The following is a 55,880-nucleotide window of genomic DNA, read 5'->3' as shown; positions in this document are numbered from 1 at the left end:
ATACATTTCACAAGTTACAAAATTCATCAAATAGTTTTTTTCAGAAAAATTGAATTTTTAGTCTTGGACACATGACGGTAAACATATACAAAAATATTTTGGGAAAATACCCAATACCTGTCGACTGTATCGTATAATACAAACAAACAAGGATTTACCAAGTTTATAAATTTTACAATAAAAAAACTGTGGGCGGAAAGAATCGATTTTATCGCATCAGAACGATAAATGTTTATAATTGTTCAAATATGGCAAACTATAGTGAAAATTAGTAGTAATTTCGAATCAATCTTATCGTCGAAATACAAAAGAAAATTCAGGTAGTTTACGCCAATCTTCTCCTGTTGCAATTCGCAATTTCGAGACATAATAATGATTACACAGAGAATTTGATTCTTTGTTTTCCACTTTATTTTATTGCTGCAATATTGCGTAACTCGGTTGCATTTAGTAGGCGTAATACTTGTTTTTTGGACCATATTCATCAATTTATTTATATTCCCACGTACTTGAGTGCGAATTAAAGTTCGTAACCTCTGATCAAGTTGTTTTATCTGATTAGATATTTGAGTAGGCGTTTTTATTTTGCTCAGCTTTGCGGTAAAAACTTCGTCATTTATAGTAAAATATTTTTCTAATATTGCGACCGATTTATCACAAGCATAATGAAACAATTCGATTGCAAATTATGTTCTATTTTAATATTCCTATGTGAGCCATTCAGAAAGTCGTCGGCTATTATATGTAGCTGACAATATTGCAGGTAAGGTAATTCGTTCAGCAATTAAATTTTCACACAATGTCAACATATATTTATTAACTGACATGGGTAAACTATGGCCCGCGGGCCAAACCGGGTAATTCAATCCGACCCGGCTAATGCAGCCAAACCAAAACCAATTTTTTTGTTTTAGCTAATAAAAAAATGCTCAATGAATTCGTGAAGATTGCGGTTAAATTTGGTTTTGACACAAGGCTCATTGTTTACCACTTTTGCTTTCATAACACTTTAAATAAAATTCGGTTTATAAACTTTTAACCTCACGCTTGAATGGCCCGCCAGTAAGGTGGGCAAAATTTATGCCCACCCGGTTCAAAAACCGTGCACACCCTGTATGGATACATCTATTTTAATTTGTGGAAGAATTGTCCTCATTATTTGGTAAATGGTGGCTATTCTATTTTGTCGCATTACTATGGTTTAGTACTTTAGTTTGTTCACAATTACTATTTATAATCGATCATAACGAAACTGGCAACGTTACAACAACTTGTTAATTCATTGCATAAGGCCATTACCGATAATGTTTCCTAAATTAAAAAATACAGTTTTACTAAGCGGACCTTACAGTTTTTGATTGACAATAAGCTAGATCTAGTTTTCCCAAATCGCGTTCCCTTTTGCAAGGATGAAACAATGGATATATACAATATGAGTATATCGTTTTAATATTAGAAATCAACTGAATTTTACGTAAAGTTATTTCCCTACGAAATCAATCGTTTCAATAGCCCCAATGACGTGATCTTTTATCGCCATTCGGAAGTTATTTTGGGTCAATAATAGTTCACAGTCTTGTTGGACACGAAATGAACCTATTGATCGTGTTTTGTTATTGTGCTATTATTGTAAAAAAATCGTCTTTTTTCGTATATTGGGCCAATTGTTTTATGTTGTTGTCTCCAGAATGATTTTAATTTTATTTCAAAATATCCGTGGGCTCTATGAATTCGTTTTCGCATCAAAGTTTGGATACTACTTCGTCTTGATCTTCGTGTCAATATATTTACGCATTGCTTTTATGCTATTAGACACGATACACGATGTACATATGGTTCGTTTTGTTAATATGTTTTTGTTAGTCATTCTCTTCGTAATGATGTTATGAAAAAAATCACCTTTCTCTTCAATTACTAGACCAATTGCCTTGCATTTTCAATTGTTATGGATTGTATTTGTCGCTAAAAGGCAATTAATTTATTTATTTCGAAAATTTCCGCGGACACATATATGACATCCGTGTTCGCTACGATCTGGGGATCAGGCGAAGTCGTTAAGAACAACAACGATAACATGCAATTGGACAATTTGTGCAGTATGACAGTTCATTCTCTACTGAAATTTGTATCATAAAGCACGGAGTTCCTCAACGATTTATATTTGGCACATTATTCTTTCTAGCCCACATAAACGATAAAAGTTGGAACAAAGAACTTGTTGCTCAAAACCGTACTGATCAATGGCAAATAAATTGAAAAGGTGAGTGAAATAAAATTCTTTGGAGTTATCCTTCATGAAAATCTATCTTGGAAACCACAAATTACACATCGTCACGATAATAACCGAATTGCGTAAGTCATTTTTGGCGGTTTTGAGTTTTTCATAAAATAGGTATTTATATAATGCTGCGCACCTGTCTGTTAACTCAGATTTTATTTTAAGAATTCCGAAACCCATAAAAATAGAGATTTTGTATGATATGCAAATTTGTTCAATTGTTTCGTCACAATAAATTATCATTGTTAACGCAGGACTATTGTGACGTCACAAAGGCAAAATGACCTCTGCGAAGGATTTTCAAGTTTTTGCATCTCAGATTCTAGCTCAGCGCTTATAAATTTCAATTTAAACTACAGTATAGGAAGGCGAGCACTTGTGATATTCACTGTCTGAATTCAATTTACCTTGGTTGGCTTTTGTATAAGGGTACATTGCTGTTTTATTCTTTATATTTAACTTTAGTCTTATTTCGGTGGATGTGCAGAGCGTGTTATTTTGGTGAAATATATATTTTTAAACATAAAAAATAATGTAATTGAAACAGATTAGCTATTTTGGGGATTAGACATCGTATATACTGAAAATTACATTCGTTTTTGGATTGTTTAGTTTTCAGGACTGGTACATATAGACAAGTTGCAAAATTGCGTATGTCCCCTAGTCATAGAAACATTTCTGCCTAAGTCACAGTGCGCCATTATGACGTCACATGACTGCATCATACAAATTAACTTAAATCCGGCTACGATCAAAAAATTGAACTATGGCAAATTATTGACTCTCAATGGCATAGCAATATCATTAGGAAATTTTTTACGTTTTTCTCAAAACTGCTAAAAATGACTTACGCAATTCGGTTACTAGCGTGACGACATGCTATTGGTGAAGCAAAAATAAGCTTGGCAGCTGCTACCAAGGTTTCTTAGTGTGTCAATCAATCGGCTAGAAATGTCTCAATCATTATTATTCAACTACATCGATACTGTTGCTCAATCTGGCTCCATGGGAACAGAATAATGTAATAATTTTTAAAGTATTGTTGGACCTCCTGAAGTATCCGCACCAAGATGGCGCACAACCTGAACTCAGGTTGTGTACCAGATTAGGGTTCAGGTTGTGCAACATCTTGGTGCGCATACTCCCGGAGTACCGCATTGTTTTCAAGAAACGCAGATGTGAAAGTGTAGAGTAGACCAATACTTCAAATCGCTAAATATATTTGAGATTGAAGATATGCTAAAATTTGAAGCATTATCATTAGGTGACTTTTATAATAATGCGCTATACCAAACTGCTTTGACAACACACGTGTCAAAAATACCTGCAACCGAAAAACTAATTCCAATTTGTTCCAACCCTTTATGAGGAATAAATCTGTGAGCCACCATTTCATGTATTTAACTGGACCCAAATTTTGGAATTCTCTTTCCATGAATTTGAAGAGGCTGAGGCCCAAAAAAATATCAAAACTCAAAGACAAATGAATTTCTTTATGATTCATGACAAAAAGTTGGGGCACTCACTTGCACACTTGTCATTTTCACGGGAATATTGAACAGCTATAACAATATTGTTATTGTTCCTGCAACTTCTGATTTCTGTGGTTAGACGTGCTGTTAATTAGTTTTGTTTTAATTCTAGTGTGGTACAAAACATTTGTATTTGGATATGAATATATATATATATGTTTTATCACATGATGGCTGACATACTCGGATGATATTTTCTTTAAATAGCCTTTCACATTCTGACAATTGCTTTCGCATGCTTTTCACTTTTTACTAATGTGTAGGGTTACCATATTTTTGTGACCTCAAAGCGGGACGCCTCCGACGACCATAGCTGTAATTTTTTTCAACTCTAAATTTACCGATTTTACATTAGGAGCTTTCATTCAAAACCATCCCGGCTGTCTTCATTGGCCATATTTTCACCGAGAATTCATGCGCTGTCTGTCTAAATATCGGTTTTAGTACGAAAAATAGAAAGAAGTTCACGTTAAGCACCTTTTTGGCGCACAAGGCTTACACGTAACAGATTGTAGCAATTACCTGCATACAATGTTAGCGAAAACAAAGAAACAAACAAAACCACGAGTCCACTATTTCAGTAAGTAATCTAGCGGTTATATGCTACACTGAAACAGTATCGAGAACATGTTAATTGGTAATGTTTGTGTATTATGCTGGCTGGCTGAACGCCAAATCGGGACTTTTGACTGACCGGTCGGGACGCCGGGACAGGACGTTGAAAAGCGGGACTGTCCCGCCTAAAACGGGACGTATGGTGAGCCTACTAACGTGGGACCACAATCTTGACTTTTGTTTTCTGTTTGAGTAGTGGTATTTCCGGATGGGGGTTATAAATAATATAATATATTGTATTCCTGCGAGCTATATCGGATTCTTCCCTTCAAATTTAATTTGCTGTTGGTTATTTCAGTTTGATGTGGCTTTCTATCCTTTATGTAGGCATTCATTTTGTGTTTGGGTAAGGTGGAGTTGACTTGATGGCCAAGATGTAGACGGTGTGATATGATCAAATATGAGTGTTTTAGTACCTTAGGTGGGGGTCCAGAGGATGCGGGTATGCAAGATCGGGTCAAATGCCAAATCATTTTGTAGTCACAATCTGTTCGGCTATAGCAGTGGTCAGCAAACTTTATGTACTTGCGGATCAAATATACGCATTTCCGGTAGCGTGCGGGCCGCGTTATTTCCGCCTATGAATAATTGCTATATTAAACTTCATATTATGACTCTCTTGCTCTTTCGATTGCTGTGTTGAAAGCCTGACACAATGAGACGTGTATTGGCTTTTTTTAATATATCATCGAACAATTCCCTTTTTTATTTACTTATCTGTCAATGTGAAGGATGATGTTTGTTTCTGTGTCATGCCCAGAGCGTTAAAATCAAATGGAAAATTCGTTGCCTCGTGGTCCGTCGTCCAAATGATGATCTGACAAGTGAGTACGAAAATTTTTCCTGGTGTCATGCATTTTAGATAAAGCTGCTTGAGCGTTGCTCAAATTGGCGTATATAGGCGTTATATCGAGTTGTTGTTGCTATCAAATGTCGAGTAAGTTTACAACGCCTGCCCTACTTGAAATTGGCACGTCATCATGTTGTCGACAGCTGCGAGTTATTTTCACCTGCTTCGCAAGTTTTATTGATCTGAATTGACGGATGTAAAACCAAATTGAGTATGTAGGTCCAAATGTCCTGGGCGCAAATGTACGTGGATACAAAGATAATGGAACTAGGCAGAAAGATTATGTTCTCGCGTATCTAACGATTTTGCAGAAATCATTGTACAAGGTCAAACAGCGCACGGGACGATGACTATTTGGGCGCCAATCTGCGGTCTTCAAACTAACGTGGCGTGTTGATGCTTAGTTTTCATCTGAATCAAGAGTTTAGGACCTAAAGGCCCTCATTTTGAATTGATATCACCGCGTCCATGTAAAATTATATCCCCAATAGTACAACGCATGGTTGATATTAGAAGGCATGCTTTTTATTTATTTTATTGGTTCAATCAATGCAATGGTTCAAAATGCATGTATTCTCGACAACATATGAGATTATAGAATATTACATAGATTGCGACTATTTTTGAAACTTGAATTTTGTCATACGACAGGGAAAATTATATCCATCCAGCTGAATCTCTTTTTATGTTCCGAACAATTGTATCCAATCTTAACTGTTGCAGAAGTCGTCGGAGCAGCATGAGACATCACATGAAGTAATAGTAACGTTAGGCATTGATGATGGGAGAGAATCACAGTTCATGTAGTCACATGCGATACTTGGAATGCAGGATCCGTAGGTAGTTGTTACTAAAACCATATAACTGATGTCAACCAAGTAGTTAATTTAATTTGAGGATGGACATTATAATAATATAGAAGATGATATATCAGACCTATTATATTTTATCATATATACATTTTTAGGAGACCGGACAGATTAATGTACTTTTGAGGTTTTAAAATAATGCAATGCTCACTGAAATTATCTACCCACCCTAGTATTTGCATAAGACTGAACATATGGAAACTTTGCGATAGCTGCTAGAAAGGGAGAGTAGGCAACTGGAAAGAAAACTTTTATTACTAGCTTTTTTTTTCAGAATATTTGACCGACTTATATCCAAAACTCGTCTCATCTTTCCAATCGCAAAAACTGTTCATTTTGAATAAATATTGCTAATAAATGTATCGAGGGCTATCTGATATTCAATACTTCTGTAGATACTTTCCAAAACGTCAATTTTTATAATTAGATCTAATTTTCTATTTAATCGGATTTAGTTACCTTGCATAGATGGCACAAGATCGTGAGTAGCAACTGCGACAATTTTTAAACATTGCGAACCAGAATCACAAGTAGTTTTTGTTTTCTTTCCTCCTGGAAGTTCAATGCCTGGTGCCTCCACCTGGAGAAGGTCGAAACATTTTGTTCCTGTATAGAGAATAAGTTCTTGAGGTAAACGTACTGAATGAAAAATAAAAAATACGATGTAATAGAAGTTTACAAACCTGTTTCGGTTTCGTCATTATCGCCTCCAGCATTGAGAGTTGTTTCGGAATCTAAAACGAGACCAAGAATTACAAAGAAAGTTTCGAATCACTGAATCTGCGAATCACTACTGAATCAACTCGAATTTACCATTCACAATATCATACATATATATTTGACATTCATTATAAATTAGTGAATTAAACTAGGTTGTAACGAACCTCGACCTGTGTAACAATCGAGGCATTTGAGTTTTAGATTTTTAATGGATATCAATTGAAAACTTTCATTTTATTATTCAAATGTTTTGACAATTCGCACCTTAATTTCTATTGACACTTATATAGTATAGAGACTTGCCTGGTGATTCCGATTCTCCGTTGCAAAGATTTGAGCCACAACACGAAGTTTTGCAAGATTCCAATGTCATACCCGCCATCGCACTACCCAAAGCAGAGCAGTCCATAGATTCACATGCAATTGTTGGTACACATGTCCCGTAGACCACATCGGCTAGACAAAAATTGAAAATGATTTTGAGAAATATATTTCAGCAGAGACAAGACTGGGGGAACGGATAAATACGGGAACGGGTCACCTTGTCCAGGTTGAAGGTTAAACTGCATCATTCTAATAATCAACAACCAGCGCTTGAAATATACATACCTTTCATTCCTCCGGGACTCGCTGTAACAGCTTCTATACGAAGACAACTGGAATTAGGAACAGCACATTTAGAGGCTTTTTTGTTGTTGAGAACTTGTATGCTACCAGCTTTCGAAGATAGAATTTCATAGCATTCCGTGACACCATCTTAATACAACGTAGAAACAGCACATTAAAAAATATAACGTAAAGTAAACAAAAAAACATGGGATTTCAATCCAAAGATAAAAATGGAAATATACGAGAACATTACCGATACTACCACTAGACGGTGGTATGGTGGGAGGAGTCAGTGGTGGAGAAGGAGGTTTGTTGCATCGGTCAGTTTCACAACACGAAACATCACATGAAGTAAATGTCATCTGCGTAGCTTCATATAATTGGTCGCATGATTCACGATGACATGCAGATTTGGGAGCGCACTTCGCAGAATATCCGCTTGCTGTAGAAATTAATGAAATACTCATGGCAAAACAAAATTGCGAATGTTTTGGTAGATATATACCCACATTGAAATACTATACTAGAGCAAAATTTTACTCACTCAGCCACCTGGCTATGTCATGAATAGTAAGTTCGAAAGTTGAAACTATTCTATTATACCGGCCTAATTTGAGAGTATCTTAATCATTAATTCGATCGAAAGATTGCTGATATCAGTCTTTTCCATAAAATAAAATCTTACCCGGAATTATAGACCCATCCAACTGAGTTGCTGTTCCCGAGAAAGTATATAGGGCACAGACAGTATTACCAGGACATGAGTAACCACCCGATCTTCCCGACACGCTCCTATCTCCCGCATATACATCAGAACTCTGTTCACATTGCAGACCTGTGAACAATTTAAAAAAAGGTAATTTCAGTATACTGATATGAAATAAGTATTTTAAGAATAGGCTTCATTTCGTGCTTTATACAGGACGTTTAGCAGTATCTTAGCAGTATTCAAAATGTCAAATAATCTATAGATTAACGTTCAAGGACATAACATTAATATATAATATGAGGCCAGTGCGTAAATGATATTTGAATATAATTGATGTAGAATATGTTCACTTCAATATTCAAGTTCCACTCTTTGTAAAGATTTTATTAGATCAGATCTCTGTAAAGAAAATTTAAATTTATTCTACACACGTCCTGCATCGACCGCCCGAATATGAAATTGTATTTATTACTGGCACAAAATTTTAAATATATACATATATGTGTTTCAAAATACGCAACGTAAAAAAAGAACATGGAATTTCAACTGTTTGTATATATCTCTCTTTGTCACAATAAATATTTACCTGCGGGTATAGGACTGGGTCTTCCGTCTGGATGCAGGGGCGGTACTGCAATATAATAACGAATTCATTAAATATAACTAAAATGAGGGCATAGTTTAGGTATTTTCGGTTAGAGACGAATATTGGTTTATTCTCCTAACAAAGCAATGATAATAACTATTGTAAAAACAGGGCTAGCCGTGCATTTTTTCCATATAGCTGGTATTATTTTATAGCTTTCCCAAAAGTATGGAAAAGGATAGTTTGCGTACCAATTCCTGAACAGTTATGGAGGTTCAACGTATCCACGCAAGCGGTGGTGTAAAAAAAAATAGACATTTCCATGCTCGGTGGTTTGAGCCAATTCTCGAGTCCGGAGTTTTATCCCAACAAATATATACTGAGAGTACTATCAGAAGCAGTGAAACAGACATTTATTTCTTGCTGTCTTGATTTCACAATTTGATTCTGGATGAGACAAGAACTAATGTCTAAACAAAGCTATAGTTATAGTACAAATTCAGTCTGTATTCTGACAAAAGTCAGGTAAAACGCTTCTTAGGTACAGAAAAACATACCCGGTGAACTTCCACTGTTGCAATAATCGGTATCACAGCATGAAACTGCGCATGATGTTATATCGATAAAGCCTGCTTCTTGAATATGATTACATGCCTCACGGTTGCATTCTGAGCGAAGAGCGCAAGTTGCTGCATAGCCGGTCACTGTCGAAAATATATAAGATGATTATTTTTTTCTCTAGAAAATGGAACATCGTGTATTTCGTATAAATCGCTTCGTACTGCTGTACGTTCTAAAAGTATTGTATTCTGAATAAATTTAGTCTCAAGTGTTTCGGTAAGCATTAAAACATAAAGATGGTTTTTATATTGTTATGTGAATGAGATAGAAATTGCAAGTACCTGGTTTTCCCTTGGAAGGTCCGTCTTTGTGACTTCCTTCGAATTTATACAGAGCACATATAGAGTCGGCAGTACAAGGCTTATCCGACGAAGACGCTCCTTTTGATCCATCTTCATACGTCATTTCTGATGTCACGTCGCATTTGATGACTAATATAAAATGTTATCAAGTCGAGTAGTTTTTCAATTAATTTGGTTCGAAGAAATAACGTATTTGTTTTGCATCAAATTCAACCGGGCTATCACAGTAAAGACTATATATTGATGAATATTGCATCGTTTTGTTTGAACTATTTTAAACGAATAGGGAAGTTTTTCGGTTAATATGAAACTTAGTGATTGCAGCGCAAATAGAATCCAAACCATTAGAAGCAAATAAGGTCTAGCCAAAAATATTTAGATAAAAAAAATATATAGGTATATTCACAGTCGGATGTATCGATGGGTGATACTGGAGAAACACCTGAAAAAGAAAACAATCTTACATTTACACTATTTTAACGATAATTTATTTTATAATTTGCTCAAATTTATTCAATTGCTTGCTTTGTTGGTCGACTTATGTACAAATTATGCATGATAAATGCGTATTTGCTGGACTGAGTGTTTTGGCACTTCAAGAATGGAATCTAAGTTCTGATATTACTAAGTTCGAATATTGCTTGGGTGCGATGTGCGTGGACATTGCAATGATCTTTTTACGTACATATGTGTATTTATCCTTCAATTATTGCTAAATCTGATTATAGTACGATATGAAGCTTCGAACTTTATCAGTTTCCTTTCGTTATATGACTGCTAAAACGTTCCATTTTCCGCTTTTCAGTCTAAACTGTTTCTTTTAATGAAGTCAAATATTGCAACGCTTTTTGCAAATATGTTGTTTTTCAATTCGAATCTCAAAATTGTCATGATTTTTGTTGAAAATTTGGATGTCAACTTGAAAAAACACGAGTGGGTAAAAATATAAGCAGGGTATGAACTGTACCTTCTCCTGGGGGAACGGCTGGTCCATCCGGAGACACGTTGCACATGTTAGTAGAACAACAAGACAGTTTACATGATGTCACAGTTACTTCTGGTGGTGTTGGTTGTAAACTGCAATTACTGTCACTGCACAAGTTGGCAGGAATACAATTTGCGTTTTCATTCCAAACTGAAAATCACAAACTAGAGTCAGAACTCATTGTTACTTTGTGAAAAGAATTCGAAAACTGAACTGTGTTTTCGGTTTAGGAGTCAGAGTTTGACATGCTATCGCTGGAGTCGTAACCCCAATCGAAATTTTCGACCAAGTCGGTAGTCAAAATATCAATGATGATAACCGAAGTCGAAATTTAGTAAACATATTCAGAAGCATTAAGTTACTGAGCGTTCTTCATCCAGTAAAAGGGGCAAAAGTTTTTCTCAGTTCGGAACTGAAGACAGAGTCGAAATATTTTACAATCTGGAGTCACAGTCAAAATTTTTCAATCCCAGATTGGGGGATTATGATTTTTCCCGACTTCACAGCTCTGATTGGAAATTTTGGCCGGAGTATTGATTATCGATATCTGAATTATTAATTTTGACACTAGTGCGAGGAAAATTTAAAAAACACTTTTTTCAAACCATGAAATAGATTCATACTTTTCATTCCATAGGTTTCGCCTTCCATTTCCATTCGTCCACAGACTTGTCCAACAGAACATGTACTGGAGGTGTGACGGTCTGTCATGGCTCTTCCCATATTCTTCATTCGCTCTCTTCGGTGACATTTCAGATCCCCTGTTTGACAATATGTATTCAAGTGTTTATCTCTAATATAAAATGCCGTGCACATATAATATAGCCTTGTAATTTTTATTTTAAATGTCTCATGTCTGTTGAGATGCAAGTAATCAACAAAATAATCCACTGAACTTATTTACTTCAAACAAACCATGGCATCAACATGTTCGAAATATATTGATTATATTCAAAAATATTCATATTTGTCTTATTACATATGCAGCACGAAGATATCCACTGGTTCTATCAGATCAGAACTAGCTTAAAAAAACTGTGCGAAATCAGAGTTATATAAAACAATTGCTCATACATTTTATGATTTAGAATTCGTTTTTCCAAAAGGGCTCTCTTCAAGAAATTATAGATATTTACGGTGATACAATATATTGAAGAAATGTAACATTTTTATTTCGAAATAGTTAGGATGTGAACGTTTCCCTCAAAAATAAAGACGGGCAAAATCGAATTTTTTCAAACTGTTCACTAATCACATATTCACACAGTGCTCAGTTCGCGGTAATCAGTAATTGTTTTAACTATTTTTACTTCATTCAATACATAGATAATTGTGGTCAACATAGGACACCGGAGATTCATAGTGGCCAGTCGATATAAAAGTAGATAGCGAAGCTTATTCAATGAATGGGACAAAAATTTCCATTTTATTGCAGAAAAGAAGACTGGGGGTCAAATATTTTTGATCAATGTCTGCATCAATGAGAAATTTGCTGCTGCATCTTTTCTTCAAGTTCTATATAATTATTGGTTGGTATTGTGTAGTTTTGAGCTTTATACATGCAGCACTTCTATCAGGACTGAAGCGATTTCTGGTGATCGGTTTTATGAAATTCACGCGCGAAAATTCTCTCGCATGTATATGAATTATCGAAAAGCGTTTAAAGTGATGCGACAAATTTGCTTGTCCAATCTGAGAGAATTGTACTTTCCGATCGGCTTTCAATCGCATTGAAGTCACTGCCATTCGGCTACAATTTTATTTCAGATTTCTGGGTGGTTAATCGAAGTCTACAAAATGTTGTTTTCCAAACGGTAGTTTTCGTCGTTTTCTCCGTCAAACAATTTGCGTCGTCTTTGCTTCAAACCAAACACCCCTTAAAGAAAGATGTTGCGAAAAATGGATAGATCAATTGTTTTCTTATGTCCTAAAAAACCAAAGCTTCTCAACCGGTGTTCCGCGGCCCACTAGTCGACCGCCAAGCATCTCATGGTGGGCCGCGAACTCGCTGCTAAATTATTTGTATTGTTCTATAGTTTGTGTTGAAATTGGAATTATCCCGAAATTTTAATAGGATACCAATGCGTTTCTAATGAGGATCCCTTTGATTCCCTTAATTTAGGCGCACGAGCGTGGTTATGGGATGCGTCTGCTCTCGTGTGCAGTCATCCATGTCATTTATACGATGGTGGTATTTCAGAGTAATGATACTTTTCCGTAAAAGTACGAAAATACAAATCAAAAATTAATTGAAATTGGGCAGTTTACCACACATATTATGTCCGCAGATCACAGCTGTATTTCAGAATAGTAATGCTTTTATTTTCTCGTAAGTACGAAAATACAAATCAAAAATTACCTATAATCGGACAGCTTACTACACATTTTATGTTCGCAAATTGCCATGGTATTTTGGAGTGATAATGCTTTTATTGTTTCGTAAGTTGGCGCAACCATGAGTTACGTTGAACAAAATTAGATTAATATAAAGTAAGACATTTTAAATGCTGGTATCGGTCATGAATTTGAATATTTTACGCAACAGAAAAAAGTATAAATTATTTTTGGGTACTGTAACAATAACGGCTTTACATAATTTTCTTTTTTCGACGTAATGGATATGAGATATGATTGCGTAAATGGGAAACCTTGCAAAGGAATAGCGGCAATTCCCATCCCGCAACCGTGCAAAATTGTCGCAGTCATATGCGGCGCACGCTCGCACAGAAGATAACAAACAATCATAGTGCCGATTCAATTTCATCGTCATTACAATACGTGAAAAAGCGCAGAAAACCGTTTCAAAATTTCTCTCGAAAACCAAACACCTAACTGACGGCGAAAAGTGGCTATTATCCAAAAACATATTTGAATACGAACTTACTTCAATATTCGAATATATTTGGACAACCCTGCCTCGACTTATTTCAGACTCTGAAAAAAAGAACGGTAATAAATGTGGGCCGCGACGTAAAATTCGCCGTGAAAGTGGACCGTGATATAAAAAAAGGTTGAGAAGGACTGTCTTAACAATGTATCAGTATAGTTGCCAAAAGCTGCAATACGATACAGAGGCCATTCAAAATGGGGTGGCGCCGTTTTTGACAGAAAAGCCCATACTCAACTCAACATACCGTAAAATCGTACGTGATAAATATTTCACCCGTTTTCTATTCATCTGAGCAAACTTATTTCTAAAACACGCCTGTTGTTGACGATATTCAATTAATTGATTTTATTTCACCCTTTGGATTTTTTCTTATAATTCAAGACTTTCGGAGTTGTTGTTGAGCTGATAGGATCGTGTAAAATGAGCGCAGAATAAGTATCTATCTAATGAGATAATTGTCATGATTGCTTTCATCCTTCACCCCATCTGTATTTAGTATATGTTTGGTGAATGGTTAGTCGGTTTTAATTAATTAATATTTTATTTATAAAACAATCCTTCCTACCTTCCCCTACTGGAGAAGTTGACGAACTGTCGTCCACGAGTGTCTCGTTTACTGTAATAAAACAAACATATATATTTATGTAAAACAAAGTCACGAAAATAATCAAGTAATTTTAATGAAAAATTGGAGTAATGTGACATAAATATAAATGGAATTGTATAAATATATATATCCGTTTAACTAAAAATATTAAATATAACTAAAAAGTACGAATAGTATCAAAATATAGAAATAACATCCAAAAGTAAATTAATATTTTATAATACTTTAATAACAAATATTTATTCTACAATTTTCAGCAATAAATCTCAAATACAATCTCAATCACATTATAAAATTACTAGCTTTTCGCTTACACTGTAGCGAATCCATACATAACTTTCTGTTTTATAACTTTTGTTTTATGCTTTTATTTGAAAAGTTCAAGTTGGTTCCATAAATCATTTGTACCCTGAATCTCTTTATATGCCGCCTTGAACCCATTAGAATACGATGTTGACGTGAAGAAGCGAATATTCATTTGTCCGCTATATGCTGTATATTCAATCGGGTTCGACTTATCCAGCCGACCATCATGCTTTCCTAGCATTTCATCACCGTCCCTAATCTGAAATATGGGAAATTACAAATTGTAGAATATTTATTATTCTGTGGTTTATAAGAAACCTTGAAGGATTAAATAGGGCTCTCTATCGTTTGATGCTAGTTCACGATCTATTTTTCTTTGTCACGATTTACCAACTAAACGAAGTATTTTTTGATCAAAAACTATAACAAGTATAATAATGATAGGTATGACTCTCAACTAATATAATATTTTTAATGCTTAACCGATGTTAAAACTGTTCAAAAAACTCAAAAATCCATTTTGCGAATTGGCATTATCAATTGCTTCAGGTTTTCACTAACTTTAAACTGGTTTTGGTTGAACTTTTATAGACTAAAATGAACGTAGAAAAATAAAAAATAATTTTGAATTTTTATACCTCTACGTAGTCGAGAACTCTTTGTATTCCAAATCCAGTAAATGTTAGAACTATAGCTCTGCCAGGCTTTGACTTAATTTTCCAATTGCAATCCAATCCACTCATTGAAACACGTCTAGGAAATCCTGGTGACCGAATGACTTTTGATTTAACATCAGCGTTTGTTGTGAATCCACAGTCTCCATCTAATACCAATACAATCAATATACAATAAAATATTTCATATAAGGTTTTGATACTAGTTATAAACTGGTAATTCCGTGCCAGATCACTTTGTGATTTCTGTAACAAGGATACGCCTATCAATTAATTGAAATATTTTTCATCCAACGTATGCAAAAAATTATATTGTAGTAAGGATATTTTAGATATTGTTTTGTTTTATATTGTATACTGAAATTTAAAATATAAAAATACAGGCAGCAGCAATCGCTATTAGCACAATTTTCAAAAGGACATTTTTTGTTTTCAACATCTTTATTCTCGATTAAGACTACTTTTTCGCCACTGATTACTTTTTGATTTTTATAATTTGTAATCAGTTCTTATTTGCAAATCAACTCGAGTCTTTGGCAATGTGAGAAACGAAACTCACCACTTGGTACAACTGCTTCGTAGGCGAATGTAATCTCTGTGTCCCCAGGAACTGTGATGTCGTGCTTTATTCCCAACACATCAGTTTTGTACACGACTTCAACAGGCGACTCCATTGAGCGAGAGTTAGTAATTGGTAACGCTAGAACCTGTGATGGTTTCCATCTGAATGGCCTCAGTGTGGCATCATAAATCTGAAATAAATATCATATTTTTATAATATGATAAATTCAAATATTGAACTAGTTAATGATTTTTTATATTGAATAATCAGTAACCGTTTTGTTTTCATTATTCGCTAAATAAATCAAATGGTTTGTCAAAATAAACGAATTTATAACGTAACTTGCGACTGACTGAGTTGGTTACAGAGCAGCAATTTTTCTCAAACATCCACGGCCCATTTCCTCACACAAAACCTTCTAATAACTCGAGTCACCACGTCCAGGGAAATGGCTAGTTGTGCTTGAATTTTACTAAGCGTTAGGTATAAGTGTATAAATTATACTTTATGTGTGAGAACCGCTGGTGCGATTAAATAAAGAAATGTTATTGGGTTCCTACGCTCATCTAAACTTACCTTGAAATCTGAACAGCAAGGGTCTGAATCGTATTCGCTGAATGTGAGTTTAACATGTAATCCTTTCGGAACTTTGATGCGGTATTTGCAAGACGATGGAGTATCAAGCTTCAGTGAGTTGAAGGTTCTTTCAAGCCCGTAGTTAGTCCTCAACGACTGCTTCCCACATTGAGCTGTTTGGGGAATAGAGAACGAAATAAAATACAGATGAAACCGATAAACTGGTTGATATTTCACATAAAAGGTGCGTATAATCTAAAGTAATTGCGCAATGATGGATTTAATACACCAAAAACTTTCTTGCTGCAACAAAGGCTGAAAAATACTAGCTTTTTCTTAATGCGATTATCAAGTCCTGTTCTATGTTCTACGTGCATACCTGAGAAAACTTTGTACTTACATGAGCATTCTGTATCTTGACAAAAAATCAAGACAAATACGAAAAGTATCAATTTTATCATCGTCATTTACTGCTTCCTTCCACACGACTGTTGAAGTATGGATTCCGACTGCAATGTTTCGCTTTTGTGATGCTCGCCTGTTTTATAGCCGTCACGAAACGAGACCATATTTTCTCTCCTATGATGCCATTTTGACATCATGTTGAAATTCGCGCCTTGTTGCGAATGCCGCAAGTACGACCATAAATGTCCTGGGGCTCGTTTTGTTTTTATCTCTTTGGTGTATAGTTTGCATTGAATACTATGTCGCAACTTCGAATTTAAAACATATTTATCGTTGATCTCAGTATTACATTGTTGGCTAAAAGTACGGATCGTATTTATGGGCTCCTGACCTCATGTAAAACTTGTTAAAACATGTGGGATATGCCGAACTATGAAGATAACAACCATTGCAGTCAAAGATTTTACCTGACCAAGTAATGGTTTCAATATCTCAGGGACAATGTTCGTTGTAGTTAACACTTCGAGTGAAATGTATTTCAAATATATTCTACAGCAAAACAACCCGGCGTTGATCATGGGATACTCCACTCACTTGAAAATCACCAGTCACCAGTCAATTTAGTTACATGTCATAAGTTCTCAGGCTACGAAATTCATCAAACTTTGAACCTTAGTGCATGGGTCAGCAAACTTTATGTATTTGCGGGTCGAATATACACATTTCCGGTAGCGTGTGCGTCGCATTATTTTCGCCTACGAACAATCGCCACAATAAACTTCAAATTCAAATTATCGCCCACTTGCACCTCCTATTGCTGTGTTAAAAGCCTGCCACAATGAGACGTGTATGTGACCTTTTTGTAATATGCGCAGCACCGGGTCGATTTTCGTATTTGCAATGACACGTTCCGTAATGACGTTTAACATTAAATCCCTTAATAGTTGCGATGCTGACTTGGCATATCAAATAACTGGTTTTGGAATGCACAAGAAAGAATTTTTTTTTCTCCAAGCACTTTGGAATCATCGACCTTCGTCGCAATCTTCCATCCGTTTCCCAGACATTTTTAAATTCTAAAAATCAAAATTAACTTACGGTAACTTTAAATTACAACCAACGATGGGACATTCATCAAGTAAATAACATAGAACTGACGCTACTTATTACAAAACAATCGCCGTACAGCAGCACTTGTTACCACATAAATCGGCGTGGAGGCAATAATAAATTCAGGGTCAATTTTTGGCTCATGCATTTTTGTTTTATTGTCCCTACCTTAGTGTAATCAAATCGTTTTCATCTGCAAAATTGGATTTTTAGATTATGAACACATAGGTAAATGGTAAACATGTAGCCCACGAAAATATTTTGGAAAAACACCCAATTCATTTGTCGATTGTATCGAATAACACAAAGAAACAGGCATTTCCCATTTTTCAATTTTGCAGAAAAAAAAGGGTGGGCGGAAATATTTGATTTTATCACGTCAGAACACTTTATTTTAAAAAAATGTTCAAAATTACAAAATTTAGTAAAAATTAGTTGCAATTTCGAATCAATCTCTCCGTCAAAATATACAAGAAGATTGAGATATTGTACATCATTCTTATCCTCGTGCCGAAAAAATATATACAATGATCTTTCAGACAGATTTATTTTATGATGAACTCAGTATTCAGTGTGTTTAATTGCTGCAAGGTTGCGTAATTTGGTTGCGTTCATTCGTGCAATATTTAGTTTATCTGTCACACTACGTTCAACTTAATATACTCCCACGTTATTCGCGAAAATTAAGGTTCGTAACCTCCGAACAAGGTGTTTTTATCTGATTAGATATTTAAGTAGGCGTTTTTATTTTGCTAATCTTCACGATGAAATTCCCCATTCTTAATAATATATTGTTCTTTGTTCAAAACACGCCAATAATGTGCCCGATTGGTCACAGACTTCCGTCAACAGTTCACATGACCAAGTAAAATGGACTACTTTGATTGCAAATATATATTTTAATAATCTCATACGGAACATTGTAAAGCCATAGGTTATAATGAGTGGCTGACAATATTACAGGTTTATAATTGGTTCAGTAATTAAAAATATAAAAAGCCGATCTTTATTAAGATAAATGCATCATTTTTAGTTTGTAGACAAATTGTCTTTAGCATTTCTACATCTATTTTGCTGCATTACTGTAATTTAAACTGTCCACAAATACTATTAATTATAATCAATCATAAGGAAACTAAACAAGGTGTATGCTATTTGTTTGAATACAGTATCGTAAACAATGCAATATAAGTGAAACGGTAACGCCCAGCACCCTTTTATTTGATAAAGTCAAAAGTTCATATCTTGAATAATTGCACAAAAGCTGTGAAAACACGTTTTAAATATTTGAAATTGCCCTTCAATCATGCTTGTTGTTTATTATACCACGTTGTGGGTTGATTCAATGTGAGTATGTGAACAAACGAGTACGAGTTTTCAATTATTGGTTGTATTTGTTGATCATTTACATTACATTTAATTTTGCTATTTTTTTTTCTGCTTATGTTAACAGATTAGCAGATCGCATTTCTTCAGAGTATACGTACAGTAAAAGCTGCATGTATGTTGCAAATAAGAATTGCCGATAAAGTTACATGAACTAAGGAATACACTTTGACCTAGCGGAGTTTCCATCTTATATTTGGGGACAGGCTACATCGAGTTCAGTCACATTGCGTTCCAATTTGCAAGGTTTAAATGATGTCAAACGTAAATTTTTATGTAAAAAATTACCTCGATTTCATAGAAAAAGTATTTCACTACGAAATCAATCGTCCCAATAGCTGACGTATGCTTTTATAAGTATTCGGAAGTTATTTCGGGTCGATAATAGTTCACAAGCTTGTTCTTCTATTTTCGACCAATTTCTGTCTTGAGTTTATATTACTCTTTAATTGGGCGAACGCGAATGTTTATAGCCTAGTTTATTTTAGGTTCGGAAAAGGTCAATTAATTGTTTTGTATTACTAACAAGTGACCAACCCGACAAAAAATACGCCGTCCGAAGCCTTAGGAAATTACCATCATCCAACTATAAAAAATTTTGAACGCATGCTTTGAAAAATGAATACTGATAAATAGTAAGGATTCAATTCGCAAAATAAATCACATGCTTATTGTTCAATATAAATGATTTTGTTTGATTGGAAAAATCATAAATATTATCGGTTGTGGTTCAATTCAAATATGCTGTAAAATGTTTATTCTTTGTTTATCTCACATACAAAACTTGACAAAATACTTCACGAAATTCGATATGATGATAACTTACATTTGAGCTCCTGAGTGTTCCTATAGACGTGGCCCACGACATTGCAAAAACACATGCCTTTGGCTATTTTATTTGACAGATGAAAAATATTATTTTTTTATTGATATATAATGTAACGTTGGCCCAGACAACATTTATTGAGCATCGTGAATAAAAGGCAAAAAATATTCAATCATATTTCAGTTATGTTTAACAATGCTGTTAATTCTCGCGGCGCGCTGCCTCAACCCATTGTTTCTCGTCCTCAAATTTGAAACAGAATCTGGAATGATTGTATTTCAGATTGCATACACGTCTATTACACACAAGTCCATAAATGTACACAAAATATATTGCTTACTATAAATTCCACGCATTTTTATTTCCATTTGGTAAACTATTTTAAACGAAACGAGGTTATTCGGAGGTATAATAAAAAATAGTAGTTCGTAGTGAATTAGTAATACATCAATTTCTAATCCCAAATGTTTATTAAAAATTTAAAAAAATAACCATCATGGAAAAAATCCTGCAAAAGTTTTCCTCATGTTTGCTTATCACCAACCATTATGTCTATGGATATGAGGTTGTCGTTGACGACGTTGGCGACGGTTTTGAATTCGATTGATCTGATGTTCCCTCGATGGAAAAGATAATTTCATTTCTGTAAAATCGATATTGGAAGCAACTATAATCGCTTTGTGAAAAAAATATGAAAGTTCTAGACTCAAACTTATTATTATAGATCTAATAAAGATTAGAATCAATCGATCCAGGCGACTAACTGATGAAACAATACCTGGGGCATTAAGATGAATTAAGTGATTTTTATTTAACAAAAGATATAACATGAAACATATTACCATTCTATAAACTAACATAATTACAAACCTTCTGGTTCAACTTTGTAAAATATTGTGAAATGTCTCAATCCATCACCCCCTTCACTTGTAAAATGCAAAGTCAAACTATCTGATTTTGTAAAGTATTTTGTGTGCGAAAATGTATCCTTCGTTATTTCATCAATTAATACATTTCCTTCTTTCACCTTCATTGTAAGATAGAATTTAAATGATATATGAATATCCAATCCATATATATATATAAATATCCAACACTAAGTGTTGTGTGAAACATTGTGGATTGAAGGCATGAAGTTGGACGAAATCTGCAATAGCCCAATTCAAAATAGGTTGATGATCTATATCAATTGCTAATTAAATCAACTAAGCTAACAAAGGTTAAATTGAGTTATACTAATGATGTATTAGTATCATGTAGAATAAATACACACTTGAAAATGTGCAAATAATGTGAATTTGAAGTTTTTTGTTCGCAGTTCATACCACAGCATAACAAAGAAACTAGTTCCCGCAAATAACAGTTTTATCAAGGTTTTTATCTTGCTGATGGTTTCAAAATATCATTCTTTATTAGATGTGATGTGAGACAATTTGCATAAAATTGATACAGGTAAGTATGTTGAAAAATGTACGTAATATGATACATATTTATTCCATTGCGACATTTATGCCGCCTTCTAATTGTGGCTGGAAATACAATATCACAGATTATGTTCATAGGATGAAGGTTGTTCAGAAGTTCACGCCTTGCGTACTTGACTATATTATTTGGCCTTTTCTGAATACACAATTTGTCACACATTGTTTAATATACGTTATTGATTTTCACATGTTGATTATGAGTAGATCCAGTTTAACCCGGTTGTCGTCAGAAATTGAATTCCGAAAACTCAACGTATATTATCTATATAAATATCTTTAATAGTGAAGTAATTCGCCAACGAAACGAAATAGCAGTTACACAAGACAGTAGGAAAAACATAGTTTACTGTGACGAATATAGTCTGACCTGACGCAGCCAATTTTAATTTCGTAATAGGTTTTGCAATATATATATATATATACTGGAGCCTCATTACCTTCATTGTATCACAGCATTGGACGTCATTACAATATTCTAACTGAACTTGGAGACGACGACCGACTGGCGCCACTATTTTCCACTCACAATCATACGATTGTCCAGCCATAAAATGAGGAGACTTCATTTGTCTAACGTAGTTGGTTGCAACCAAAACATTTCCGCATTCGGGTGCTAAAAATAATCAGGAAATTTGTACTAATATTAAATTAATCTGTTCATGTTGAGAACATGTAAAAAAACTTACATTTTATTCTCCTCTGGTGGATAGATGGCCGTGTTGTTACTACAGGAATATTTCGCTCTGAAATATATCAAAATTACTGATGACGTCAAGGGTATATCACGAGCACATCAAAACTTATAGGTTTATCTAGAACTATTTATGCGAAACAATTATTACTACTTTTTTATTAATGACGATTTTTTATCAAGTTCTGAAGAAAGCCATATAGCAACTTAGAATTTGAATTACTGCTGTATTTTCAATAAGGGACGGTTCATCGAATATAATACGCTTCAATAAATTTTAGTTTTTGCCTGACAGATAGTGACGTACAGTACTTTTCACGGAATTTTTATAGACTTTCGTCAATGTAATAGAACTCCTACCTTCATTCAGCTTAAACACAGCTCTAAATCTCCTGGCACCATTTCCTCCTTGACTTACGTATCTTAGTTTCAGAATATTTGTAGCTGTTACATATTCGTTTTCTCGGTATATTTTACCACTGATTTTTGCAAGCATCCTTCTATTATCAAGTACCTGTAGGTATATTTAAATTTTTATAAATGCATTAGATTAGTGAAAAGTTCACACAGGTTAGTTTAGGATAAGATTTCTTAAAAATACAAACTTGTAGAGAGTCTCCATTATCAACGGTGTTATAAAAATAAATCATGGTTTTTATGGTGCTTCCTTGTGGTGCACGAATTTTCCATTCACAATCGTAGGCTTTCCCTTCTTGAAAATGTGGTCCAACTATCATTTTCACTTCTTTCTTTGCGCGGTATAAACCACCACATTCAATAGAACCTTAAATAATAGCAATAGTTAGCCGAGGTATAATTTTTTTTTTGACTAATCTTATGTAAAACTATTGCATTTGATTATTTTATTTCATTTCTGATCAAATTTTCTTATATTATCGAGACCGTTATTTGTATAAAGTCGTATAAACTACCTCCATTGTTTTTATTACCTGCTTTCTCTGGCCTTGATGTCGGTGAAGTATGTTTGCTTGCTTGTTCTGTATGATCTGAAGTTTGGCGTCCCTGATTTTCCCCAGAAGATGAACTCATCACGTTTCCTGGGGTATATAACAGACTTACGTTGGAAATTAAATATTGAATATTAATAGCACCGAGTTCTCTATTTGTATGTGATATATATATATATACATTGGGTGAACATATCTTATCTGAATTCATTTAACATGGATTTGCTGTTGAATACATGTTTTTATTACCTGCAAACGTACGATAGAAGACCCTCACTCTAGATTTCCCTTCGTTGGGAGCATGTTTGTAGATAATGCTTAAAGTGCCGGTACTTGACTCAAAATCTTCCCCACGATTGTACATGTTACCACTGTATCGTTTCAACAACTTTTCTCCGTCGTAAACCTTTTTCAGAATTTAAATATAATTAAGCATAGTGATAATGATAGCAATATAATGAGAAAAACTTATGCTTATTAAAAAAAAAATTACCAAGTTCTTTCTATGATTTTATACAATTTATCGATCATGGTGTTTGAAGGATACTGCAATTTATCAAATAGTACTTAGAACGGCCAGTCATGAAGCTATCGGCAAACTCCTTATGGCATTTTTTGACTTGAATTACGGTATTTATTTAATTAAAGCACGAAAATCTACTCGAACAAAATGTGGTCGGTTTAGTTAAAATATGCTGAGTCCAGGGTAGTGAGGACAGCTCAAGTACAGAAATAATTTTTACCTCCATAAATGAGCAGCAAGGTGATGTACTATAATAGATAATTCGAGTTTTCACTCTCCCGCCATTCCCCGATTTTATTTTCCATACGCATTCTTGATCGTTGTACCTGTCCAGGTCATTGCTATCGATAGTTTTGATTTCCTCTCCACCAAAGACGGTTGAATGACATAAGTTAGCTGAAATAACATTTTTTTTTTTTGAATAAATACCTGCGTTGATTTCATTTCAGTAACTTGTATACCCTTGTTGCACTTTCTTTAATGAAATAATCGTGTTCAATCGAATTTATGTTATGATACAGTGTATACACTTACCTGTTACTGCCCTAGTAGTAATTTCTGACGTCGTTGTAGAAAGTTGTGTTGTCGTAGGCCGTGGTGTTGGGTTAGGACTATCGGAAACTAAAGTAAACATACTGGATATAAAAAGTCGTTTTTCATCATTTTTAATGCAAAACATTTTAATTTAGCATGATTTGATCAAGCGATTAATTAAGCTTGTGGTTGTGGAGTGGTGTAAAAAGTAGGGTTCGCATGCATGTGTGTGTTTTTTTCATTTCAACAAAATAGCATTTTTTACAAACCTGGGTATTGAACGTAGAAAACTCTAAAGTTACGGAATCCAGTCGCCCCCGGTGTTTTAAAGGTCAGTCGTAATCGACCAGATTTCGTTCGATATCTATTGTTGAACGAACTCTTTCCCGTTACCATTTTCAAATTTTTTGCTCCGTCGTATACCTGCGAATGTATACAAATATTAATTACAAAACAATGTAACCTGTTTAAAATAAATCTCTATATTTTATAAACCATCCAATAATTTATTTGCATACCCGGCATAATATTACTTCTTACCTTAAATTCATCGCAGCAATTTTCAATGTTTGAATAACGTATTTCAGCCATCACTTGTTTACCCCGAGGAGCCTTGAATATCCATTCACAATTAAATTTGTTTTTTCTTCGAAGATTTTGTGGAACAAACTGCATTGCTCTCTTTCCAGCTTGTATAACTTCTCTGCACCCTGTATTAAATATAACTAAATTAGAATACAGACTAAATAAAATAACTCCCGATTATCATGGCTTTCACAAATCTGAATCTAATCTGTTGTAGTTATCAGTGTACATTAAAACCGATTAAATTTTTCACAATAAATTGAAACTTTTTACTGACATACCAGTCGTAACTTTTGGCCTGCGTGTCGTCACCATTGATTTAGTGGTTTCAGTTGTCTGTGCTGGTTCACTAATTGGTATTGTTCTTGCGGTAGTCAATTTCGTTGTTAATCGCAGTGTTGTAGTGCTTGTAGGAGGTCTTGTTAAAATTGGTATTTCACGTCCTCCTACTTCTCCTTCCACAATGTCAAGTAGTTGAATTTGTTCTGTATGAGGTATCAATATAGTTTGAAACATTATCAAAACACCATATTCTTTCGTGGTCTGTTATAGGTACAGAACGTGTAGTAATTAATAAAAGCAGTTGCGTATGACTAAATACTGCTAGTAATCGATGACAATATTATTTAACATATACCCTACACCTACAAACGATAATCCTCAGCTAAAAGAATCAAAAAATAACCTAAAATGTAACAAGTCCAACATAAAACATAATTTAAAAACATAAGTTTACAAAATTTAATACTAAATGTATTTTTTGTACGGTTTCAATGTTTATTATGATTTTCATTCATTGTAAATCAAACTTTAATCACAGACTGGGCTTTTTAGTCTCGGTATGGACTTCAGACTGTAGCAAATAATTTCCACAAAGTTCTCTATTTTAATCAACAATAGCTTACACATACCCGGTGCGCCGATTTCTTTGACTGAGTCAGTGTTGTTATTGGAGGTTGGAGGCATAGTGGTGAATATAAGAAATTTTGGACCAACTTAAAAGTAATAGAAAATATTTTTAAAAATTAATATTGATGACACACGGTAAAAAGTTTTTCAATACATAATGGTGCTTACTATGAGTTTCGCATAGCTCTTCGTTGCATGGTTTACTTTCTGACTTTTCACAATCTTCATCTCCCGATAAATCGCTACATTCTCGAGTTCTGAAACTCAAACCTCCTCCGCAAGTAACCGTGCATTCTGACCACTCGGAATAGTCAACGTATTTCTTTTCGTTTTCTGAGTTGACGCAAATTTTTTGCTTTTAAAACAATTTCTTATAACTTATAATATAAATGCTTTTTGAAAATGCAAGCAGCTTATATATTTTGACCGTAAATACGGTGATTCATATGAATAGTGGAGTAAATTTAAACTAATCAACGATATAACTGAGGTAGGCTAACTGCGGTAGTGTTTGAAGTAGTTGAGATATACCTTTGTTGAATACTACCAATATTGCTTCTAAAATTTGACCCACCTTCCGTAGGAATAGTTAATTCTTTTGAGATTACTTCTTCAGGAACTTGCAATGTATCAATACTTAAACTTCGTGCATGGCCTGTTAAAGTTCATTTTAAAAATATTGTTGTTATAGATATTCCAACGTTTTCTGTTTTTTTTTTCTTCACATAAACTAGAAGTTTTTAAATGATAAAAAAATATACAAAATGAGTACCTGACGACTTCTTTCCAGGTTTGGTATTTTCTTTTGCAATTGTGTTGATCACGTCTTCATTTTCTGATTAAGTAAAAAGAATTGGTAGTGGCGTTATATTGGAATCGGGTTGTGCTTATTTAAATATCCCAGACAATATATTTAACTGTCGTATTATTTTACCAAAAATCGTGTACTTCAAAGTTTGAGCATTAAATATTCATTTATTACTATATTACAGGGATGACCATAACCGAACACTGGACTATTCAGAATATTTTCTAAAAAAAAAATTCGAATATGGAATTCCGAATACATTCTAAAATCCCCCATATCAATATTTCTCACTTTTCTAATATCCGATGACATAGGAATATAAATTACATGTGTGATATGATTGAAATTAGTGGTTTTCTTGTTTCTAGGAAAAGATAAACGTGATAAACATAACAGTACTTATACTCATGAATTGTGGTGTATCTTGGCAAGCATAGTAAAAAAGGCATCTAAGCGTCCAGTGAAATGTTTTAAAACATACAGTCTTGCAGTACAAATTGGTAAATTTACCAAGAAAGTGATATCAGGTAAACGTGAATTCCTATTTATGGTTTAGTCTTTAGTGTCTTGAACCAGCATTCAAATTTTTAGTCATTTCAAATTATTACGCAACAATACAGTGTTGCATGCTAAACATTACTAATCTGTCTGGTGATATCATCCTGAACTCGTGTATGTCAATTCTATCAATTTAATTTGTATGTTTTCCAGCTTACACTGCTATTAATAGCACTGCTATTAACAGTTGTCACCGACCGGAACACCACAAACTGATCATTTGTTAAATGCTGCTGGAGTGTGACTAAAAAGAAGATGAGATTCCTAGTTCAATCATGTGTAATTTTTAGGATAAGAGAAACGTTTGGGTCGATCCAGAAATAAATCTGGCTCATGCAAACCAGTGGGTGCTCATACAGGGACTTGTTTGGGGTAAAATACTTAATATGACTAAGCCACCCACCAGAAAATGATAAAAAAAATAAATCTTGATTTGGTAAACTGCGTCAGGTATTGTTGTTAGTACTACAACTACTAGTCATTGAAATACCACAGCACATACATATATATATATATATATAATATGCTAATTTTAATAGTCGATAGACTATATATATACCGACAATATAACAAAATAAATGTTTACAGAATCAGAGAAAAAAAAATAAAGAATAAAATCTAGATGATTTAAGACAATAAAAATAGTCTAATATGCAGTATTTCACTGGGAAATATGTTACTGCAATAGGCCAGGCACAAAGATCGAGTATATTTTAACCGCGATGTTTTGTTCTATTTTTCACGAAATTATAACGTTTATGAAAAAAATTGCATATTATGTTAATACGCATTACCGTCATAAGCAAATGGTGAATCCGCTCCCCAAATTCCCATCTGCCAATGAAGGAGTGTATATATGAACCGAAAATCGTGTATTATTCTTCAAGTCGGCGCTGATTTAAATCTTCTTCGTCGGCTGTTATGTTTTTATATTTGCTTATAAATTAATACCTTTAAACTAAACTATATAATCTAATCATCAACGAAACCGGATAACGATAAAATCTGCGATAGAAACTGAACATTTTATCCGCTGTAAATTGCAAGAAATGCAAAAATTTCCCGTTATGCTCGGTCACGATCGAAACTTAGAATGAAAAACGATTAAGGCGCTTTCAGGATTATTGCCGTGGCCCCACAGACTATCTTGACTGATGAAATATGTGAAATATTTTCAATCGAAAGGTCCCTGACGTGTCATAAGTATTTCATGTCGGCGCTGATTTATATCCTTTCATGTCGGCTGTAATTTATTGTCGTGCAGCACACGATTATCTTCAATTACGATAAAACAAAAAAATATTTGTAAAATGTTTTCAATCAAAACTTGATCTGCGACGCGAGGATGTTTGCGCGATATTCGATATTCTTAGAAACACTAAGACCGATATTAGGAGGTCGCAATATATTTTTTCTGATGGGATATCATCAAATAGTATCGACTCGCAGACAAGTTAACATTTGCTTGCTGTAATTCACTATATCCCTCGAAGTTAGATTGAAATCCAAAAACAACAAAAATAGTAAGAGCTCTCGATTACCAAACAAATATTGGGTATATTATATATTATACCACTTGCCATTAAATCATCGTCTTACCGACATTCGTTTCTTCGGGGCAAAGTTGTTCATTACAAGGTTTTCTTTCTGACTTTTCGCAATCAACGTCACCAGTCAACCCTATACATTCAAGAACTCTGAAACTGAACCCTCCTCCGCAGGTAACAGTACATTCTGACCATTCTGAATAATTCACGTATTCTTTCATTTTGCCTAAAAGTATGATATCATTAGTTAAGTCAACACATGAAATATTCACCTAATTCTATTCTCATTCATGATTAGAATGAGCGGTAAAAGTACAAATTTAGGATATGTAAATAATCTTAAGCATGATATCAATACTCCTTATATTATATTTAGAAATATTGTTAGCTTAAAAATAGTAAATCGTGTTCATAGATACAGCTTGATATCTTCAAGTGGTCTGTCTGTTAAGGAGACTGCGACAACACGACAGCAGCCAAGGAGGCAGTATTTAGCATCAATATGGCGAGCGCGCTAAAATAAATCATAAAAGTGAATAGACAGATAATAGCAAGACTAATTGCGACACCAAAATAAATATAACGACACCACCAGAAAAGTTTTTATTATTGTTCATTGCTAAGGTTTTACATGTATATACCTGCTTACAGGTAAAAGAAAACAGTCGATTCCGAATCTTCAAATTTGTAATGATAAAGTTCGGAACGCATAATGTTGTTTTGTACATAACAAAATGCCACATTATGTGTTCGTTTTCATTAAAAATTCGATTGAATTTAGATTGTAGAGTGGGTATGATAAAAAGGTCAAAAATTATCAATGCTCTATGTTCACCTGCTTGGTTAATTTTTTTGACATCTTTCAATGACTCTTTGCGATCTTCCATTTTACCTCCTAAGTTTAGTTCTTCAGCTTCGAATAGAATATATATTATAATTACTTGTAGCAATAGGTAGTTGATTTACATAGTTCCTGTTTCAATTTTTAGTTTGCAATTGGTAAATTAATTCCCATCATTTCGTAAGTTTCAATATATTGAACAAGAAGTCATGAACCTGAGATTGTTTCTGTATGTCTCTCAACATATAACCTGAGAATCATTTCAAACAAGATTTTATGTCTAGTTAAATTTTCCACATATCATGCTGCACGATGTGTCTTGACGAACAGCCTGAACATTATATTAAAATGAAATAAGCTGAATTAAACTCGTTTACGTTGATGATAAAACAACGAACCTACAACTCCATCACATGGAATTTCATTACAAGGTTTTCTCTCTGACTTTTCACAGCCTGGATCCCCATTCAGCTCTGTGCATTCACGAACTCGAAAACTGAATCCTCCACCACATGTGACTGTACATTCTGACCATTCCGAATAGTCGACATATTCTTTCATTTTCTCTGCAAATGAACACAAAAATAAAAGTAAATGGGATTATGCAGGAACAATAAAGCAAATTGCATTGTTATGATAAGTTGGCTTCACCTTCTTTTCAAATAAATGTCTTGGCATGGATTTCAAAGTTTTAACCATCTCCATGCACATACAACTCCGGATTCAATTAATCAGAACAAAAAAAGATAACAAGTTTTTTACGTATATATGGGTAATTACTAAATATCTATAATATCAGACAGAAACTGTTGACCAACCTAACAGTAGCAAAAACGCCGGAAAACAACCCCAAATGTGAAGACGCAGTTGGTATGCATCCCAAACATCTGATGTCTTATCGATGTCTAACACAATACATTTTTTATCTTGTTTCTAATCGCTTAGTGTTGCCGACATTATTCCAAGTCAAGGTCTACTTATTGTTTGAGTACCATACTTCAATGTTTTGGTACAGGTCAAGCATGCTTCAACGAAAACATCGTAATTCTAAAAGTACTAAATACTTCTTAAATAATTTACAAGTAAATAAATAAAAATTCGAGTTCCTGCTACCATACATGAATTTCGGTCGGACATTTAAAAGTTAGATGAAAATAACGATAAATCAACAATAATTTTTCGATTCAAATTTCAAGCCGTATTTAGTGGTGATATAAATTTTGGAACAACTAATATTCTTTCTTCATATTGTTGTCTGAACACGCTAATGCTTATATAACATTGTACACTTTAATGCCGGGCGATGTGTACTTAAACGCATGAGTAGGTTTTTATATTTCGGACAATTGATAGAATTAATAAAAAGCTTTGGCGACGGATCGGAACCTGGGAAGTATATGATTACTCGCGAACCGGCAAAAAAAACTTCGCGGACCGGTACCGATCGTGAAACACGGCTCTAGATAATCCCAAAGTTATTTATGCTGGTGTAGCTTGTTATTTACACCCAATGGTACAATATAAGGGCTGATCATCGCCAGACTAAAATGCCACAACATATATTTTCTTATATTTTTACTCTACGGGTCTAGTCTCAGTGTTTTTCAATGCATGGGCCGATCCATCCATGTTTTTTTTTTAACAAAAACCTAAAAGTTCCTAATTTCATTTTATAATAAATGTTATTGTCTGTTTATAGTATTAAAGTGTTGCTCAATAGTAACTGAATATGTGGGAAGAGTTAATCCGTAAAGACTTGGCAGTATTCATTTTGCTAAGAAAAGTCACACCACCATTTCAAAAACTTGCCTGTATATGGCAAACAAGCATTGTCTTCTCACTTTGGAATAATTTCTGGTGAAATAAATGTTGTGTAAAAAATGATTGTTTTATATGAGTTATTGAGTTTGCGGCCATAAAAGTACTATGTGCCGTTCAGTTTTTGAGCATGTCCTTGGGTCGCGGGATTTTACAAAATATAATTTAAAAAAAATTGGGTTGCTCGGGTTAGGAACCACTGGTCTAGATATAAATATTCGTAAGGTGATGAAATTGCAAAAATATAGTCCATGACAATGCTCTCTTTCTGTCTCACATTCGATAAGATGTTTAATCAGACTAATATAATATCTCACTTTTGGTCAACTCCGGACATTTTTCCTCGTTGCAAGACACGCTCTCACTTTCCTCGCATGTCGATTTTTTTGTTTGTTGCCTACAATTTCTTGTTCTGAATTTGATGCCTCCGCCACACGAAGCAGTACATTCCGACCATTCTGAGTACGTTCCTGCTGAAATTCAAAAGATTGCAAAACATTTTGAAAAATCACCGAAACGCTCGGTTTACACATATTGCATACGGTGAAACTGCTTACACCAGTGTACTACGTCGTCTTTCATCTTCAAATAAAGAATATTGAATTTAAAAGCCCACATTTCATTTTGCAATTCTAGTATGGGATTCACCATTTTTGCGCTCCTAGTCGAGGTTATTGGCGAGCATGGCACTAAATTGAATATTTATATATTCCAAATTAAGTAAAGTAAACTATAGTTAGTTATATATTTATCATTTTAAAGTAATAAACCAAAGATTTTAACTAAACAGACTGCTGTAGTTCTTACATCCCTAGCTAAGCAACATAGCATTAACCAGGGTAACAAAGAACCAGCAAGGTTAGAGTAGAGCTGAACAATATAGGAAGGTTTATTTTGTTTTGGCCCGAGTTTTTGAATCATCCATTTAAGCCATGACTGTGTTAATTATACTTTCTCCAGTAATTACCACCATCCGATTTCCGAGTTTAAATGATGATAAATAAAGGGGCTTGCAAGATGGCAATAGATGATTAATAATGACAACACGACATTCTGACGTGGCGCTGACTAAAAGCGTTACCGGCCCTGTTGTGTTATCCCAAGTTGTATGAAAGCAAAAGATATTTGCGATGGAAAATTTGAAATTGCAAGATGGGTAACTAAACGTACAGCAGATAGTCGGAGACCTGATTAGACAGAAACGGCGCTGAACACTAAACAATCTAATCGATGGGATAATGACAGTACTAGGCTAGGTTGCACGATTAGTAGTCGTCACCAGGTTCATAAAGCGAGCGTTGGAGATGGAACGGCACCGTAGGTTCTTGTATTTAGGTAATATTTCGATTGTATTGAGTGGAAGTATTTACAAAGCTACGTTTCATCTTTCAAGCCCCAGCCGAACTACTTACCGGTATTGTCATCGTCGCAGGAATGCGTATTGCATGCTTTGCTTTCGGATTTCTCACAATCCTTCTCCCCAGTCAACCCAACGCATTCTTTTACTCTGAAACTGATTCCACCCCCACACGATGCTGTACATTCAGACCAATCCTCGTAAGCAGTGTACTTCTCATCTGCGAAATGAGAAAGTTATGGTTTTGATCAAGACTGGATTTTGAGCTTCAGACCTTGGTGGCAATTTGGTATTGGTCTCTCAACAAAATGTATCTACATGCGAGAAATACGTGAACGCACGCAAAAGTAAACTTTCGTAAGTATTTTCATTGTCAATTGTTACATTAAACAGATTAGGCTTTTGAGACATAGAAGATTGGAAGCGATGCTCCATGATCACTAGTCCTTCAAATTTCAAAACTTCTTCTTGACTTTCTCAATGTTGCAGATGTACACACAAGCGTACAAGTAAGTCGAATGTTACTGTTTACAATTCCTTGTTGTCCTTTTTATAATGTGAGTTTTATGGCCTATAGTCAAAAGAACCCTAATAATCGTGCAGTCCTGCCGCGCCTCTTTCAACATCTTGTTAATTTATTTACACATGCGTGAGCGTTTTCGAAAAACACGTACAGCTGTGAAGCAAACCATGGTTACGAACCAGCGTTAATTCGAGTTGAAATAATTTTAGAGTAAGAGAGTGTTTTGAGATTGCTCCGGTGTCGATATGAGTGAGAAGAAGAAGCTATGAAAGAGGTCGTGATCGGTGTACAAAATTTAAAAAATTTCCAACGACGTAAATCCAGATACGCGATCTATCTATGAGGGTCCAGTATAATCTGGTTTTGTTAATCGAGAAAAGAGAAAAATGTTTCAACCGCCTTCACGTCCTAATTTTGCTTCGCGCGGGCGCCAACAGTCTCGTGGTTTTAGGTGCATGTCATTTATTTTAACTGTCGGGCAGAGGAAATAAAGACGGATACGCTTTTAATTGGCTCGAAATGTGTGTTCTTTTAAAGTACATATCAGGCAAGTCAATTATTCCAATTTTAGTTTCCAGTATTCCAGTGTAAAAATGAGAAATAAAGTTATTTATTATCTTGTCAAAATGCCCACATTCCAATCTAATATTTTGCATCTAATATTTTAGTTATTTAATTAAATGATGTTTATTTATTTAATTCGGGAAATTTGAAAACGTATGACATCATATTTGTCATTATGACTTGCATAAATTAGCAGACTGTGATGCTCTGCTCAAAGCAAGAAAGTCATATTTCACGAGGCAATAAAACATATTTATAATTGAAGAACAAATAACATAAACAGGCAATGCACTGTGATTGTATTTCTGATGTCAGTTGTACAAATAGGCAGATTATGCTCGGCAGCAAGGTTTTCATTTACCGGTATTCCGAAATATCCATGACTTTTCCTATCTTATATAAATTCGAGCTTCATTTCGAAAATTGTAATTAACATCGGAAGTAATTTGGCAATAATACAAATCCGGCATTGGATATCGATGGTGAATATTAACGCGTCATACGTTGCAATACATAAAAACAGGTCAAAATGTATTTATTTGATTTTCCAACGATTTTGATAACATGTGTCGTTGCTACGATGGGCATACTCAATCTAACATGTATTCTGAATCAAATTTCCATTTTACAAATCGAGTTGAACTCTGATGTCATTTGATCAGAATTAGCAAAGTGTGAGACTATCTGATATTTATAAATATTAGACAATTGATCGTCTAGACCAGGGTGGTCCAAGGTTGTCGCCTTCGCGGGCCACAAAATTATTTTTGCATTGTTCGCGGGCCACAATAGTGTCAGAAATAGATAAAAAGGGCAACAAACACTTTATTGTGCAAACAATTGATCATTATTTGTCATTTATCAAGCTAAAACATGCAAAATATCTATGTTTAATATAAGATTTCGAACTATTCACAACGGAGAATGTGCTCCCGCAAATATAAGTACGTTTGAACATCGGTGGGGTTCTCAAAGCAAAATGCCTCAAAATTTGAAAATGCTCATTGCGCACATGATAGCAAAATGCCGTTTTAGTTTTTATTTGCCATAACTGCAGATTAATTGATTATCACATTTTACCAAATGTAAGGTACAGGTGAGAAATTACTAATTTTTCTGACATATAAGAAGCATTTTTGAAATACTTTGGGCTGGTTGCAATTAATCACCGGAATGAATTATATTCTCAGGCCATAACATTGATATTTATTTAATATATATCTGTTAAATATATTCCCAATCAAAAAGATATAAAGCCAGTGAACAATTTGAAATACCCAAGCACAATATTCAACTTCGCTAGTTGCTTCAGCTAGCCGTGAAGTCACTAGTCAGTTTAGTGACATTAGTGATGTAACAAGATGTCGAAAAGATTTTCTGATTATTTTTATGACGAAACAACACCAAATGCGATTTTTGATTGCCTTTCAGCAAAGGCGACGCGGGCCATAGATAATTACGCTGCGGGCCACATGTGGCCCGCGGGCCTGGGTTTGGACCACTCTGGTCTAGACTCTAGTTCAACGTAAAGGCGACTGAGTTGAATTATCGTTCGTGTTCCCTGGACAATTGATTTGGAAATTGCGAATAAAAGGATTTGTATCACGATTTACTTCCAAATTGCGAAATAGTTTGACCAGCTCGACATAGAGTTTTCTTTTTAGTTTTTCCAATTCTTACTTTTTTTAAGGTTATAAGCAAGATATGTTACAATATGATTACTCATTAGTCTACCAAAAACTAAATGTTTCAAATTAAAGAAATTATATTTTAACTGACCTTTCATGTCATCTTCTATGTCCTTCCTTTGAGATGCTGCATTCTTCAGCAGTGTGATGCATAATATCACTAGTACAATCTTCATTTTAAATCAGATATGTAGTGACTAAGTAATGGCAAACCTAACACTAACACAAATATATTTCTGTAACGTTTCGTCTGACCAAGGTCAGATTTCTTCAGACATACATAGTTCAACCATAACACGAAAAGCAGTTACATGCATATTTGAACAATCAGTGTAAAATTATGGGAGTCACGCTCCCATCTCTTATCTCTACTCTTGCTACAGCATCCTTGCAATACATGCATACGGATCCACCGGCACAAAAGCATAGAAGAAGGTTAAGTAGTTAGTCTCACAGAAACCAAATAATCAGCGTATTTCATTATTGATTTCATATCGATATCTTTCAGTAACATATTTCGATTTTGATCAAAATTTCACAAAATCTTATGAAATAGTGTTAAGAATAACTTCGAAAATTATTCACTGACATATATCTTAAATAAACATATATATATATTTAGTTGTCGTAAATTTGTTTTCGTTTATTCCAATGGTAATACTTTATGGCTACACTAAATAACATTCGTCGTATGGTTCCTAACTTTTTTTTGTTACAAATATGTACATGTGCGAGCTGTTTTTAAATGTCGTAATATTCATATTTAAATATATTATTTCGCATATTCATTGACATTAATCTTATAAGGACATGACCCAGGCATATTTCATCAGTGATTGCTTTTTATAACCATCTGCGTTTATATTTTACATTGGTTTACGACTAACATTTTGCAATAGATTTGTATAATATCATATTCTAGCTTCTTATTTTATGTTTACATCAATGAACTTATTGAATTTTGAACCTGAGTCTTTGATAAAGATAAAGTTATTGAAGGGTCGTAGCTTAGGACAGGTAACACACTTACCATATATACCGAACAAGGATTGACCATAATGACGTGAATGACGATGCACGTAGAAGTGAATTTCAAATGATTATGAACGGTGATGAACAACAGTATCATTAACATTTTTACCCATGACTTAATATTAACTGCTAATATACGTATATGATTTTTTTTATATCATTATTTCCAACTTTATTCAGTCTTGGCGTCATTCACAATGCACAAAACTAATTTCTGTACCAGATTTCGTGGTTTTGAAATATAAAAGAATGGCTTTGTATTTGCGCTACTAGGAGCTTTTATTCGTTTTCGGTCTGACGATACTTGGATGTACAACAATGCACACTCATTAAACGTAATAAATTGACCTGAATCAAACACAAAATCACTCAATCACTAATAATTTTGGGGGCATCTATGTTCACGATTGTCATCTTATTGCTGCTAAAAATTTTTTACAGAAAATACATTCCCGAGTTCTACCAAGTATAAAACTGAAGATGCAATTCCTTCCTCGGTATATTGCTGAATATATTACCATCGTTTGTTTCACATATAAGGTATTTTATACAAAATGTAAAAATGCACGAGGATTTTTTGTTGTGTCACTCTTGCTAGACAATCTAATAATAGAAAAAACATGGACTAATAAATGATAATACGACACGAGACGTGAAACGGCGTGACCATAAAAGTTTTGAATGGATTCCAAATTTCGGTAATTTTGGTCAAATAATTTCAATTATCACATTTTTACGACTCACGAGACATGCTTGCTTGGAAGACGCGTAAGATACAAATAGGATACGATGTAAATTATAAACAGATGAGTTTGCACAGTTGCAAATCGTGATTGGTAGCAATTAGTGCATACTGCACTGACACGTTATATAACAGAAAATTGATGATAATGTTGTATATATATTAAAACGCTTTATCAAAGTAAATTATGCAAATTGAATATGTAACCAAGTTATACATATACCGAAAAGTATTTCGGGAGTCGGCAAAATGCCAGCGACTTATCCTCAATTTTAAGACGTCAGTGTCCTTATTTGACCTCGTGCTAAGTTCGGGATATTATTTCAGTATTATAGTCAGGTATACTCTATTTAGCTACGTTGATCAATATATCCAGAAGGAATGTAATAACGTAGGGCAGTTTTCGCTGTTCCGTGTTAAGAATTGCGCGTCGCTTTTACAGTGTTTGCAGCTGTCTGTAGCCAGTATTATAATGCAAGAGGATAAATGAGCTGTCACGTATAGAAATAGAATTTTCGTTGCTGATTTATATACTGTCTTTCAATGATGACGGGTCAATTCATTTTTATATTATTATATATTTTATTATTATATTATTATTTTATATTTTATATACAAACTATTAGCTCGTTTCATACGGTACAAACTTTTAAAACATTTTTTTTCTTATGTACATAATGAACATTTTATTCGCCATAAGCTTCCATTAAGAAGTTTGCTCGAGGGTGGGTTTTGGCGTTCACCGCTCACGTAAAATGGGACTTCGTTTGTGAGACTCTAATTTTTGAAAGTTAACCCTGCCGAAATCGAACGCATATTAGTATGGCCCGTTGATGACGTAGTACCGAGAACTCGTCAGCGTAATTTTAAATAAAATATCCTAGTCAAGTGCCTATTTGGTGGTTACCGCAGAATTCAAAGTGATGGTATATGAATTCGCTAAACGTGAAACAAGAAGTAAACTATAAATCAAATTTGTTCAACTACCCCGTTCTGATTTTTCCTATGGAACTAGACCTACAGAAGACCTCTAATTTGCAGCGACCAATTCAAAGTCATGTTAAATTTCATGCACACTCCTGCTCCATCTCTCAAAACAACAATACCCGACGTAATCAAATTCAACCCGGCTCTCTGGATCTGAGTCAACAATATTTTTCTTAAATAACCCCGTGTCGGAAAAATTTACATTCTTCTGCAAAATAGTGATTTTTTGCGATTATGCGATTTAACTCGAATGGTTTGAGCATAAAACTGCACCTCCAACAAGTGGCGAGATTCAAATTTAATAACGGATTTTTTTTTCTGTACCGAACTCACCAAGAATAGCTTTCCCGCTATTTCAGAAAAAATGTATGTCACTACATGAGAAGTCTTAACATGACACATTTTACATAATTCCATAAAACTTTTGAAATCCCAAATATAAATCTGGTCATCGGCTGCAGTGCATACGTCTCATTTGTTGCGCTGATGTAACTTCTAAAGTGTAAATAAACCAAAAAACAAGAACGGGTTCATTGATTATGCGACATTCCAAAAAACGGGTTTCCGCGAAGTCCCAAAATCCCACCTAACTACTAAAAATTGATTTTAACATAAACAAGCCTTTGAAAACTTTCCATGTTCAATAACAACAACTGGTAAGCTCCAGCATTTGATTTATTCAGGCATGATAGACGAGCATAAGCGAGCCACTCATAATAGGTAATATAATAGTTACCGGTATATAATAATCATAATAGCAACTAACGGTGAATATTTACTGCCGTTTTGCCATATCCGTTTTACTGGTTGGTTTTTTGCTATGAGGAAATCCTTAATTCACGAAGGCTTTGATTGAGTTGCTGTTTCTATGTCCTCATGCACATAAACATTTACATAAAACTGAAAGCATTTAAAATCTAATTTCAATTTTCTCTGTGATGACGACTCGGCTGATTAAGCGTTGTAACCGTTTGACATTCGCATAAACCACTTCGCAAAGGTTCTCAGCATTCTGTACCAAAGTTCCACTCTAGGCGAGCCAGCTAAAAATAATTTACGATTTCAATTCAAATGAAATATCAGTGAGAATTAGTATTGCTGATTATTGCTTATTCTCTGGATCACAGTCAGACGTTTTTAGTATTTTAAAATTAGCGCTTGTCGTTAACTTTCATAAAATAATAAATAAGAAATAAAATTTAGAAAATTTTCTATAAGAGAGTTTAAACCACTAGCTTTTTAAATGATACAAAGTCGTAACGTGCTTACGGTTAGGTGAATGATTGGTGACGTTGCGTCAATTCAGAATTATTTTTTAAGCAATCTTTACCTTTCAATCTATCTTTACATTTAAGTTTATACTCATAATATCATTGTAATAATAACAATTATACAAATAACGTACCGGGGTTGACAATTTTGTCGTTCTCTTCTAATCTACTGCCTATGAAAAATAAAAATAAAATTCGGTTAGGTCCACATCCATTTGAGATGAACAGATACTTGAACACTTACTTGTCGAAGAATATGCTATGGTATATTTCCCTCCCTTACTGTCTTTTGCTGTTTGAAGACGAACTGTTAGGAATCTACTCAAAGACCTATATTCAGTCCCCGATTTCACTTCTCCCGTCAATGTAGCGATTTTGGCTTTGGAGTAAGGTATTTGTCTTGGGCGTCCTTCCAGCAACTACAAATATTACAAACGGTAATTATAATTCGCTTCCGTCACCAGATAAAATAATATAGAGGTTAGAAATTGTGCCTACTCTGTGTCATCCATTCACTGTATCAGTCATTAGTCGACAATAGTGAAAATGTCGAGAGCCGAGTCATGACTGTGTGAATAAATGCTAATTCAATATGACTCGGAAGATTTTATAAACTCATTGTAGTAAAAAGCAGGAGTTATTTCAATACTAATATTTAGAATAACTCTTTCTCTTCTATGCCAATTTTGAATGATCACAAATATTTTCATTGCATTCGCTCAATGAATGCAAGGCCAAAGGGGCGGCACGTGCGATATTTTAAAACTTATCAAAATCATCATATATTCAAGTATTTATATGACTTTTTGAGTCCTGAAAAGCGGTTGCTAAACAGAAAAAACTCTTATTGAATTGAATTTAAAAAATTTATTGATAAATGAAATCTATGATCTAAAAAATTACCGTCAGTTTATCTCCTTCCGAAATATTAAAGTTTTTCACTGTTATTCTCACTCGTCGACCAGGTTTTGCAGAAATCGTCCACATACAGTCAAGTCCACTCGGATAGCTGGCAGGATATGACGGAGATACAGCTGTTCTAACGATATTTCCCGATGCCCGAAGTTGGTCATTTCCGCATATCTTTTTCCTCGCGTACTCTGTAAGAAGCAGCATATAAGTTTTCTCCAACAAATGGATTTAATATTTGCCAGCTCATTGTCAAGATCAAACTTCGATAACTTTATCGGTGATTTATTAGTAGCCACTCTAAAAAACTTTTTATTCAAAGCAGACAAATGAACACGTGTTCACCCACTTCCCATTTCATAGGACTTGCTCGTTGTACTTGCGGGTGTTGATTTCGTTGGTGTTGTCACAACATAACTGCTTGGTTCTGGGTCTGTAAAGCGTGTATACATTAAGCCTTTATGCGTATTAAACAACCAAACTAAACTTTTATAATTCCGAACCGATGCCCATACTAAGTTAAAGCGTATTATGTTAAAATAAAAACATAAAGATTCTATCCAGAAAAAATTTATCACATTTATCTGTGGTCGGTGATTTTGATGGAATTGTTACCATACAACTATCTAAACATTAAAATCTGTAAATAATTTTGATATTGCAAAAAGAAGGATTTCTTTATTAGCGTGTAATGTGGAAATTCTGACTTGTTAAGCGTGGTTAAAACTGCCTCGGCCATGTTGTACCTGGTAATATTTATCTGAAGTTCTAAGTCTTTGGTGACTCAGACAGATGTGTCTACTAATGGCTTTGCCATAGAAGCACTTTGCTTACCTGCGTCTTACAATTTTATAACAATAACAGTTTTACAATTTTATAAATTTATGTAGCTTCAACAATCAAACTTTTTTTCCCGCATTAGTGAAATTTAAAGAGCTTAAGCAACATTCTACCTTTATTTATATTTAAATAAAATTATTTAATAGGCCTTTCTGACCCACCATCAGTTTTGGTCGGTATTGTGACAATGTAACTGCCTGAATGTGGATATAAACAGGTCAAAATGAAAAATCGTCTTGTTTTAAGTCAAAGTTGCGATGTTCAAAATAATCTATTAAATTTCCAGAAAAGCAACAATTGCAGAATTGGAATATTATATAATCCAGATTTTATCACATGAATTGCAACCCGAGATGGCATTTTATTGCCGCACAAGAATTCTTGATAAATTTGTAGATTACAAGTTTATGCAGATGATGTTGAGTTCACAATAAAAATGAAGGAGAACTGTTAGAAAAGTTTGATCTCGAAATAAATGTGTCTATGAAAATACGATGTATCAGTAAGAAATCTATTTTAGTTTATTGCTTTGCACATATTGCAATAAAATATTTTAAGAATATTTTTTATTCAACGAAACCCTAACAGTTTTCCTTTTAAATTTGCATTTACATGTGCTTGGTTTTACATTACAATTGAAGTTTTAAAATTTCTTGAAACGCGCTGCTGGCGACAGAACGGGGTTGCGGCCCAATAGTTCCACTCCACGTACGTCATGAGCACTTTTGTTGTTATAGAAACACTCAACATAATTCTAAGTATTTGCCTCATACATCGGTATTTCATTTTTAACCAAAAAAAAAGTCTAAACATATTTTGAAAATGAAAGGGAGAGCAAACTCTATGATTGATGGTTTTCATTCACAGACATCTAGGCTTATTCAGTCGGTAACTGCTTTTCGCACATTAATATCATTGTTTCCAAACACTTATGTCACCTTCTGGGCAATCCATTTCATTGCACATTTCACTTTGCGAATCTTCACATTCTTTTTGACCATTTTCCTTCAAACATTCCCGTACTCGAAATCGCATTCCTCCACCACAAGAGGCGGAACATTCTTCCCAATCACCCCACTCTTTGTATTTTACTATGTATTATAAAAGTACTGATTTGATTTTTTCACTTTCGAACAATTATAATATATTTTATTTAAATAAAAAATGTGTTCCAGGGAAACAGAAACTTATATTGATTAAAAAATTGTAATGATGAAATCAAGTCGCATACACCCATGTGTAGTAAATATTGTTGAATTATGATTGCCATCATGCAAACATGCCATATGTTGCATAGCTTTATCAAGCTAACACTAACACTGGTCTACTGATACATTGTTTTTTTTATTCAAGCCAGCCTTTTATTTAACTTTTCTATCAGTTTTCCCTGATATTGTCAGCTCATTTCGTTTGTCAACTTGTAAGCTTATTATTTTGGGCACCGTATCCGATATATATTTGATTATGGGTATGACATATATTTATATGATCGAAACGATAATAAAAACGACATACCTTTATCTTTCATAGGCGGTTCACCTTCAGGCCACGGAACAACTGAATTAAACAAATAAATGTAATTATGGACTGAAGGTAATATTGAAATCGGAAATTGACATATTGAATCGAATAAAGTATAAAAAATGTACTTTCCAGGAACGTGCTTCAAAAAATCGCTGAAATTTTTTTACCCTATACTACTTGAACTTTCGGCGTATTTTTAACATGCCCACAATTATTACATTACACATTATGTGTCCTCCGTAACATTTATATGCTTGTTTGGCATATTATTGTTTATGAATTATCTAAATATGAAAAAGATTTGTGCAATCAACATGATAATAAAATTGCAGTCAAGAGGTTACCATGAAAACAAAGAGTACAATGTTCTTCAATCTTCACACGAAAAGTATGATTTAATTAGTTTGAACACAGTTACATTTAAATGTTAGATTTAACGTAGATTTGATAATTTTACTCACCTCCTGTAATTTTGATTTGTCCCTCCGGATCTGCATCTTTATCTATGCAATAGAAATACAAGATATAATACAATGAATTTAATAAAGAACAAAATTAAAAACAAATTCAGGATATTTGAATATTGGGTACTCCTGAAGTATGCGCACCAAGATGTTGCACAGCCTTAACCCCGACCTTGTACACAACCTGAGTTCAGGTTGTGCGTCATCTTGATGAATATTGTAATAATCAGTTCATTATTTTATAATCACAAAAACGCGAGTAAAACATTTGGTATAAATTATCAAAACCTTTCAAAGAATAATCCGTTGGCAGTGGTTCACCGACTGGTAATGCATCATCACACGGGTCTGTATTGCATTTCTCTTCGCCTGCTTCCTCACACTCTGGTCTTCCGTTTGGATTTTTGCATTCACGTGTTCTGTAGCGCATGCCGCCGCCACACTTCATATCGCAAACTGACCATGGACCCCATAATGCCATATCATAATCTAAATTCGGGTCAATAATATGAATTTTGTCTGGTATTTGTAGCAATCACTCTCATTGATGTGGTTATGATCGATTATATGTTCAACTATAACTAGTATTGACTGTATAATCCCACACATCTCAACACATACACTGGAAGATTTTTACTGTATTTTGCAACAATAGCATCTATTTGTTTTTGTTTTAATATAGGAATGCGGTGTATTCATAATTTGCTCCGTGCTTCTTAATTTTATCCTGAACTTCACTCCAAGTAAGTGTTTGACTTACATAGCTTAAAGTACATTGAGATTTTATTATTACACGACCATGGAACGAGTCATTATCTGTGTAATTTTGTGAATGATATTGCGATGGATATATACGTACCCATATCTTTAACTGGTGTTTCTCCTTCTGGCCAAGGCAATTCTGGATTAAATTTAATTCTTAGTTCATACCGATTAACAAAATAATTAAACGTTAATATTACATTCATGTCAGGTAACGTTGGAAGCTTATCTTATTCCATACGACATACAGTAACGCATCAGACATATTCCTGAAAATGATGTGAAATCGTTCGCCAATTCAAAATTTCGTTAAAGCAGCGGTATGTGGACCAGATTTTAGCGCGATTTAGTGAACTTTTATTTATCTGAGTTTTCATCGCTCAATCCTGTGCAAATATAAATCATTCTGTTCAACATAAAATCTAGCCAGTCTCTTAATTAAATCTAAAGCGTCGTCATATTGAGTATGTCCCAGTTGCTACGTAAATGAGATAAACATGTGATATATTTAGTTACTAGTGCATTTACGTTTCTGCGAAATTTCATTATCATTTCTAACTGATCAATTTACCAACATTTGATATTTTTATGTAATTGCTAGAAAATGAAACATTCATTGCGCCCTCAACAAATTTATATTATTCAAACCAATTTTATCAAAGGTTGATTAAAGCGAGATCTCGAAACTTACAAGCGGGACGATTGCGAGCAATAAATTTAGGCTGTCCGATGTAACATAAAGATAACTTGCAAAAACAAAGTAACATCCGATATCAATAGAATATATTTAGCTTTTCTATCAGTTTCCTCATATTGTCAGCTCATTTCGTTTGCCAACTTGTAGGCTTCGAGTTCATCAAGAATTATTTTGGGCACCGTATCGAATATATATTTGATTAGTTGTGTGACATATATTTATATGATCAAAACGATAATAAAACGACATACCTTTATCTTTCATAGGCGGTTCACCTTCAGGCCACGGAACAACTGAATTAAACAGATATAAGAACCGATGTAAATGTAATTACGGGCTGAAAGTAATCTTGAAATCGAAAATTTACATATTGTACCGCATAAACAATGTGGTTTTACTTCCCAAGAATGAGCTGCAAAAAATTGTCTGAGCTTTCTTCAAAATATACTACTTGAACATTCGCCGTAATTTTAACATGCCCACAATTATTACATTATACACATTATGTGTCTTCCGTAACATTTATATGCTTGTTTGGGGTAATATTGTTTATGAATTATCTGAATATGATTAGGATTCTTAAAATTACAGTCATCAAGAAGTTAGCATAAAAATAAGGAGTGCAATTTTCTTCAGTCTTTATATAAAAAGTATGATTTACGTAGTTTAAACACAGTTACATCTAAATGTTATATGTAACGTAGATTTAATAATTTTACTCACCTCCTGTAATTTTGATTTGTCCCTCCGGGTCCACATCTTTATCTATGGAATAGAAGTGCAAGATATTATACGATGAATTTAAATAAAGAACCAAATTTGAAAAAGATTTGAATAGATATATATTTGATATTTATATAAGATTTGAAGATATTTGAATATTGTAATAATCAGCTCATTATTTTATAATCAGAAAAAACGCGAGTAAAACATTTAGTATAAATTATCAAAACCTTTCAAAGAATAATCCGTTGGCAGTGGTTCACCGACTGGTAATCCATCATCACACGGGTCTGTATTGCATGCCTCTTCGCCTGCTTCCTCACACTCTGGTCTTCCGTTTGGATTTTTGCATTCACGTGTTCTGTAACGCATGCCGCCGCCACACTTCATATCGCAAACAGACCATGGACCCCATAATGCCATATCATAATCTAAATTCGGGTCAATAGTATGAATTTTGTCTGGTATTCGTAGCAATCACTCTCATTGATATGCTTACGATCGATAATATGTTTAACTATATGACTGTGTAATTCCACACATCTCAACACGTATACTGGCAGGTTTTTACTGTGTTTTTTTTTTGCGCCAATACCATTTGTTTTAGTTTTAATATAGGAATATGATTTTTTAAAAGTAGTCCTTGAATTAGTGATCTTTAGCAGTGTATTCACAATTTGCTTCGTGCTTCATTCTATTCTGAACTCCACTCCAAAAAAGTTTGACTTACATAGCCGAAAGTACATTGAAATTTTATTATTACACGACCGTGGAACGAGTCATTCATTATCTGTGTAATTTTGTGAACTGATCTTGCGATGGATATATACGTACCCATATCTTTAACTGGTGTTTCTCCTTCTGGCCAAGGCAATTCTGAATTTAATTTAATTCTTAGTTCATACCGATTACCAAAATAATTAAACGGTAATATTACATTCATGTTAGGTAACGTTGGAAGCGTATCTTATCCCATACAGTAAAGCATCGGACATATTCCTGAAAATGCTGTTAAATCGTTTGCCAATTCAAAATTTCATTAACTGCGGTATGTGACCAGATTTTAACGCGATCTAGTGAGGTTCTATTTGCGAGCAATAAATTTAGGCTGTCCGATGTAACATAAAGATAACTTGCAAAAACAAAGTAACATCCGATATCAATAGAATATATTTAGCTTTTCTATCAGTTTCCTCATATTGTCAGCTCATTTCGTTTGCCAACTTGTAGGCTTCGAGTTCATCAAGAATTATTTTGGGCACCGTATCGAATATATATTTGATTAGTTGTGTGACATATATTTATATGATCAAAACGATAATAAAACGACATACCTTTATCTTTCATAGGCGGTTCACCTTCAGGCCACGGAACAACTGAATTAAACAGATATAAGAACCGATGTAAATGTAATTACGGGCTGAAAGTAATCTTGAAATCGAAAATTTACATATTGTACCGCATAAACAATGTGGTTTTACTTCCCAAGAATGAGCTGCAAAAAATTGTCTGAGCTTTCTTCAAAATATACTACTTGAACATTCGCCGTAATTTTAACATGCCCACAATTATTACATTATACACATTATGTGTCTTCCGTAACATTTATATGCTTGTTTGGGGTAATATTGTTTATGAATTATCTGAATATGATTAGGATTCTTAAAATTACAGTCATCAAGAAGTTAGCATAAAAATAAGGAGTGCAATTTTCTTCAGTCTTTATATAAAAAGTATGATTTACGTAGTTTAAACACAGTTACATCTAAATGTTATATGTAACGTAGATTTAATAATTTTACTCACCTCCTGTAATTTTGATTTGTCCCTCCGGGTCCGCATCTTTATCTATGGAATAGAAGTGCAAGATATTATACGATGAATTTAAATAAAGAACCAAATTTGAAAAAGATTTGAATAGATATATATTTGATATTTATATAAGATTTGAAGATATTTGAATATTGTAATAATCAGCTCATTATTTTATAATCAGAAAAAACGCGAGTAAAACATTTAGTATAAATTATCAAAACCTTTCAAAGAATAATCCGTTGGCAGTGGTTCACCGACTGGTAATCCATCATCACACGGGTCTGTATTGCATGCCTCTTCGCCTGCTTCCTCACACTCTGGTCTTCCGTTTGGATTTTTGCATTCACGTGCTCTGTAACGCATGCCGCCGCCACACTTCATATCGCAAACAGACCATGGACCCCATAATGCCATATCATAATCTAAATTCGGGTCAATAGTATGAATTTTGTCTGGTATTCGTAGCAATCACTCTCATTGATATGCTTACGATCGATAATATGTTTAACTATATGACTGTGTAATTCCACACATCTCAACACGTATACTGGCAGGTTTTTACTGTGTTTTTTTTTTGCGCCAATACCATTTGTTTTAGTTTTAATATAGGAATATGATTTTTTAAAAGTAGTCCTTGAATTAGTGATCTTTAGCAGTGTATTCACAATTTGCTTCGTGCTTCATTCTATTCTGAACTCCACTCCAAAAAAGTTTGACTTACATAGCCGAAAGTACATTGAAATTTTATTATTACACGACCGTGGAACGAGTCATTCATTATCTGTGTAATTTTGTGAACTGATCTTGCGATGGATATATACGTACCCATATCTTTAACTGGTGTTTCTCCTTCTGGCCAAGGCAATTCTGAATTTAATTTAATTCTTAGTTCATACCGATTACCAAAATAATTAAACGGTAATATTACATTCATGTTAGGTAACGTTGGAAGCGTATCTTATCCCATACAGTAAAGCATCGGACATATTCCTGAAAATGCTGTTAAATCGTTTGCCAATTCAAAATTTCATTAACTGCGGTATGTGACCAGATTTTAACGCGATCTAGTGAGGTTCTATTTATCCAAGTTTTTTGTTGCCCAATCCTGTGCAAATATAAATCATTGTGTTCAACTAAAAATGTCTTATCTAGAGAGTGTCTTACATATAAAGCACCGTCGTATTAAGTATGCCCCAGTTGCTACGCAAATGAGATGAACATGTGATATATTTATTTATTGGAGCATTTATACGTCTCTGCAGATTTTCATTCCCATTTCCAACTAATCAATTTACCAAAATTGGATATTTTTGGAATTGCTAAAAAATGAAACATTCATTGCGCGGTCAAAAAATTGATATTATCCGAACTACCTTTTTTTTTATACATGTTGCACTGTTTAATTAAGAGTGTTAGATTAACCAATACTCACCTCCTATTACTACTGTTTCTCCCTCGGGATCTGCACCTTTATCTGTGAATAGAAATATAAACAAAATTTATTCAAACATGAAACTGCCATTAGCAAATGATCATGACAAAAAAACTATGATTGTTATCAGTATTCGAACTTCGAACCTTTCAAAGACGTATCTATTGGCAGTGTTCCGTCGACTGTTGCTCCATCTTTAGCTGGTTGTTCTCCTTCAGGCCATGGCAAATCTGAAATTTTGAAAATCTAACTTTGAAATTGTGTTCACACTAATTAACACCAGTTTTAAACGCAATTGATTTGTATTTTGGTGGACTTTTATTTTTATTTCAGTTTGCATCGCTTCTAAATAATATGAAAATATTATATTATTATGAAAAACTGTGCCCCATAAAATGTGGCTTATTCGAGCTTTCTTCACCGCGTCTCAGTTACTGTGCAATGGGTCCCAATATAACATCAACAGTGACTCACTTTCTATTAATATTGTTTCTCCCTCGGGAATTTCATCTATATCTGCGAAAAGAAAGTACAAACAAATTTTATGTAGAACCCGGTAACATTCTGCAGTCCTAAAAACGAACTACGATTGTTGTCATCTAAAAAACCAACCTTCCAATGACGAATATGTAGGAAGCGGTTCGCCGACAGGTGCTCCATCATCACACGGATTTGTGTTGCAGACATCGGCATCTGTTTCCTCACATTCTGGCCTTCCATTTGGTTTTTCACATTCACGTGTTCTGTATCGAACACCACTGCCACAAATCATACTGCAAGTAGACCATGGACCCCATGATGCCATATCATAATCTGAAATTCATGTATATCAAAACCACAGTCGTATGACAATGACGAATGTAAATATTCATTCCAACATTATTGTTTTGATACACAAACAATATTGAGCGAAATACAGCGAGATAAATCCATTATAAATGGAACCCGCGGTCTTCAGGCTAATAGCCCTGTGCGCCGATTGGGAGTATTTTACCATTTCATTTCTACTTAATTGGACGTGGTTTTGTGGTTGGTAGGCATATTTTTCAACAAAATTTGACATCCTTAGTCAGACTTCGCGGTATGGAAAAAAAACACGTGAAAGTGCAAGTTTTGAAAAATGATACGCTAGGGGTAAAATAACAAGACAAAGGGTAGACCAAAATATATTATTAAATATAAAAGAAATGACTTCAGAAGACATCCCTATTTTGAAACAGTAAACATTTAAAACTGATCACTCTAATAGTTGAAGACAAAATCGGCAACATCCACAGGAATCCGAACTACAACAATTAAGATAACGATCAACAGGTTTACTCCGCGTGTCTTACAACAAACAACTGCTTCAACTTTGTGATACGGCGATCCGCCATCGTTGTCGCTACAATTTTGAGCAGAATGAATTAGTGTTAACTGAGTTTTGCATCTAATGTGATTTTCAGGTCTCCAGTCATTCCACATTTTAATGATAAAAGTTTCCTCGTGTTATATGAACATATTTTGGAGAGTTTGTGTTAACAAAAATACCGCAAAAGATGATTTCATAGTATATAGCTTATCTTTTGCCAATGGGTCACCTTCAGGCCACGGTAAAACTATTTTATGAATACAAAATAAGATTTAGAAACTGATAAATGTAATATATTGCGATCCATGAACGATTAGAAAACGAATTGAACACGACTTTGCCGTGGGATTAAAAAGTTATTTTTATATTGCGATTTTGAATGAAAAAAAAAACGAATTTATCTCAGTATGGTTAACCAACTACCGGTATTTTTACGAGTTTGATCAAATCAAAGTGCGCGGAGGCAGCTCCAATTAAAATAATCACCGACGCGCCAGAAGCGACTAAGTAATTCTCTGGGTGCCTGTTACGGTTTGAAAAGAGTATCGCTTATTCAAACGGTTTGTACACCCTATGGAGTCTTGATAGCGTTGTAAGTAAGCATTACTTACCTCCTCGTATTTTTACTTGGCCTTCTGGATCTGCTCCTTCATCTGAATGTGGTGACAAATAGACACGTATGAATTAAATAATATCAGTATACATGTTTTACATATCTACATATTAATATATATATAAAATGTTAGATAAACATTTTAGAACGGTGTATATATTTTAAAAATCGTTCAAGTTTTGTGTCATTTAAATTACCCTTAAATTTTAGACAGAAGAATTGCCTGGATAGCTCACAAAAATATTCAACATTTTACTTCTTTCCATTATACACGGAATATATGGATAGGAAAAAAAGTATCATTTCACATTCCACCAATATTGTAATTCTGGTGAAAATGTTTCCATAATATTTGTCTGTGGTTTGAAATCTTTTGATAAGGTTGTGAATCGAATCGCGTTATGCTGCACGTCAACAAAAACTCAAATTTCATTTTATCTAAAAATCGGGAAGTCGACCCGCACAAAACAATAATCAAACACTGTTATTACTGCTGAAATATTTCAGAATAATATCAGTTTAAAATTTTACAAAGCTCTTATCATATTATTCTGGTAGCGTGTGCAGCTGCCAATACTCAACATATTAGCCTATAGTTTCACGGCGATGCAAGGGGTATTTCGATAAAAAAAAAATACAAAAGATACAGAAAAAAATTGATCAAAAGCAAGCCCTTGTTTTAAAAAAGGCTGTTTTTTAGATTTGATAAAAAAACAAAACCTCATTTACTCTATCAAAACCATAAAAGAAAAACAAAAGTGGGTATTCGCTAAATAATCATCGCATTTACATTCTTTGTGTGTATTAATAAAAAAATTCTTTTATGCCATAATAAATTGTAAAGATTTGTACTTCAATTTATGTTAAATTATTCTGTTTAATTAATGTCAAAAAATTGACTACTGCAAAATTAGAACTAAAATATAAAGGATATTCGCAAAAAATGGGGATTTCGCAAGTTTCAAAATTCCGCCCTGACAAAGGCGTTTTGGAAAAATGTCAGCATATTATATAAATTTCCGCTTCACGGCAATCGTACTGTATTTATAACATTTCTAATTATATCATCTTTGAAGGGATCGATTCCTCGTAATTAAGTACATTTCTTGACAAAGAAAAATCTGTACACAACAAAAATTCGTGTATGTATATATAAAACAAATATACTTGGAATATAAAGAATAATATTAAAAATCGAATAAAAAAATTCGGAGTCAGCAAATCAAATAGCATACCCTTTATGTCGAGTTTTCCATCTCCCTCAGGCCATGTCTCGGGATCGACTGAAATTAAATAAGAAAAAAATAAGAGTGGAAGAAATCAAATAAAAACTGTATTTTAAACAAGAAATTATTTAAAATTTTGCGTAAAAAATCGCAGCAACAACGAAAATAAGTATGCTGTATCAAACTTGAAACGTAATTTTCTTTGGAGATTGTGTTTGACGACTAAAAACTCGTCTGGGAAAAATCGCGACAACTTATTCGAATTTTCCGAAGATTTTTGAAATTCCCGATGCAGTGAACAACTAACTTTATATAGGATTTCAAACTGGACCACACTACGATACCATATTCTCGTGTGTGTGAAAGATTTTCAAAGTTCGAATGGGACATTTCATCTACTTTTTTATGTTTGATGTTTAGCCCATAATTTGCAATGCTTATTTTTTCTGTATACACGCATTCATAATCACAGATTATAGATAACAAGTTTTTCACAAAATGCCTGCAATTCGCTCCCAGTATATTGTACAAATGAAATCTGTTGCTCCACTTTCACCAAATGAAAGAGCAGACCTGTTGGCATTATTGGGATTGGTTCACCGACAGATCCATCATCGCAAGGCATTATGTTGCATTCTTCTGCATCTGCTCCTTCGCACTCAGGTCTTCCATTTGGTTTTTCACATTCTCTAGTTCTGTATTTTACGCCTCCACCACACACCACACTACAATCTGACCAGTCACCCCATGGTGCCAAGGTATAATCTGAGTTATGTATAATGTATCGATATTATTGAAAATCAAGGCTAAATATCTAACTTTGTGTAGAGTACGTTTTATGTTTAATATTCGAAATGCAATTAATGAGAATAGTTCAAAATCAGGAACTCTAGAACCTGACAAAATTATCAATTCGCAGCAACAAATACAACTTAAAATCTAATAAGCTCCACTCATGCAATGGTTGAAATCCTCGAAACATATATTTTGATATAGATTGTTCAACTGGATAGGTGACAGCCCAAATATTATAACACATCTCTAGATATAGTACATCAGTAACTTATTCCAAACTATAACAATGTAAAATAATATACCCATATGTGTATTAAACTACCCGCGCATTTTGTTATAATGGAAAAAAATTAGAATATATTAGATGTACTTAAACAGTCGATAGTAAATACCAAACATATTGTATAATTAAACCAAGATAATCACAAAAACATTGTATAATTTTCGGCGACAATAAATATAACAAGAGATTCTCAATTATGTGAAAGATGATATCAGCATTGACCGAGGTCATTTGATGTTTGTGCAAAAGGGTAGCAACATTTATTTATTATTTAGACTATGTATTTTATAGGCGGTTGTAAACTATGTAAACTATCTATGTATCTAGTACACAAACCACGGGAGTACCAACTATCTTGTTTGAGTATATGATGTTGAATGGTTCTCATCTTGAGAGGAAATTATCAAGTTGTAAAAAAAAAAGTTCAACGGTAAATCAATTTTTTATCGACAGATTAAAATCACTTTTCGATTCAATTTATCTACTCAACCACTCACCAACATCACTTCCATCAACGCCTTCGGGCCACGGAATTGGCGTGTCTAAAAGTATTTAATAAAAATAAGCAATATGTATATGCGTACACTATACTGAATATATTAATTAAGTCGGATAAAATAAAATGTTCATATACGTCATAGCTGGAAGTATTTTGTTGAAATTTAAGTTTCATTATTGAAAAGACATTTTTGGGATACTCAAAATTTTTATTAAAGGTTTTGTGGAACTAAGATTTGTTAGGCGGTGAAAATGAGTTAGAGGAGCATAGAAATTTAGAAACCCCGCGGTAGATGCATTTTTTAGAGCTAAATTGCTTGTAAATTGTATACCTGTTGATTCTGGCATTGGCATAGGCGTTCCAGTTGGTTCTGGAATAGCTGTTGGTTCAGGCGAAGTATCTAAAGTATAAGAGAGAAAAAAAATACACACTTTTTTTGTTGACGCAGGTCGTAGAATGTTAATACATACCGATATATTCAGGCATCGGCTTCGGAGGACCAGTCGTTTCTGTCAAAACAGGGAGGTCGGCAGTGGGTGGCGGAACTAAAACGAAATAAGTATTTTATCAATCTGAGTTACCTGAAATAAAAATGCGCATGGAAATTTTTTCTAATTTTGATATAACTGTTTCAAAGACGTAGTGAAATGGCATTAAAGAAATTATGGCTCTTTTTCAATCTAATTATCTTCCCAATTTTCAACTGGAACATTGGTTTAATATATAGAACTGATATCAATCAGTAAATAATAGAATGAAATTTTAAGACAGATGGAATGATGAATGCCCACAATGTAACTCGTTTTGTTCTCACCTTTCAAACATTTATAAATACATTTATAATAAAGGGAAAGCAGGAATTTTATCTTGCCCATTTATGTGTTTTAATACCATACAAAGTGTCATATCGACCGGGCTCATAATATACATTCTTCAAGTGGTATATAAATATCTGTTAAAATTGCCAGCCTAGTGGAATTTGACACGATTATTTGAAATTAATATTGTCATTCTATATTGCGTGTAGTGATTTTATCAGATTAGAAACTAAAGATTGAAAGGCGGGCATTGTTCATTTGATATAGATAGACATGTACATAATATTACCTTTTTAGCTGACTAAATATTTTACAAGTTAACTTGAGACTGAAATTCTATAGCACGCACAATGCGTATATTGCACTTCATAGTAAGTTTGTTTCTATTTATAATTATTGATATGCTGAAAGAAAAAAAAAACGATACACACCTATGTCTGGACATTTTTTTATGTTACAAGGTCTTCTTCTTGTTCTGACGCATCTGCTTTCTAGCACTCCAGGTGTTGTACAATATTTCGACCTTTCTTTCGTCCCACCACCGCATGTAACTGAACATTTTGACCAGTTACCCCACGGTGCACCCCACTTAATTGGACGAGCTGAAGACGAATAAAATAATTTTATTCAAACCACATGCAAAATAAGAAACCAAAATAAAAAGAGCATAAAATAGATTCATGCCATTAGATTATTTTAATCACCCACTGCGTAAGTAAGCTACACGAATCAAGTATCAAATGCATGAATATAATATTATGGATTAACCAAAATATATACATATATTAGTATACATATGAAAGTATTGAATAATTACCTTTTTGAGCTACGCTATTTTCCGTAATCCAAAAAGCCAGAATCACCCCGCATAAACAAAACAAATATTTCATATTTGTTGTACCAATCACACACACCTACGGATGTATCTATCAACTAGTTTATTTGAAAAAATGTAATGTTGGTTATGACTATGCCAACAAATCAAAATTTGAATACTCTTTCTTTGGAGTACATTAAAATGCCTAAAATCAAATAGTAAACCTAAAGTATAACATTTTATACTGATTGTGCTGAACCAGTGGTTCCCAAAGAAATATGCATCGTCGTCTCCTTATAGCAGTTCATTCACCATCATCGCCCCCTGACAATACTTAGAAACGTTACGTGAAAACAAAATAATTATTAGTAATTGATTAGTCAGGAATCACATGGTGTTTTTAGTAAGACAGGCGACAGATAGAGATCTCGGCGAGTTTTAATATTTTCCTTTCCGGGCTTTTTGCCCCATATTATAATCCCTATTGTATTACCCACGTTGTTGATCACTAGACTAAACCATGGTAAATTTGTGCTAGGCAGATATTAGTATTGCACTACTGCAATGAAAAGTTTTTATGTGGCGATTGCTTGTTTACGTTTTGACACGGAATTAATTTGTTTAATAAAAGGTTGCTAATAATATTAATTTTGTTTTTTAGTAGGGGTTAAGTTTATTTTTTTTCAATTTTCAAGTTAAATTGGTTGTGACATCACTTTAAATTTCAGAATCTAAATAAATTCGCCTTCTTATAAATATATATCGTCAGGCTAATAACCGGATTGCGTAAGTCATTTTTGGCGATTTTGAGTTTTTTTTTTTATAATATAGGTATTTATGTAATGCTGCGCACCTGTCTGTTAA

General features: G+C 33.9%; 3 protein-coding genes across 19 annotated transcripts; all 3 read right to left on the bottom strand.

The window, feature by feature from the left end:
• Positions 1-5,794: 5,794 nt before the first annotated feature.
• On the bottom strand, positions 5,795-16,849 carry LOC120344849 (uncharacterized). The gene is made up of 19 exons (XM_039414164.2): positions 16,692-16,849; positions 16,292-16,464; positions 15,713-15,905; positions 15,118-15,302; positions 14,582-14,738; positions 14,132-14,182; positions 11,300-11,437; positions 10,659-10,826; positions 10,098-10,133; positions 9,671-9,820; positions 9,326-9,472; positions 8,769-8,813; positions 8,159-8,308; positions 7,727-7,915; positions 7,474-7,620; positions 7,168-7,320; positions 6,828-6,878; positions 6,604-6,750; positions 5,795-6,125 (listed from the first exon to the last, which is right to left on the bottom strand). The coding sequence occupies exons 1-19, from the start codon at positions 16,756-16,758 to the stop codon at positions 5,986-5,988; spliced, it is 2,487 nt and encodes an 828-aa protein (XP_039270098.2). The 5' UTR covers positions 16,759-16,849; the 3' UTR covers positions 5,795-5,985.
• Positions 16,850-20,360: 3,511 nt separating this feature from the next.
• LOC120345106 (uncharacterized) lies at positions 20,361-36,009 on the bottom strand. Of its 5 annotated transcripts, none has more exons than XM_039414500.2 (23): positions 35,508-36,004; positions 32,697-32,861; positions 31,602-31,754; positions 29,865-30,032; positions 29,461-29,538; positions 28,678-28,851; positions 26,485-26,547; positions 26,287-26,367; positions 25,881-26,045; positions 25,715-25,798; positions 25,085-25,288; positions 24,759-24,928; positions 24,488-24,641; positions 24,219-24,305; positions 23,905-24,080; positions 23,411-23,567; positions 23,144-23,251; positions 22,799-22,977; positions 22,554-22,707; positions 22,189-22,245; positions 21,940-22,115; positions 20,889-21,045; positions 20,361-20,661 (listed from the first exon to the last, which is right to left on the bottom strand). In XM_039414500.2, the coding sequence occupies exons 1-23, from the start codon at positions 35,590-35,592 to the stop codon at positions 20,555-20,557; spliced, it is 3,102 nt and encodes a 1,033-aa protein (XP_039270434.2). In that variant the 5' UTR covers positions 35,593-36,004; the 3' UTR covers positions 20,361-20,554. The 5 variants fall into 5 exon arrangements, with proteins under 5 accessions (XP_039270434.2, XP_039270433.2, XP_039270435.2 ...); XM_039414499.2 differs by having other exon boundaries at positions 31,602-31,757; positions 35,508-35,923; XM_039414501.2 differs by lacking the exon at positions 25,715-25,798 and having other exon boundaries at positions 31,602-31,757; positions 35,508-36,009.
• Positions 36,010-38,811: 2,802 nt separating this feature from the next.
• Positions 38,812-55,185, bottom strand: LOC120345048 (A disintegrin and metalloproteinase with thrombospondin motifs gon-1-like). 13 transcript variants are annotated; one of them, XM_078113051.1, is made up of 30 exons: positions 55,017-55,183; positions 54,631-54,801; positions 53,852-53,926; positions 53,713-53,781; positions 53,380-53,424; positions 52,378-52,569; positions 51,814-51,861; positions 50,577-50,618; positions 49,227-49,427; positions 49,089-49,130; positions 48,761-48,844; positions 48,615-48,650; positions 48,008-48,049; positions 47,404-47,604; positions 47,174-47,215; positions 46,702-46,743; positions 46,202-46,243; positions 45,598-45,798; positions 45,368-45,409; positions 44,896-44,937; positions 44,045-44,086; positions 43,474-43,674; positions 43,183-43,224; positions 42,713-42,754; positions 42,136-42,288; positions 40,707-40,790; positions 40,352-40,548; positions 39,693-39,867; positions 39,583-39,621; positions 38,812-39,220 (listed from the first exon to the last, which is right to left on the bottom strand). In XM_078113051.1, the coding sequence occupies exons 1-30, from the start codon at positions 55,087-55,089 to the stop codon at positions 39,132-39,134; spliced, it is 2,796 nt and encodes a 931-aa protein (XP_077969177.1). In that variant the 5' UTR covers positions 55,090-55,183; the 3' UTR covers positions 38,812-39,131. The 13 variants fall into 13 exon arrangements, with proteins under 13 accessions (XP_077969177.1, XP_077969178.1, XP_077969176.1 ...); XM_078113052.1 differs by having other exon boundaries at positions 48,615-48,656; positions 53,713-53,760; XM_078113050.1 differs by having other exon boundaries at positions 48,615-48,656; positions 55,017-55,181.
• Between the last annotated feature and the right edge of the window lie 695 nt (positions 55,186-55,880).

This window comes from Styela clava, chromosome 5, assembly GCF_964204865.1.
Source record: "Styela clava chromosome 5, kaStyClav1.hap1.2, whole genome shotgun sequence".
In the NCBI taxonomy this organism is placed as follows: domain Eukaryota; kingdom Metazoa; phylum Chordata; class Ascidiacea; order Stolidobranchia; family Styelidae; genus Styela; species Styela clava.
The sequence above is the reverse complement of the archived record's forward strand: the minus strand, read 5'-3'. Positions and strand labels throughout refer to the sequence as shown.

Excerpts from the sequence above, each read along its gene's own strand:
- LOC120345106 (XM_039414499.2), bottom strand. The coding sequence starts at position 35,592 with ATGAAGATTGTACTAGTGATATTATGCATCACACTGCTGAAGAATGCA. Across the intron at positions 28,852-29,460 it reads CAAAAAAATTAACCAAGCAG|GCAAAATGAAAGAATACGTG; the intron begins GTGAACATAGAG and ends TCATACTTTTAG. Across the intron at positions 26,548-28,677 it reads CCCCGAAGAAACGAATGTCG|AAAATGAAGACGTGATCAAC; the intron begins GTAAGACGATGA and ends TTACTTAATCAG.
- LOC120345048 (XM_078113050.1), bottom strand. The coding sequence starts at position 55,089 with ATGAAATATTTGTTTTGTTTATGCGGGGTGATTCTGGCTTTTTGGATT. Across the intron at positions 47,216-47,403 it reads AACGGATTATTCTTTGAAAG|ATAAAGATGCGGACCCGGAG; the intron begins GTTTTGATAATT and ends TCTATTCCATAG. Across the intron at positions 42,289-42,712 it reads ACCGCCTATGAAAGATAAAG|TAAAATACAAAGAGTGGGGT; the intron begins GTATGTCGTTTT and ends TATAATACATAG.
- LOC120344849 (XM_039414164.2), bottom strand. The coding sequence starts at position 16,758 with ATGACGATGATAAAATTGATACTTTTCGTATTTGTCTTGATTTTTTGT. Across the intron at positions 6,879-7,167 it reads CGGAGAATCGGAATCACCAG|ATTCCGAAACAACTCTCAAT; the intron begins GCAAGTCTCTAT and ends GTCTCGTTTTAG. Across the intron at positions 6,751-6,827 it reads TAATGACGAAACCGAAACAG|GAACAAAATGTTTCGACCTT; the intron begins GTTTGTAAACTT and ends TTCTCTATACAG.